Source organism: Schistocerca gregaria, chromosome 2, assembly GCF_023897955.1.
Source record: "Schistocerca gregaria isolate iqSchGreg1 chromosome 2, iqSchGreg1.2, whole genome shotgun sequence".
NCBI classification, from domain to species: Eukaryota; Metazoa; Arthropoda; class Insecta; order Orthoptera; family Acrididae; genus Schistocerca; species Schistocerca gregaria.
In genome coordinates this window covers 262,481,226-262,553,314 of record NC_064921.1, presented here as the reverse complement: position 1 = coordinate 262,553,314, position 72,089 = coordinate 262,481,226, and the positions used below count along the sequence as shown (strand labels likewise).

Here is a 72,089-nt window from a genome sequence, read left to right as displayed (position 1 = left end):
CTGATTATTAGCATTGTTTGTTGGTACAAAGTGTCGTGCATTCGGAAACATAATTGTAGTTGTGTGGTGTATAGTTCGGGTTTCCCCACTGCGGGGGTGGATAACTGACTCTAGAATTTTGACAATTTGAATTATTCTGCTGATATGGCGAATTTCTCTCAAAATAACCAGGGTTGTATCTTCCATCCTGACGTCTGTTTTGATTGTTGTTTCGGTTACGGTTCTTGTTGCCTCTGGAGTACTGATTGTTGTTGAAACTACCATTGCGTCTGTTGCCATTACTATTACTTTTTCGGTAAAATTGACCATTACCAAAACTGTTGTAATTGTTGGAATTGTTGGAATTGTTGGAATTGTTGGAATTGTTGGAATTGTTGGAATTGTTGGAATTGTTGGAATTGTTGGAATTGTTGGAATTGTTGGAATTGTTGGAATTGTTGGAATTGTTGGAATTGTTGGAATTGTTGGAATTGTTGGAATTGTTGGAATTGTTGGAATTGTTGGAATTGTTGGAATTGTTGGAATTGTTGGAATTGTTGGAATTGTTGGAATTGTTGGAATTGTTGGAATTGTTGGAATTGTTGGAATTGTTGGAATTGTTGGAATTTTGGAATCGGGGATCGCAAGATTGCTGCGAATATTGTGTGAAGTTGGGCTGTTGTGATTTTTGCCCCTGATTTTGAGGAAGCGGGTTTGCATTCCACATGTTACCGCTGTTGTTATTTTGATTGAAATTATGGCAATTGTTTTGGCGAGAGTTGGAATTAGCATTATAAATATGTGGAGTGTTCCCTTAATCTCCTCTAAACACAAGGTCTACTTCATTCAAATAATCTAGAAATGTCTTGATGTTAGTTTCCGGAACACCAAGTAATTGTGTCCGGTAATGCAGGGGTAAATGACTTTTTAAGGTGTTAATCACATCGGCAAGATCGGCCGGTTTTGACCAATAAAGTGTTTTGTCCAGGTATCTTTCAAAATATTGACGCAAAGTTTCCCTACGAGGGTTGTATGGTTCGGGATTGTGAACTTCACGTCGAAGTTGTTTTTACTCATGTTCTGACCAGAATTCCTGCAGAAAAGCCTCTTCAAATTGCTTGAAAGTTAAATTTTTCCTTTTTATTTCAGCTCCCCATCTGGATGCTCGCCCCCTCAACAGATTACTTACAAAAAATATCTTTTCCGCATCTGACCAGTTGTGCGGAAACATTCCGTCAAAAGACCTAATAAAAACAATCGGGTGCACCGCTTGGGTATCATCGGAACTGAACGTTGGAAAATAGGCATGTTTAATCATGTTACCGTCAACAATACCGGCAGGAACTATAGGGCCTGAACTATTGTTCCCTGGTGAAACTTCATGGCACAAGGGTGGTTGAGAATTACTGTTTTGTGCGATCACTGAGAGCGGCTCTGTTTGATGTTTTTCTCTCGCAAGTGATTCGCTGTTAGACTGTGGAACAAACTGCACAGTGCAATTAGGCGGTGAACTCGTTGTGAGTGGGGTTGTAGGCGGAACAGTAACTACGTTAGAATCGGGAGTTAATAACTGAGAAATTTGGTTTTTTAAAGTGTTGGTCTCGGTTTGCACCTGCGACATGGCCTGGTGTAAAATCTCTTTTGTAGCGGTTTCTATCCTTTGCTCAATGAGCTTGTTGCAAATACCACATTCGTGCACTAATTTTTCTGCAATGTTTGCGTTACACTCTAAAGAAAGCGATTCTGCTTTTTCCTCCAAATGGGAAATTTTTTCTTTCATTTCTAATTGTTGTAAGCATACTACGCTAACTTGTTGAGTAATACCTTCGATATCCATCGAAATTTTATTTTGTGAGGTGGTTTGATTTTGCACGAAATTCTGAACTAGATCATTGACCTGAGCCTGAGCGTTCGTGACCTGATCCAACTTGGTTTTACATGTCTGCATTTCGGAATTTGTCACTGTTTGATATTTAACAAAGGAATTTTCGTGAGTGTTTACGCGACATGACAATTCGTTGAAACTTTCGGTCAATTGTGTCGTTTTTGAATTAAGTTCTGAGATTTGGTTAGCCTGTTTTTCCAGAGTAGATGTTACCTCAGAAGACAATTGATCGATTTTGCTGTTTAATTCTTTTGTACTCTGCTCCTGTTTATCAAATCTAGTGTCTAGTTTATCAAACCTTTCATTAAGGATGCTATCCATACTTCGCGTAAGAAGTTGTATTAAAATTCCGTACTGATTCGGATCAATGTTTGGATCATTGTTCCTTTCACTAGAGTTGTGCAAATTAGGATCGGAGTGGGAAATCCCTAGTTGGACACGTGTACTATCGTTTTCCATAGGGTCAGGATTATTGGGTGTGTCACCTGATGAATTACTTTCGTTACTTAGTATTATTTGATGTGATACACCGGCAGTAAATTCCATAGATTCTGGGCTGGAAAAGCCTAGGAAAGGGGATGCTGATGATACAGTAGCATCACCGTTATCAGTTTGCTGTTGCTGTTTCATTTTTGCCAATAATTAACAAACGTGAAATATACAAATAGTACACCCAGAATGGCGATGGCTTGCAAAGTACAAAAGATAAATAAAATTTAAATAGTTAGACGGTAATAACTATTACTTGATAGAATTTCCAAAAATGTCTGAATTGTTATTGTGGTTGTAACCGTATTCGCGTAGCTAATCTGAAAGTGGTGACATGACGTAACAAACAGGATTGACTCATAACAATGACTTCTGCATATCTTACTGTTGAATTTCAATGTTACAATAATAGAAATTCCATTGACAAAGGGTATGATTCTTGTTTAGGGAAAGGCATGGGAAATGGGAATAAAAGTTAGCATAGGCGGGAGGCGCACGCTGGACAATGGCATAGCAGAACAAATGCTTTTGCACTACTCACCGCGCTGCGTTGAAGCTTGCAGAAATCTTGTTAATCTTGAAACAATGTTAGCTCTCGTTTTCATATTGGGCATGAAAGAGAAAATTACAGGTTTTTAGCCCATGTACAAGACAATAAATATTACTACACGTATGATTTTTACTTTAATTTGCCCTTGTTAAGTTCATTCCAGTAAAATCCGAAGATTGGCGTCCTGTAAACGGTCGCCAGTGTGATGTCCGGAATTAATAAAAAAAAAGGGTGGGTGGTAATTTTTTGTTTTTATTTGTTGAAAGGAAAGAAAGAAAAAAGGGTGAATAAAGGTGAAGGGAAGTGGTTCTATTTTTACTGGAATGAACTTATTGATGGACATCACAAAAATTTATTTTACCTATTTTTTTTTTTTACTCATCGAAGAAGACGACACAACACATATAAAAGAAATCATCACACTAATATTATCCACAGAATGATCGTTTCACAAGACACTTTCTAGCTCGACTGACTTAAGACTGAACAAGACTCGACTGACTACTCTCTCTGGACCACAGCCTCTTCACGTCCCTCTGGACCAGAGATTTCAACTGTGATTAGCACGCCGATTATTTAATTAATCGTACATCCGCTGGGCGCGCGCTTGGCGCGTCATTAAAATGGGGTTAAACGCACACCGCGAGAGGCGTGGGCTAGCGGTGTCTTACAGGTATCGCCACAAACACTATCATTTGTCAAAAGGCAAAACCTTTTAATCTTTCGAATATACTGCCTCTGAATCCTATTATCACAGAGAATACCTAGACAAATCCTAGGCATAGATTTGGCAGGACCCCTCCCACGAGGTCGTGGAGGACTAAGGTATCTTGTAGCTGTCACTGTTACCAAACATTCGAGATTGTACGCTATGAGATCTGAAAACTAATCATAAATCGTTTAGAACGTGACTACTTTCCTAGATTCCGAAAACCTGAACCAATTCTCTCAGACAATGGATCTAACTTTGTCTGCAAAAGATAGACTTTTCCTTGCTAGTCACCAAATTAGGCAAATCCTTATCTCCAAGTTTAGACCGCAGTCGAACCTGACTGAGCGGGTGTTCAAGGAGTTTAATCGTTTTATTCGTAACGTATATACCAAATCAGCACACTCGCTGGATTGACTGTCACCTTTCGAGGAAATTGTGAATGATCTACCACACCTGTCTACTGGTTTCACTTCGAGTGAGTTGATGTCTTCTGACCAAGAGAAAAATGAATGGGTGCCAGAATGAGACAAGCTCTAACATTGTTGACAACCCACGCCAATTTACGCAAGAAGGCGTATGACAAACATATAAGGTGTTAACTTATAAAGTAGGTGAAAAGGTCTTGCTAAAAACACGTTAAACCATCGTTGCTCTTACGCAAAAATCGAAAATGGAAAAGTCTCGTTGAAGAACCTTACGAGATCCTTCGTATACCGCACACAGGTTATCTGATTTCTGATCCCGCAAATGGAAAAATAAAAGGGTTGTATCATCAATCCGATCTTAAAAAGTATCATGCTACAGAATAAGTCAAAAGGAAACCTTTATAATGGCAAGAGAAGGTTAGCCGCTAGTGACTAAGTGACAACTGATCTGACTTCGTTAAAAAAATACTTAAAATAGATTACACGGCAGTGAGTCTATCTTGCTATACAGCAAAGAATATAAAATATTCTATCTTGAGCCATAATTTAAGTACAGACAATCTGATAAAAAAATCTTGGTTAACAAAGAAAGTGATCAACTCCAAGAACTCTAGTTTTAGGATTTAGTTTTAAGGAGATAATATTTAGGAGAGAAAAATGAAATATAAAGCGAAGGAAGTGCCTAATGAACCGGCTTCCATGTGAAACTAAAACATAGCATCTAAGAAAAAATTTTTAAGTTTAAGGAGCAATGATCGAGAAACGAAATTTATTTTCGTCAAGGACAAGGGTCGCTTGACAATTATTGGTTCCTGATCCACTAAAAAGGAAAACAAGTAGCTAGTTTCTAAGTCAGCTATGTCTAGATTAAGTTCTAATGTACATAGAAATTTGGAACAGGTTCATCTCTGCATTAAAATAACTTAATGTTTAAGAAGCATGTGAGTTACCTGTAAGTACCAACACGACCACGAAAGCACTATCCTTCAGCTAGATAAAAAAGGTAGCATTAATTGTAATTGCAATACGCAGGTCAGATACATTCAAAGCCAAAAGTGAAATAAATACCAAGTATAAGAGCGTAAGTGACAAGGACTAAGCAATGATGACTTAAGGTCATATTATAGAGGTCAATTTAGTGTAGCGGAAGCAGGCGTCAAAGCGAAAATAAAATGACAATGAAACCGCCGGTGAAACAAATCATCTAATTCTTAATCGCATCGCGTACGCAGACGTACGGCGCAAAGGAAAATTAATTTCTAAGTCATAAGGAACAAGGAGTTGTTTGTTAGATTTTCTTACCGGCCAGAGTAGCCGTGCGGTTCTAAGCGCTACAGTCTGGAACCACGATGTTGCTACGCTCGCAGGTTCGAATCCTGCCTCGGGCATGGGTGTGTGTGATGTCCTTGGGTTAGTTAGGTTTAAGCAGTTCTAAGCTCTAGGGGACTGATGACCACAGATGTTAAGTCCCATAGTGCTCAGAGCCATTTTTTAGATTCCTTCTATGTACTATTATATCTAGGTCTTTCTTCTGAATTTGTGTAAATATCCTAACCCGCCTAAACCCGTCCCGTAGGCTTGACATCACAGATTGAGAAATGTGGTTGACGTGGAAGGCTGGTTTGGCATACGATTTTCAAAAGGAAACGCGTGAACGAAATCGGGAAAAGCTAGTTTTGAAATGTATTTTTCCTTTTAAAGTCAATCCGAGACGCACACCGAGATCGCGATAAGGAATTTTAATATTTTCTTGAATGGTGTTCTGTCCTCATGAGAGGGCGATCAAATGTGACATTGATCCTCACATCTAGTAAAAAGGAAATTTTTGTTGAAATGACAGTGTTAACTTTAATTAATCTAATGAATAGAAAGAACGATTCAAATGAATTTAATAATAATAATAATAATAATAATAATAATAATAATAATAATAGCTAACAGATCGGAGAAACTAATGTATTGTGACTGAACTAAAAGCATAATTAGTCTTAGAGAAAAATGATGAATGTAAAGCGAAATGTTAAGGTAGTTAACAACATAACAGATATTGAAATGGACATGATAATCGAAGCTCTCAATCAGCAAGCTTCAAAGTGAGAAACTATTTGATCATAAACTGTTAAAAAATCATGTACATAGTAGTGTATAAGCGAAGGCTTAAAATGCTGTGGAAGTCTGCCACAGACACGAAGCAATGCGTCGTTGTAATAAGCAAGCGATAATTTCATTCACGATGAAGATAAAATGTGTTAAACGTGCAGATAGGCCGACGGACAATGATAATCCGGTTGTGTAACCGAAGGCGGTGATGTGATTAAGTGCAGTGCATTGGAAACCAAGTGTAAGTGTTAGCTGCTTTGCAAAGTGTGAGCGCTAGCCTACCTTAAAATCTTCCAAATTGGTTGGTAAATGTGGAGGCATGGATGGTTTCAATGGAGTCTGTCCCTGGTGTCGCACCAGCTCAGCAAACCACAAAATACCACAACACCATCGACGCAACGTGTTCACTGAACCATGCGCGGAAAAGCTGAAATACCGCGTGGAGGCTAGTGAGCGCCTCGAGTTGCGATTCAGCTCTAACAATCAGCCTGTGCCAACGTCCATCCACGCAACAAACGCATTAAATTTAAAGTGATGTACCAGCACAGCGCTCCCGCTGCAGTTCGACGAAACAGACTTTCCATGAAAGCCGCTCCCAAGATAAAAGACTCATATTAGTTCACAACATATCACATACTATGCTAATGTATATCCCGTGAATGAAAAGCGAACACCCAAACCACACAAGAGTAGTGAGAAAGTCAAATTCCTATGAATCCCAAGTCCTAAAATTAGATTTAAGCTTAGTTCTTAGACTAATGGGTATTAATATTTTTGTTACATGTAACGTGTGTACCTCACGTGCGAGCGAGACTCGCCGACCAGAGCTGATGAAAAGTTTTCTACTCGGAGAACGCAAAGCAGCGATCCAACTTCTCAAGGGATAAGCTTCACCTGGAGAAGAATAAAATTTTAACTTACCTGTCAAATTCACAAACAATAAAGCGTAAAAATCATGACAACTAGTGAGCAATGGAAAATGAAAACGTGAGAAATTCCATGTGTGAGAATTATGTGTGTATAAAAAGATGAATTTTTTTTTACTAAGATGCTATCTGTTCTTTCGGCTTTCGGACATGTCCGAAAGAACAGATACCATCGGTGACGAAGCAGCTCGTTAGAATGAAATTACAATGAAATGAACACCCTGCCTACAGGCGTAACATACGTCAAAGGGGACAGACGAAAATGTGTGCCCCGACGGGGACTCGAACCCGGGATCTACTGCTTGCATGGCAGACGCTCCATCCATCTTTTTTATATAAAAAAGAAATTTTTTTTATTTAAAAAAAGGTTTAGTAGGTCAGGGGGCAGAGTGGGCAGGGGCCGTACTTTACCTTAAGAATTGTCTTTGTCTATGAATGAGAGATCACCATATTTGTGTAATCCTAATAATCAAATGAAAGGAATGCTGTATTTGATAAATGTAAATCTGTGAAACGGCGACATGTGAATCTTGGTAATGTCCTTGATTGCCAAGATTCCCATGGAAGGCAATGTAACATTATGTGATTGCCTCATTTTAAATCTTTCGCTAATCGAACAGTCGCTCGGCAACATCTACAGTTAGCAAATAATGATGCGAGAATGTAAAAGGTGAACGTCCTGTGACGTAACGTGTTTATTGTCGAAGCGCCGTCAGAGATGCAGTGAGTTACTGGCTCTGAAAACCACTGCGCGAAAAACGGACAGAAGAACACTTTTACACATTCTTTTGATGTACGAGATATTTGATACGTGTTACAAACCGGAGACAATAGGAAGGACCAGGCTCCTTTGCTTTTTTTCTTTTATCACTCTTATTACATCAGAAATACACATTTTAAGACAAAATTTAACTACATGAAATATTGCTCCCAGTAAAGGTTAACATAAGCAGTGACAAAACTTAGTTATCCGTGGGTTTCTGCTGGCAACCAATTTTAAGGGGCAATGTAAGGTTTATATCAATTTAGCTCAAACACGTAGCTAGTGATTGAATCACGACACAGACACTTATACAATTTCGGTAACAAATAAATAGCGTGAATTGGTACTCACAGTAACCAGCTAATCAACAGCCTTGGCATTGAGTAAGTAGTAGGCCATCTGGAACGAATTAGCAAAACCCTGCAACTAGTGGAGTTAATACCAACAGTCTTTAAACGTCTTGCTCCCCATTAAATAAACAAACTTACAGTAATTAAATGAAAATCAAACACACTACGCTCCACTCAAACTCTTCAGTGGAAGCCAAGCCAAAATGAAGATTCCATTAACTGACTAGCACTGAAGTCTCACTAAAGCTCATCTCTGTGTTCCCAGACACACATGGGGCAAAATTATGCAAGACAAGACTTTGAAGGGAGCACATCAGTAAAAGCGGTAGTGGAGCTAACTCGTTCCACTGAAAATTGAAGTACTAGACCGTGGCACAAGGTGGTATACAATGAGGTTGCCTTAGTGCTACAAAGCGGTCCCAAATAATTCAAATGGCCAATGCAAATTTAAGTACACATAAACCAGCATTAATTAAAGAGGAGTGACACCAGGTCGCTCGAAGGGATGACACTTAAAAGAAATGCCGGAAGCGGCAGTAACATCAAACACCTTCTGAGTTTTAACCAGGAGTCGCTTCCCGCTATACAAGTAAACATTTAACCAAGTACAAGGAAGGAACCCCAAAGAGAAAATTCAGACAAAACCCCCAAAAGATTATAAAGGACAGGGAACCACAACTATTTTAATTTAAGAGAATTAGCACTCCCCAAAGGCAGTGTAAACGCGAAGATCACACTTGAGGGGCCACCAAAATTGGTTACAAAAGGTCTTATACATTTGCTACTTTTCTTTAAAGAAACAAGGCTGCTTAGCTTCTGCTAGCTTCTACTGGACGTCCGGTATGGCTCGCGTAGGATACACCAGGCAGCAACCCAAGCTAGGCGGTCGCAAGGCACGGCAAGCAAAATCAGGAGAGCAGACAGGCAGGCAGCCAACACATATCCTCCATGCTGAACCGGCAGACCGCGTACAACCAACTGCACATATACGTGGTTGCTTCCCACCTCGTACCTCGCGGCGTCTCAGCAGGTAGCCCGAGTAAACGTCAACTTCCACTCGCCCCGCGAATGCGGAAAACAAGGCAAGCAAAGATAAGAAACATCGAAGGATCGATAATGGACATCCAAGAGACTGGCGGGCCAGTAACGAGTGCCATGGCTCAATTCTCGATGAACAGTTACTCAGTTACTCATTTTCTCTTGTCTCTTGTAACTTGTGTCGGACGCGCATGTCTTGCCACCGTATTATTATTGTTAAAAATAATATTATTTAAGTGTAAAGTAAAAGTCCAATACTAAAAGTGCAGTACTGCATAACAGTAGATTTATTGTGCGACGTGTATGTGAAAACGTCAAAGAATTTATTTTCATTACGAGAAGAGAAGTGCCAGTCAAACGGCATCCATGTCAAATCCTTCATTCCAGTGTAAGTTCATCTATTAATTGCCATAAATTCAGAGTTAAATGGAACTGGCGTATGGACTATTTATTTAGTATAGAATCTATGTCTCACTCCATCGTGAAGTTATTTAATTTTCTTTATGTTTCTGCCAAATAGAGAGTTCACAGTCACGAATTCTTTCTTCGAAATCAGACGGAAGTTGCAAGCGGCGAAATATTTTCTACGCGCCATATTCTAATGGTAAATGCAGGATAAACTACGGTCCCTTAGGAAATTCATGTTGAGCCATCCAAAAACAATTATATTTTGAATAGGCATTTACTCTTCTCTGCAATGCAACTTCCGACTGTTCAGACGATCCAACAAGAAACAGCCGCACACGGTCGGCGTTCGCAAATATATTTCCACTGTTGATTACAGCTATATGTTTCAGCACAAAAGTAAACATATTGTTATAATTAGCGACTACGAACGGAGACATTATAACAGTATGTTTATGTATACACATTACGTAAACATATCGTTATAATGGCTACACTCCATACAAATATTTTCAGGAACGACTTCCTGACACTTAATCTACACTCGATGTTAACAAATTTCTCTTCTTCAGAAATGCTTTCCTTGCCGTTGCCCGTCTACAGTTTGTATCCCTTACTTCGACCATCATCAGTTATTTTTTCCTCAAATAGCATAACTCATTTACTACTTTAAGCGTTTTATTTCGTACTCAAATTGCCTCAGCATCACCCGATTTAATTCGACTACATTCCATTATCCTCATTTTGCTTTTGTTGATGTTCATCTTATATCCTCCTTTCAACATTCTGTCCATTCCGATCAATAGCTCTTCCAGATCCTTTGCTCTCTCTGACAGAATTACAATGTCATCGGCGAACCTCAGAGTTTTTATTTCTTCTCCACGGATTTTAATTACTACTCCGAATTTTTCTTCTGTTTCCTTTACTGCTTGCTCGGTATACAAATTGGTTAACATCAGGGATACGCTACAACTATATCTCACTCCCTTCCCAACCACTGCTTCCCTTTCATATCCCTCGACTGTTATAATTACCACCTGGTTTCTGTGCAAATTGTGAATAGTCTTAAGCTCCCAGTATTTTACCCCTGCCACCTTCAGAATTCTGTCGGTATATGTATCAAATGCAATGTCGCTTCCAGTCGTAGTGTAACGGAGCCAACAATTTGATTAAGGCATTACAGACGTGGGTTATGCTGACCGCGAAGGTAGGCCGTCGACGTCGACCATAGACCACACTGTCCAGGCAATCGAAAAACTGATTTGCAGCAATCAGAAGTAATCAAACATTGAAGGCGTACACACAGTTGTTCTAGAATGCCTCTGCGACCGAGAGAGGACTGTTCTTCCTAAGGACTGGACGTTAGGTAGAATGTTTCGATCATTGTTTACAGTGACTTGCTGATTATGTTGAAAAATAGTATCGCGCATATGTGTCACATTGAAGTGTAGTTCAGTATTCATTAGAAGTTACTTGGTCTGCCGCAATAACGTGTAACTAGCTCCATGACATTACCTCGAAGAATACGTTCATACATAAATACACTACTGGCCACTAAAATTGCTACACCAAGAAGAAACGCAAATGATAAACGGGTATTCATTGGACAAATATATTATACTAGAACTGACATGTGATTACATTTTCACGCAGTTTGGGTGCATGGATTCTGAGAAATCAGTACCCAGAACAACCACCTCTGGCCGTAATAACGGCCTTGATACGTCTGGGCATTGAGTCAAACAGTGCTTTGATGGCGTGTACAGGTACAGTTGCCCATGCAGCTTCAACACGATACGACAGTTCATCAAGAGTAGTGACTGGCGTATTGTGACGAGCCATCTACTCGTCCACTATTGACCAGAAGTTTTCAATTGGTGAGAGATCTGGAGAATGTGCTGGCCAGAGCTGCAGTACAAAGTTTTCTGTATCCAGAAAGGCCTGTACAGGACCTGCAACAAGCGGTCGTGCATTATCCTGCTGTAATGTAGTGTTTCGCAGGAATCGAATGAAGGGTAGAGCCACGGGGCGTAACACATCTGAAATGTAACGTCCACTGTTAAAAGTGTCGTTAATGTGAGCAAGAGGTGACCGCGACGTGTAACCAATGGCACCCCATTCCATCACGCCGGGTGATACGCCAGCATGGCGATGACGAATACACGCTTCCTATGTGCGTTCACCGCGATGTCGCCAAACACGGATGCGACCGCCATGATGCTGTAAACAGAACCTGGATTCATCCTAAAAAATGACGTTTTGCCACTCCTGCACCCAGGTTCGTCGTTTACTACACAATCGCAGGCGCTTCTGTCTGTGATGTAGCGTCAAGGGTAACCGCAGCCATGGTCTCCGAGCTGATAGTCCAAACTGCTGCATACGTCGTCGAACTGTTCGTGCAGATGGTTATTGTCTTGGAAACGTCCCCATCTGTTGACTTAGGGATCGAGACGTGGCTCCACGATCCGTTACAGCCATGCGGATAAGGTGCCTTTCATCTCGACTGCTAGTGACACGAGGCCGTTGGAATCCAGCACGGCGTTCCGTATTACCCTCCTGAACCCACCGATTCCATATTCTGCTAACAGTCATTGGATCGCGACCAACGCTAGCAGCATTGTCACGATACGATAAACCGCTATCGCGATAGGCTACAATCCGACCTTTATCAAAGACGGAAACGTGATGGTACGCATTTCTCATACTTACACGAGGCATCACAACAACGTTTCACCAAGCAACGCCGGTCAACTGCTGTTTGTGTATGAGAAATCGGTTGGAAACTTTCCTCATGTCAGCACGTTGTAGGTGTCGCCACCGGCGCCAACGTTGGGTGAATGCTCTGAAAAGCGAATCATTTGTATATCACAGCATCTTCTTCTTGTCGGTTATATTTCGCGTCTGTATCGCGTCATCTTCGTAGTGTAGCAATTTTAATAGCTAGCAGTGTAGCTCTCTGATGTCCCCTCGTAGAATACGTTCACACATTAATAGGTTATACATGAAACACATTCGCAATTGCGAATGTGAACAATCCTCAGCTATATGAGTGAAAATCTGTGTCACACCGGAACTCTAAACCGAATTGCCTGCCGGCCGCTGTGTCCGAGCGGTTCTGGGCGCTTCAGTCCGGAAACGCCTTGCTGCTACGGTCGCAGGTTCGAATCTTGCCTCGGGCATGGATGTGTGTGACGTCCTTAGCTTAGTTAGGTTTAAGTCGTTATAAGTCCTAGGGGACTGATGACCTCAGATGTTGAGTCCCATAGTGCTTAGGGCTATTTGAACCATCTGAACCGGACTGCCTGCTTTACACGAGCAGTCGCGTTAAGCGCTTTGGCTATCCGTGCATGACTGACAGCCAGAGCCAAATTTCCTTATGTCGTCGATTCTGCGTTATAGCCTGTACTCGTTGAAACGTCACGTAATTCCCGTACAGGCGAAGACATTTTAACTGAAAGTCGATGACCGGTATCAACGAATAAATCCGATATTGCAGTGAATGTGCTGTTTAGGAGAATGATTAAATGTTTGTTCGGACCTGCATGCATTACCGAAGGAAAATTTCATCGTTCTTCTTAACAACACAGGAACTGCAATACTTTATTAATAGGTTAGTTAGAGATACAAAGAGATGTCTAAATACAAACACCTTCTGACAGATTATGGGACTACAACTGTTTTGTAGTAGGGATGATATCTTCAGCTGTTTGTATAAAAAACTCTCCTCTCGAACAGGCCATGAAGGCCCAACGGTACAGACCGGCCGCCGTGTCATCCTCAGCCCACAGGCGTCATGGAGGAGCATGTGGTCAGCACACCGCTCTCCCGGCCTTACGTGAATTTCCTAGACTGGAGCCGCGATTCCTCTATCCAGTAAGTCCTCAGTTTGCCTCACAAGGGCTGAGTGCACCCCACTTGCCAACAGCGCTCGGCAGACCGGAAGGTCACCCATCCAAGTGCTAGCCCAACCCGACAGCGCTTAACTTCGGTTATCTGACGGGAACCGGTGTCATCACTGCAGCTGTTTGCATAGGTTTACTTAATTTGCAGCCGATTTCGGTGTTACTTTGCACTACCTTGGGGCTTCTCAGTGATACCATGTTGTCGTGTGGATACCGGTTAATCATCATTACGGATCCCATAATATAAAAGAATCGATACCTATCCTGTAGAACTCCTATCCTGGGTATGCTGTGAACGGCTGCAGGACAGCTGCTGGACGATGTGCTGCCACAGTTCAAACCATACACAGGAAAGAAGTTTGGAAAGACCGGATGTGAACCTTTTTGTACTATGGGATATATAACGATGATTACACGGTACCTCGAATCATTGACGCGCCTCAGTATAGTGTCATGCAACACCGAAATTGACAGCAAATGAAGTAAGACCTCTAATACACAACTGTATATATAATGGAAAACATATGATGAAATTCTACGTCTACATCTATATCTACATCTACATCTGCATGGATACTCTGCAAATCACATTTAAGTGCCTGGCACAGGGTTCATCGAACCACCTTCAGAATTCTCTATTATTACAATCTCTTATAGCGCGCGGAGAGAATGTACACCTATATGCTTCCGTACGAGCTCTGATTTCCCTTGTTTTATCGTGGTGATCATTCCTCCCTATGTAGGTCGGTGTCAACAAAATATTTTCACATTTGGGGGAGAAAGCAGGTTATTGGAATTTCGTGAGAAGATTCCGTCGCAACGAAAAACGTCTTTCTTTTAACGATTTCCAGCCCAAATCCTGTATCATTTCTGTGAGACACTCTCCCATATTTGGCGATAATACAAAACGTGCTGCCTTTCTTTGAACTTTTTCGATTTACCCTGTCAGTCCTATCTGGGAAAGGATTCCATACCGCGCAGCAGTATTCTAAAAGAGGACGGACGGCAGTCTCCTTGGTAGGTATGTTACATTTTCGAAGTGTCCTGCCAATGAAGCGCAGTCTTTAGCTAGCCTTCCCCGAAACACTTTCTATTTGTTCCTTCAAATTTAAGTTGTTCGTAGTTGTAATACGTAGGTATTTAGTTGAATTTACGGTTTTTAGATTAGACTGATTTATCGTGTAACCGAAGTTTAACGAGTTGCTTCCAGCACTCATGTAGATGACCTCACACTTTTCGCTGTTTAGGGTCAACTGCCACTTTTCGCACAATTCAGATATCTTTTCTAAATCGTTTTGCAGTTTGTTTTGATCTTCTAATGACTTTATTAGTCGATAAACGAGAGCATCATTTGCAAACAACCGAAGACGGCTGGTCAGATTGTCTCCCAAATCTTTTATATAGATAAGGAACAGCAAAGGGCCTATAACACTGCCTTAGGGAACGCCAGAAATCACTTCTGTTATTAAATTACACGACAGCGATCAGCAACATATGACGACAAGTCATTTTCTTATCAAGAGACTGGTTTCTCATTAAGAGTCGAAGCACGTTGTCATACATCCACCAAAAGCGATGAAGGTTTTTGTGAATAACGATGTATGTTAGATCGACAACTCGTACTGTTACAATATGGAAGTGAGACTGGAAGGTAAACGAGTTAAAACGCTTAAAATATCAATACATTTGGAGAATTCTGTAGCGACGAGTATGAGTAACGAGTCAAATTTGATTGGTGGTGAGAAGGATAGTTGAAGGATTCTTTGAAAACGAAGGTAATGTGTCGGAGGATGACGTGGGGGCATAATTAGAAGAGCTATTAGAAGGAGTGCAAAGTGTTTGGGGGCGCGGGCGCCGCTATTGAGCGAGGCAGGGCGCATCGGCAGGAGCCGCGGGGGCGGGGCAGGCGCGCGCACGCGCAGAGCCGGCCGGCCGCGGCGGCCGCGCGCTGCTGCCGCCTGGCGGCGCCCGGGGCGCGGCCGGGACCGCAGCCGCAGCGCCGGCAGCAGCAGCAGCAGCGCGCCAGCCCGCGCCGGCCGGACCTCCGCCGTAGCCGCGTCCCAGTCGCGCAGTGTGCCAAGATGGCGGACCGGGTGCGCAAGAAGGCAGGCCGCGCCGCGACGGCGATGGCGCAGTGGCAGTAGCGACCGCCGCGCCCTCCCCTCCTCGGACGAGAGGCCTCGCGCGTCCGCGTGTGCTGCTTCCGGTGTGCTCGTGTGCGTACTCGCGTTCGTCGTCCGGCGGTCCGGCCGCAGCGCCCAGGGAGGAAGAAGTGTAGCAGCAGCAGAGAGAGAGAGAGAGAGGGGACAAGTGCGAGAGTGTGCGTGTGAGCGATAGCCTTAGATGCCCTCGGCAGGGCCAGCATGGTAACGGGCTGCCTGTGCGACTCGCGGCGGCCGGTTCCAGAGCTCGGGTCAGTGGCGGCTCGTACTGCGGGAGCGAGGGGCAGGCTGAGGGCGGCGCTGGTCGTGCTGGCCGTGGCCGTGGCCGTGCTCGTGGCCGGCCGCCTCCCTCGCCCTCGCTGCAGGCGGCGCTCGGCCGCCCCGGCGCCCGCCGCCCCCCACAGCCAGCAGCGTCAGCAGCTCAGCGCCCAGCAGCAGCGGCCGCGGCAGCAGCGCGCGGCGGGCCGCCCGTGCTCCGTCGCCGCCGCCGGCTCCCGCCCGCAGCAGCAGCAGCAGCCGCCGGCGCCCCGCGAACGCGACCGCGGCCGGCTCAGCAACTCGGGCGGTGGCAGGATCGGCTCCCTGCAACCGAAATGCACCTCACAAGGCGGCGCCGACAACTCTTAGCTCTTCTTTCTGTCGAAGCTGTCAACACTCTCCACCATCAGCAGCACCGCTACTACTACAACAACCACAACTACGACAACGACGAGAGGCACGGAGGCGACAGCGACTGGAACGACGACAGCAGCGTCGCGGACGAGCGGCAGGGGAGCAGCGGACACCACCCCGGCGCGCTGTTGACAACCACGCCACGTCGTGAAGTCGTCGTCAGACAATGCCCCTGGCCTGTACGGCGCCACCTATTCTCCCAGCGACGAAGACGACAAACGGAACAAGAGCGACATCGAGAGCGATCGAGCAGCAGCAGCGGCGCCGGAGCCACGTCAGGAACTCGGCGGCAGCAGCAGCAGCAGCAGCAGCGGCGGAAGCAGCGACACCGGTCTCGGGAGAGCAAGCCGCGGCCCAGGGCGGTCCCAGTTCGAGCACCGTCGCCGCCATCCTCCTGTTCGTCCTGATACTGCCGGCGGCACCCGACCCGGCGGCGGCGGCGGCGGCGGCGCACCACAACGCGACGACGCCGCTCTCGCTCCTGAACCCCTGGTTGTCAGCCTGTGATATCGCGGACCCGGCCACCGCGCCGGACCTCAGGGGCAGCTGCAGTGCGCGGGACGCGATGCCCTCTCTCTCGGATAATAATCACTACAGTAATAATTACGATAGCGGAGTTAATAAGCAGCGTAACAATAATAGTAGTAGTAATTACGGTAGGGACACGGAGGCGGCGGCGGCGGCGGCGGAGGCCGAGATGACGACGGGTCGGCTCAACGGGCAGGTGTCGGAGGGCCCGGGGCCGCCGTGCGGGGGCGGGGGCGGAGCAGACCGAGAGTGCCTTTGCGGGGGCGTGCGGCTGGACGAGGCGGCGGCGGCGGCGGCGTGCGCGGCGGCCCCCGGCCGGCGGGAGGCGGCGCTGCGGCGGCTGCGGCTGCGCCAGTGCTGCGGCCGCGCGCCGCTCGACGCGCTCAAGCCCGAGGCGCGCGCCGCCGCGCTGCGCGGCCCGCCCGCCGCCTGCCGCGCGCACCTGCGCGCCCTCGCGCGCCTCGACGCGCTCGCCGCCACGCTCGCCTGCAAGTTCGACGAGCTGCTGCGCCGCTACGACTGCGCGCAGGACTACTCCGTCAGCTTCGGCTGCGCCCACTGCCAGGTAGGCCGCAGCGTCGCCCGCGTCCCACGCCGCGCCGCGCCGCGCCGCACACGCGCCATCGATCCGCCGCGCCGCGCCGCGCCGCGACGCTACTCCACGTGGCGCCCGGAGAGCGTCGTGGCACGCCGTGCGACGCCCCCTCCGGCGAACACCCACTACAATCTGCCAATCCACTGAGGCCTGTGTGTACGCGAGGCTTTCGGAATTTCCCCGTTTAACATTTTCGACGCTACTGCCGAGAAGCAATAGTGAGGACACTCCGCCATAGGGTTTATTTGAGTCGATGGGTATATAAACTGTTTACCGTGCGAGGTGGCGCAGTCGTTAACACACTGGACTCGCGTTCGGGAGGACGACGGTTCAATCCCCCGTCCGGCCATCCTGATTTAGGTTTTCCGTGATTTCCCTAAAATGCCGGGATGGTTCCTTTCACAGGGCAGCGCCGACTTCCTTCCCCATCCTTCCCAAATCCGACGAGACCGATGATCTCACTGTTTGCTCCCCTCCCCCAAATTAGCCCAAATCCAAAGTCCATTACCTGCTTAGTGACTATACCTGTACCCCACAAATATTTCTCGGTCGTTGGATGCGTCAGAGCAAGCCGGGAGTACCAATCGACTCTTTTACCCCAAATGCCTCGATTATTTCATTTACATAGCCCGCAGTTTCCTAAATTGATCGCAGATGAAGGAATTGCAATGCAGAGAAAACAAGTATGCCTTCATTTATTAATCCATTATTTGTTAAAAACAGTCTTGGTTGCATTTTTTTTTTTTTTTTACTTTTCAAAGACGCGTTTCACCTTATTTAGGCATCTTCACGTTATCTCTTCTAGATGGACGCGAGAGGCACTAAGATCTGCATAACGCGTTCCCATTCAAAGGAACGAGTAACTGTTACCGTTGAAGAATAAAAAAAATAAAAAAAACCAAACTAAAATTGCGACCAAGACTGTTTTTAACCAATACTGTTAAGCACTGGTTTGCTCTTATGCCACATATGGACTGGAATAATTTCTATTAATCCATTTTTTTACGAGTTTCGATGTCAGTCGTCATCGGAACCCTCGTTCAGAAAGGAAACCAAAGCATCACAACGTTATATGGTTGACTTGTAAAAACTTGAGCAGAAGATCAGCCTGATCATGTTCGTTCCAAGTCAACCAAGTATCTTTGTGATCCTCTGGTTTTTATCCGAACCAGGGTTCTGAAGATGGCTGTCGCCGAAACGCTTAAAAAATGGATTAATAAACGAAGAAGCACGGATTTCTGATTTTCTCTGCATTACATTTCCTTCATCTGCAACTATTCGGCCAACTGCAGACCATAAAATTATTCGTCACGGTTGCGTCCATTCTGGACGCCTTAACGGTACACCTTTGTTGCCTTGATTCTGTTTAACAGGTATGTTACAGTCAATCGGTTTCGACTCTAATGACTCATCGCCGAAAGTAAAAATCCTATATTTTGTTACAAAAGCAACACGTTAAGTCGCCAACAGACCATAAATTTGGTCACTCACAATCGATTTTAAGTGACCACAACGACTCTCTCCTGATGGCTTCAGCTATTGATTTTCTATCAAAATATTTGATTTTTACTTTTGATGATGAGACGAACGCTATGAATGCATTTGTGGTTAAAATAATGTAATTCAAGTAGAACGCGTTCCCCAGTCTCACAATGTCAAATCTCGTTGGATAGTCAGACTTTGGTGGTATAGTGATGTGGAGTGTGAACCTGGACACAGTAAATTTAGCGAGATCTACTTGGGAGGACACAGGAATTTTCCAGACCTTCCTCTACCCTAGCCTTCTGCTCTCAGTGAAGTTAGTATATGCCAGGAACGACGCGTTTAACTGTAGGTCCCCTCTCCCCTGTAGGATTTACTGTGGTAGGTTATGGCCGTACAAATTCACGAAGTGATGTCCATTTGAAAGAACTTACAAACAGGCGGCTGAAGCACTCCCGGTCAATCAACCCTCAAGCATTTACTTTCATTTTGCAGGAATAGCAGCCTCTTCTAGTACAAGGCTCAATGCAGTGTTGACTCCTGGGCTGCTCTGACACACCTATCGGCCAAGAATTGTTTATGGCCTACTGATAATGCCTTCTTTTCAGTCGAAATAATTTGTGTGATCATTTACTGAAATGAAGTGTACAGTTTCTCTTTTAACTAATAGGCTGCGATGGCATCTCTAGGCAGTTAACACCATGCAACGAAGCTTACATACAATGACGTAGCATTTCCATGGTGAGAAGACGTTTTTGTTGCGATATTCACTCAGTCTGAAGACTAGTTTTATGCAGCTAGCTATGATAGTCTATTCAGAGCAAAATCCATCATCTGTACATAACTGCTGCAACCTACATCTACATGTAACTACGTGCTGCTGTCAGGCTTTATTGTCTCTACAATGCTACCATCGTCCCGCACTCTTCCCCTCATACACGCATCCCTCCATGCTTAATTTGACTATTCCTTGTTGCCTTGGGATTCGTCCGATCAACCGACAGCCATTTCTTTTAGTCAAGTTCTGTCATATATAGCGATATGCTAAATGCTTGCGATACATCATAGTGATATGCAGAAAAGTCTACAGAGAAGCTGAGATTTCTGCAAGGAATGGCAGTTTCAACGTTAATAAACGTAACGTAGTGCACGTGAAGATCTGTCACCGTTCCAGTACACTATTGCAACCGATCATAGTAACTACCCTGAAACACATAGGAGTAACCATTCGGAGAAACCTAACCTAATTGTAAGAAAAGCAAACGCCAGGCTGAGATTCTGTGGGTGAATTTTAAGGAAATATGATACATCCACGAAAGAAGTTACTTACAAAACACTTGCTCGACCAATTCTTGAGTATTGCCCTCCAGTTAAAAAACTTCAGGTTTGATTAATAGAAGACACACAGGAGATCTAATGAACGATGTATTTTGTCACGGGATCGCTTAGTCGACGAGTGATCGTTACGGAGATGCTCAAAAAACTCCAGTGGCAGACGCTACAAAAGAGGCATTGTGCTTCACAGAGAGGATCACTGTTGTAGTTTCAAGATGATGTGTTCCAAGAAGAGCCGGAAAACATATCACTTCCTTCAACACACGTCTCGCCAATGACAGATACGAGAAAATCAGAGAAATTAAAGCTGAGAGAAAAAATAGGAGGGGGGTGGAAGGTCAGTGGTGGCAAAGTACCCTCCGCTACACCCTGTAAGGTGGCTCATGGAGTGTAGGCATTGATGTAAATGTAAACATACTGTAGATGTGTTTACAAGACGCACGGCAGATTTTCCCTTTTTAACTACCAGGATACATTAGAATGTATAGGTAGACAATCCTGTGAATAGGAACTTCTTGTCCAGGACATTGTATTTTTGTGATGCAGGCAGAAATATGTAAAACTATGTATGCAGCCATTAAATTTTGGGTATGCAGCTGCGTAAATTCCACCTGTTCAACTGACATTTCGGCCGCGTGTCTTCCGACCATCATTGCGATGAGTCAAGAGGCTGCCACTTGCTACGTCTTCTGCTGCATCCACATTTACGTCTCTTGATTGCTCCCGAGGGTGACACACACCCGAAATATCAGTTGTATAAGTGAAATCTGGAGGACTACATTATCTAAGCTGTGAAAAGCTATGAATGGACAAAATGCGCTCTACTCCCCTGCAGTTACTGTGTCATTCTGAAGCACTTAGGTATACGACCAGTATTTCTAGTACAATTTAACTTGATGCCAGGTCCGTTATTGTCTAGGATATTGACCACGATGTCTGATGATGATATTAAGTCTCAAACCGATTTCGTATACACGAGGTACAGCGATTATGAGTGTGTTGTAATGACGTAGAGCAGACTGGAAGAATACTATGACTGTCGTATGTATTTCACTTACAACTAATGAGATAGCAACGGACAACGTTGTAGTCCCATTTCAGAAGTCACTTCTAATGACTTGTAATCGATTCCAATAATAAAACAACGGTTAGCTGTGGAAGTAAATAACACATAAGTTAGCCGATCACAAATGTAAAAATTGTCTAAATCACAGTAATTTAATAATAAAAAATCATCCTTTTTTTCACTAATCAGATATGAGGTAGTTAACTTCTTCGCATGCTTTTTCATACATACTTGCCATTGTACTTTTTTTATGTAACCCGTTACCTGTTTAGTGTCCTCTGCCTATTCTTGGATTTTAGGACACTTAGTATATACAAAAAGACAAAAACCCACGTTGACCTGCGTTACACAAATCGAAGGCTACTTCATAATGCTAGGAATCGAACCTTGTGATGCCTTCTATAAATTTGTATTACTAACAATGATTTTTCTCAATGGGATAAGCGTACAAAAACAACTAAAAACAATCCAAGTTATCTCAAAGATGAAAGAGGGCCACTAATACAGACTGGGAGAATTATGGGTGCCAAATACAGAAATGTTAGTTGCAAAATTTAAGAAGACCCTGCGTGATGATATCTGGTCCTAGCAAAGTAAAACAACTAGCGAACTCAGATGTTTTATGACGATCTGACGTTTCCAGTCACTATACTTCCATTTCAGTTGACTTTACAGTCAATTTTTGATTAAACATTGAAATTATTACAAACGAAAAACACATTTGGCTGTGTTCCACAATCCTTAATTTCTCTCGAACTACGTTTCGGGTATTAGCGCAATTTCGGTGTAATGCTAGAAAATGGCATGAAAGAATCGTTCTTCTGGTATCTGGCATTATTTATTAACTGATATTGCAATTTTAACTAGTTTTTTTTCTCATTTCAAAGTATAATCACTTTATGCCATTACATGGTATATAAACAGTACCACAGATACCGTCCATTTTGAAAATTCAAAGAAAGAAATGACTGAAACTGCAAAAATTATGAATAAAATTATGTCAGTCATGGTTACTCAAATGCGGACTGAAACACAAATGCCAATGCCATCTCGAAAATCGGCTTGGAACCTTGAGCCCAGAACACGTGCATTTGAAGTTAGGGAACAAAGCCAAATTTCTGTTTCCTTGTGTGATAGTTATTTTTTTTTAGTTAAGTTTTGTAATAGTTAAATTTTTAGTTAAGTTTTAGCGGAAGATGCGTTTCCACTGAAGTCAGTTAGTGCTTAGACCTGTAGTTAGGCGTAACTGCGAAAGTCCGTCTTGCGACGGCTGCTCCCCACTGCTGCCGAAGCATTGCTGGGCGACGTTATTGCAGGGACGTGGGTTCAGCGTGCAGCTCTCTCGATCATTTACGCCGGCTCTCGATACCGGAGACACTGCTTTTCTGTCTGGTAGTTCCGTACATATCATCACAAGTGGTCTCAATACCAATGCACCAGCAAACGTAAAGTCCTTGTCAGTACAGGGTAAAGAACTAAGGTCCTGCACCCGGCAGCCAGAGTCGTGACGTCTCATTCACTTAATCCTGTCCAAGCACGCCTATCTTTCTTTTTGTCTTCTTCTATGTAACTTTGTAGAACTGAAGATAAAAGCACTTGAGAACATTTGTCGGAAAGTTCGAACACGAGCCAGTAGCGCGTGCACCGCTGGGCAGTGAAAGTCTGAGCAACATCCTCAAAGTAGTGGCAATACGAATTCTCCGCTATAGGGCGATTTTCTTCTCTTGGTGGCCCGGCCAGAGACCAGCGTCGCGGAAGGCGTAGCGAGGAACATCTTTTACTTTAGCAGGCCGTTGACACGTGCACTGACTCAGGAACGGATCGTGTCTTCAGTTCTGGGTTGCGAGAGCGGCTGGCAGAGGGGTCGAAGTTTGTTACTAGATTTCACCTCTCCCCATAAATTATAATTTGACGTCAGTCTCACTCCTAACATGTCACAGGCTCACGTGGTTTTTATAATAACAGCAATAAAATATATAAAATGTTTGACGAAAAACTGGTATTGATGTTCCACAATAATTTGCATGTAGTAAACCATTGATAACCGTCTTTCGTCTTTCAGGGCCCTCCTTGACAACTGAAGACTAAACGGATATTCCACACAACGACAACGAGAGTTTACAGCTGTGCAAAGATTGTTTTGTCCAGGATATCTTACCTTTTATGCCTATTCATCTAAACGGAAAACAGAAGCGTAATGGAATACACTCGGAAGCTATGGACAAACAAACCTCTCATTACATTATGCTCAAAAGGTTAAATGAATAAGAATGTGCTGGCCAAAATAGTACACGAATGGGTACTGGCACAGAGTACTATGCTACAGGGGCAAAATGACTGGCGAACGTAGGGAACAGGCGGAAAAAAGAGGGAAGGGGAGCATAGGAGAAGAAGCAGTCGGAGTAATGTGGTTGAGGAACAGTTATACTATTTACAACAAGCATATTATGGTGAAAATATTAACTGGCTGCTGCTGCTTCGGCAAGGGTTAATAATGGAACCTTATTTTTGATTATTGAGGGTTAAATCAGCATTTAATTGTGTACTGTTTTAGCCTGTACTTTCTTATAATTTCACTCAGTGTTTATAATGTAATACAAGGTTTATTGTGCATAGCTTCTTGCTGTATTTCGTTGTAGTTGTGTTTTTCGTATGGATATACAACCCTAAATGTTCATATATCGTTGGCAAAACAAGCTTTGTACTATATCTGATATTGTGTGGGCTGTCTGCTTAGTCTCAAGTTGTCTGAGGACGCTCTAGAAAGCCGAAAGCCAGTGAACAACCAACTATCAAATACATATTGTTGGGGAACATCAAAATTTCTATATCAGCTTTTAATAAGTCTGTGTTCCTCTGAGTGATAAAATGATTAATATAATAATAATAATAATTTTTTAAATCAATGCTTCGTACATCGCTTCAACGTAACTTCCAAGAAACTGCAATTCAGAAATGTACATATTTGGAAATCGCCGTTCGAAAAATTGATTTGAGATCTGCAGCAGCAACACACTATCACAACTTTAAAAACAGCATATCTTACACGGATGTAAAATCGGTGTGTGCACCCATCTTTATCACTGTTACACATATCACTATGATTGTGAATGGAAATATGCAGACTACCGGTAAGCTAGCATGTAAATGGTTTGGAACGCTAATTGGTTCAGTCGTTTCTGTCTACATTCGGGAAAGCCACGGTTAACTGTTTTTTGTTTAGTGAAAGGTCTTTCCGTTTCTGTTTTGTCTTTCTCAGCATCCGATGGTTTGCTAGTTTTGTTGGTAGAATCATGAAGAATTCGTCGTTGGCAGCAGACATTGCAAGCTTATACGTGCCTATATCTGGCTGGCATGTTTCCTGAAGTTGGTCAAGTCAGAAAGCCATTCACGCAGGCTTGCCCGAAGGCAAGCAGTGGGAAAGTATCCTGTGTTAATCGTAACTGGTAACTTTCTAGGATTCGGATCGTTTTCTAGACTCTTAGTTCTCACGCTACTTCTTTTCCGGGACTTGGAGGAGAAATTTGGAACTTAATGTGCTTAACAATGTAAACGCTGTTAGCTAAATGGTCTTTGGGGCTCTGATGGATGACAGGCACCGGAAATTTGTACTCAGCAAATAATTTCAACTCGTCATAAGTGTTCCATTCCACATACCGTGTACTCCGCTCAAGTCGAGACGGTTCACCTGAAAAAGGTACTTGTATTGGTGACATACACCCATGGGCTCTTTCTTAACTTGGCAGGTTTGACTACTGGGGAAACGTGTCATGCCGTGTGTCGAGAGCTGCAGTGATCTTTTTATCAACTCTTCACAAGCTAAAAAGCAGTATCGAAACTAGATGTGGGTTAACAACCTATTTCTCTACTACTGCAGCATTGAAATAGATTAGTCCCACTACGTTAACATTTTAGAAGTGAATGGTAGTACAGTACTGTTATTGTACAGAACATAATTACGATACATTTTAATGGTCAAATTACTTTTCTTATAGCGCCAAACTTCGTACCTAATACGGCTGTTTGATATTTGTAAAGCTAATCAAAAAGTTTGACGATGAGCGAAGGAATCAGTATGTGGATAGAAATAGGTGAAATTATTAAATGCGCTTAAGATTGGACATATAATCATCTTTACACTTTTTCGATGAAGTTTCGTAATATGGCATGACCACAACACTTTCTCTACTCTACACACTACTTCGCTCCTAATCTTATTTTTTTTCCACTTCAAGACCGAGCGACGAAGCGCAGTGGCTAGCACATTGGACTCGTATTCGGGAGGACGACGCTCCAAACCCGCGTCGGGCCATCCTGGTTTTCCATGATTACATATGTTTGAAATAACTTACAGAGTCAGTAAATAGAAACGGTGGAGAAGGGAGCATGTCTGTAAACGTTGGAAGAATCAGAGGCGAGTAGTTACGTTACTAATGTGTCGGTTTAGGCCACGTAAAATTCTAACAGAAATGCTTAGTAAAGTTAAATTATAGGTGATTTGTTTTTACGAAAGCTCGCTGGGTAAATTTAGTGAAGTGATATTCACAGAAGAATGTTAGACAGTTCTGCTGCCTCCACCGCATGCAGTGCGTCACGCAAGTAGTGGAACCCATGTACAGTGCAGCCAGCCACAAAAACTGTGATTTGTGTTCACGGGTTTAACTGTATTGTGATACCTGCCATGTGGTTCCTGCTGCAATTTTTGATTAAAACATGCAAATGACTATAATAATATTGTGTCTTTTTCGGAATCACTTTTCCAACTGGCAAATTTTCTTTGTGGTGCAGAGGAACCAACAAGAGAACCATGTTGACCGGAAGGTTACCATCAAATAAATATGTTTAGGAATAGAAAGCACGTATGTTGCATTAAAATGTTATAGAATCATCACCTCTGTCTATAGCAAACTCTTAACCGTAGCCGTTTATCATTCATCTACCGTGCTGGTACTAAATTTCGGTTCCATGTACCACTGTGTGAATAACCCTTTTGCCTGTAAGGTAGTTCCGCCAGCAAGTCGGAAACATTTCCTCATTTTTGCTTTTGCACGTTTATTTGAAAGCTGTTGTAGCAGCCAATGTATGTCTCTAAGCTCTGCCTCAGGATTACGTTTTGTAAATGCCACGATATTTTGTCGGGGCAGTTACTAGACTTATTCACTTAGTTGTTGCTGGTTACTGCCGGCAAGTAGCAACAGCATTAATGTTAGCAGTTCCTACTTGCCAACAGTAACCAATAACAACCATCTGACCGTGTCGTGCTGTTGCCTTGAACAAATACTGTGCGATTAAGACAATTTGATACGGGCGGTAGATTCAAATGGTTCAAATGGCTCTGAACACTATGGGACTTAACACCTGAGGTCATCAGTCCCCTACAACTTAGAACTACTTAAACCTAACTAACCTAAGGACATCACACACATCCACGCCCGAGGCAGAATTCCAGACTGAAGCGCCTAGAACCGCTCGGCCACACCGGCCGGCGCGGTAGATTCCAAAGTCATGTATTCAATAGATCCAACGGAAGAGTCTGCAGAGTCACATTTAATAACGGTTTCTAAATTATTCGAGATTTACAACAATAATTGCTTGCTATTACTTCCGAAAGATGGGAGATGGTGTAAACTGTTGCTGAAAATTTGTGTGCTTTACTTTGGGAGGTTTGATAGTAAACAAATGCCGTAAGTTTCAGTTCGTTAGGCACTGGTTTAATGTCTCCTCACTTCCCGGCCAAATGACGGCAAGGAAAGGAAGCGGCTCTTGGGCAGAACGGCAGTTCGTTATAATTTTTAGATCATGGTCAGTGAATATCGCATAAGACGGTGTGTAGCGCTGTAGATCGAATCTGGCCGCTACAGGTAACTCTCTGTTTATATCTACGAAAGCACTTTATTTTGTAGATGGGCTCTTTACTGCGAAGTGAGCGAAACCTCTTCATTTGTACTACAATATAATCGAACCATGTATCGAATGTGTCAGCTCTGAACAGAAATATGCCCTTCAGTCCCTAATACACTAATAGAAGAATATGTCCGAATGGTGCTTAGTCGTCTCTTATAAGATTACGATACTGGTGTACTGGAAGTAAGAATGGCCACTGCCCAGGGGTATCCTTTCTTCTCGACACCGTTTACTTGATGTTCCCTTTATTACCGCTTCTCATGATGAAACTAGACGACACATCTACACAACTAAATCTTCTGTCTCAGTTTATGAAAGCACGAAATACAGAAATTTTATCTATGACTAGCGGTGAGTGGAAATATTGTAGTCTCACCGTTGCTATAACAATCAGTTTTACGTCTTTACTCGCAAATGTGGGGTTTATTTGGCGAACGCGGTTGGTAACGTATTTCAAATTATCACGAACACTCATAAAATTTTTAAGCGCATTCACTTTGTGATAGGAAGACCCATCACCTACTTCCAAAAATTCTCTTTTCGTTTTTCTGAAAATCACTAATTAACCAGTCTATAAAATTATTGCTGTTCGTTCATGAACCATTACTATTTTTTCAACAAAGACCGGATATATTACAATATTTTAACATAAAAAATTTTCATTCTGATCAATTAATATAAGATCTAAAGAGCATCGAAAACGACACTCCGCCACATGAAAACAAGAGCTAGCTACTTCTGCAAATTCTTTCGAAGTATTCCGCTTGTGCCAAGCTCATAACATCACAGCCTGTATCTCTACAGGTAGTTTTGTCTTACTATTCTAGTTCATACTTGGTATTGCAGCCCTCAAATGTGTGTGTTGCCTTATGAAAAGCCTGTTTCATTTTGTGTCTACATGTCTGGCTACATTATTAACATTATGGATACAACATGATAGTTAACGCCATATGACGTATAGTGAGAAATATTTTCTTCCAAGTATAGTACTAAGTTCACTAAGCAACTACAATAAAATTGGGAATAAACAAGTCTTAGTTACTAGAATTTACATCACTGTCTGAACACTATGTACCTAACGACCAACAGAGAATAAAGGTATTGCCAAGGCCTTCTATATACAAGGTTTGCAATGACATATACCAGAAATACATATCTTTTGTGTGTTTACTATTGTATTTCGTGCCCTGTAACACGTCAATTATATACTTTCCTATTTTATAACATACACAGCTTTGTAGGATTTAAATCATGCATGCTGACGTTACTATTTTACCACTGATTTTTCGATAAATCATACGCACCTACATTTCAATGTTTCTTGTGATTCAATGAGACCGCAAGACTTTTCTTGTCGGCAAGGTTCCTGTGAAATGTTACGGTCATGTGTTGGACTGGCCTCCTTTTCTTTTAAATAGTTATTCTTCATGAAGAAGCGTGCAGGAAAATGTATTTCAGAGGATAAAATAGATGTGATGATGATGATCGTGGTCATGGTATTGCTTTCAGGGTGCTTAACGATAAGCTCATCAGCGCCCTCGCAAAATATGAAGTAAATGCTTAGTGAGACAAACAACGCATTTCCTCGTAAACAATATACTTGGAACAATGATGCATGACCACATGTTAGAGAATTAGCTACAAAAATTACTGATACACGTGGCAGGTTAATCACTAATAAAAACAGGGAAAGAGTCAGGAACTGTGAGAACAAGTAAAGGTAAATAAACAATTTTATATATGGGTACTAATTTGCTTGGGGCTATTTAACAGTGAAAAATGAAATACTATCTTGCTTCGGACCCATAGTTAAACCATTGCCACAGATACATGTTTTTTCGGTGGAAGCCATTGTTGAAGCTTCGACAATGAATGATGTCGTCTCGTCCTTGAATTTTAGATCTTTGTTATCAATGCTGGATTTCGCATGGTGCCAATCCGTTACTATCGAACCACTTTGATTAGCGGTACATTGGACACTTTCCGGCCTCTCGTAGGTCCACTCAGGTTGACCCGTACTCTTTCACTTACTAATACAGTGAGTGTAACACTTCCAAAGATAATTATTTGTTAATCACACTAATAAAAAACTATGTACAGCAATGCGCAGCAGAAAATGCTCCTATTGGACTGACTGAAAAGTGATCTACCAGCTGCCTTTTTCTACCTTTCTCAACATCTTTAAAAACATTCCAAAAATTTTGGCATGCGAATGTATTCATCCTCTTTCCAAAATGCAATTCGCCTCTCACTTTCAAGTGCTCCCCTAACAGTAACACGTTCACGCCCTCCAGCGCATTGCTGCAAGTCGCTCATGCCTATCCACTCTTACTTTACTTATGTAAAACTGAAATAGCGCAAAACTGATTTTACACATCAGACCGCATTTTACGAGCACAAACATTCTGCATGTGCTTCAGTACCACATCATGGGGTTCCCAGAACCCTTCTGATGATAACGGAGACACTTTACTTCATATTTCTTTGTGGTATGCCATTTTATAAAATACGTTGTAAGAGGTCCATGACTAAGGAATTTATTGCTAGCGCACTCGAGCAGATGTAATTTCGATTGATTGCTCACGCGCTGCCTGCGATATTTAAGCTACAATAGAATCGCAGACCAGATAGCAATGCCGGTGCCTGAGCTATGTAATATAAGGTAAAAGCAAAAATTATTATTGTTTATTGTCACGCGCATACGTAATTTGCAACAACTCATTTTGTACTGTTGTTATATCAAAGTCACATGTACATATTTTTCAATAATTTTTCAATAATAATCTTTCGTATAAAGATAACTTTTAACAGTCATTCATCTGAGTTTAAAGTTTTTACTAATTTCTCCTACCCATAGTCATGCCAATTATCGTTAATAAAATCAGTTGTTTTTCATACATAACACAATCTAGAGGCCAGCATTGCACTGGGCTGTGCCAGAAAAATTTCTTATAGGAGCAGATATATACGCGTTATCCGTCGACTTCATTGAGGTAAGAATCTTCAGTTTATTCAGAATGACTTTTCAGGGCCATGACCCAGCATTGCTGACGTCTAGATTTACAAGTTTAGATTCACAGTCAGTTAATTATTGAAAGGCTGTATATGAGTCACATTTCATTGGGAAGATAGTCCCATGTTTATTGCGAGGTTACAATTTTTTTGTCTTTATAAGAAAGATTATTATTGAAAAATTATTGAAAAATATTTACATGTGACTTTGATATAACAACAGTACAAAATGAGTTGTTGCAAATTACGTATGCGCGTGACAATAAACAATAATAATTTTTGCTTTTACCTTATACTACATCGCTCAGGCACCGCCATCGTTCTCCACGGCCGGCCTTGGTAATTCCATACAGGACACAAGTGCTCTCTGTGAGCTATACAATTAGACAACTGCTCTCTAAGAGCGACCTGACCCAACCGCCCGACTGCGAGCTACTGCTGCTACTGCTTGACGACACTGCTCTCTGGTCTGCGATTCTATTGTAGCTTACATATCGCAGGCAGCGCCTGAGCAATCCATCTAAATTACATCTGCTCGAGTGCGCTACCAATAAATTCCTTAGTCATGTACCTCTTACAACGTTTTCACCTCCAACCTTATTTTACGTGCCAATTTTTCGTGCACAAGTAGGGTAACTTTCAGCCTCTGCATATTGGAAACGGATAAAGGTATCAAGGAAGTTTTCAAAGTTGTTCGAGATCGGAATCTTAGGAATATATCGTACAAATTACACCCACTTGCTGTGCATAGCCATCTTGGAATCTGTGACATGGTTTTCGCATCCAAAACCATGTTTTAGGGGAAGATAGGACTTATAGACAAATGCTAATAGATCCGGAATATAACGTTTCAATTGAGTAATTTGTTGCCATTATTTATTATTTGCTTTTCGTACCATTCGGAACTGAAGTGCATATTTTGAGTGTACATGTAAGGTAACTTTTAGCCTCTGCCTCTTGGAAACAGGTTAAGATATCAAGAAAATTTTCAAGACTGTTTGAGATCGGGATCTTAGGCACATATCGTAAAAATTTCAGCCATCCACTGTGCATAGACGTCTTGTAACCCACGGCTCAATTTGTTCCGGAAAAATGGTTAAAAAACCTTTTCTTGTGTTTTTTTGGGGGGTTGCCTCCGTAAAGTCCTTAAGGTGAACCGTAGACTTCATCGAATACAAAGAGAACCAACCGATTTGTTCCATTTACTGAGCAATAGGAAGCATACAAATGATCTCTAGCCCAAGGCCTGTGAAAAATACTTGATGCCCCCGATCCCCTATCCCGCACTTTCTATCGTCAATAGGAGCCAAGGCATAAGTTGCAGAAACAACCCATTTTGATGCACGGCGTTTTGGAACATACACTAATGGAAAATATCCCAATACCAAAAGGGAAATGAAAATTAGGAGGCCTGTATCTGCATTTGAAAGATGATGTCGTTCCACATTTCACGCCAGTCCCATAAAACTGGTGCTGGTGGCACCACTGGGAGGACGCTAATGAGGTTTGCCTTAAATACATGCTGTAATGGTAGTGTTACCTTCCAGGCTGGACGTAGCGAGTTGATGTTAGTCAAGAATGCTTTTAAGATGACGAAGACGCCATTATTAACCAAAAAAATGTTCAAATGTGTGTGAAATCTTGTGGGACTTAACTGCTAAGGTTATCAGTCCGTAAGCTTACACTCCACTTAAATTATCCTAAGGACAAACTCACACACACCCATACCCGAGAGAGGACTCGAACCTCCACCTGGACCAGCCGCACAGTCCATGACTGCAGCGCCGAGACCGCTCGGCTAATCCCGTGCGGCCCATTATTAACAGCTCAGTGAGTTTTAACGAGGTCGTGTGATAGAACTACGAGAAGCTGGGTGTTCCTTTCACTATAATGGATAAAGAATTGACAAGAATATAGTACACGGCTACTGTCAGCGGTTACGGGGAGGTTCTGCCTCAAGAAGACAGGGATCCGGATGCCCTTGTGGCCTGCCGACAGGGAAAACCATTGTGTTCGGCGTATGGCTGTGGCGCATCGAAGAGCGACTGCAGAAGTGTTTCGAGCAGCAGTTGGCACCATAGTGATTCGACTTCAAGGACAGCTCTGAGCCAGACACCTTGTAACTTACATTCCACTGATCCCAAACCGCCGCCGTGTGCAATTCCTGTGGCGTCTAGCAAAAGCTGTTTGGAGGGCGGGGTGGAGGTCTATCGTGTTTTCTTATGAAAGCCGTCTATGCCAGTGATGGCAGTGTGTTGATTAGGTGGAGGCCAGGTGAACGCCTAGAACCAACCTGTCTGCAGCCTAGATGCACTGAACTTAAACCTGGAGTTAGGGTCTGGGGTGCGATTTAGTATGACAGCAGAAGCACCCCGTCTGTAGATTTTTACACAAATGTAGTGATTTGACCTACTGTGCTGTGATTCATGAAGAGCATGCCAGGGGGTATTTACCAACAGGATAACGCTCGCCCACATGCAGCTTTTGTAACCCAACGTGCTCTACGGAGTGTCGACATGTTGCCATCACCAGATCTTCCTCCCGTCGAGCTTGTATGAGAATCACCGAACGACAGTTCCAGTGTCATTCACAACCAGCTTCAACCGACCCTGTATTGACCGACCAAGTGCAACAGCCATGGACCTCCATCTCACAAACTGACATCCGGAAATGTACGACACAATGCATGCACGATTACATCCCTGCATTCAACATTAAACCGTTTAAACCGGCTATCAATGTACCACCTTTCAGATTTAAATAGCTTTTCTCGCACTTACACTACTGGCCATAAAAATTTCTACACCAAGAAGAAATGCAGATGATAAACGGGTATTCATTGGACAAATATATTATACCAAAACTGACATGTGACTACATTTTTAAGCAGTTTGGCTGCATAGATCCTGAGAAATCAGTACCCAAAAGTAGCGCCTCTGGCCGTAATAACGGCGTTGATACGCCTGAGCATTGAGTGAAACAGAGCATAGATGGCGTGGCGCGTACAGGTACAGCTGCCCATGCAGCTTCAACACGATACTACAGTTCATCAAGCGTAGTGACTGGCGTATTGTGACGAGCCAGTTGCTCAGCCACCATTGACCAGACGTTTTCAGTTGGTGGGACATCTGGAGAATGTGCTGGCCAGGCCAGCAGTCGCACATTTTCTGTATATAGAAAGGCCCTTACAGGACTTGCGGTCGTGCATTATCCTGCTGAAATGTAGGGTTTCACAGGGATCGAATGAAGGGTAGAGCCACGGGTGATAACACATTTCAAATGTAACGTCCACTGTTCAAAGTGTCGTCAGTGCGAACAAGAGGTGACCGAGACGTGCACCCTGTACCATCACGCCGGGTGATACGCCAGTATGGCGATGACGAATACACGCTTCCAATGTGCGTTCACCGCGATGTCGCCAAACACAACCTGGATTCATCCGAAAAAATGACGTTTTGCCATTCGTGCACCCAGGTTCGTCATTGAGTACACCATCACAGGTTTGGTTCAAATGGCTCTGAGCACTATCGGACTCAACTGCTCAGGTCATAAGTCCCCCAGAATTTAGAACTACTTAAACCTAACTAACCTAAGGACAACACACACATCCATGCCCTTGGCAGGATTCGAACCTGCGACCGTAGCGGTCGCGCGGTTCCAGACTGTAGCGTCAGAACCGCTCGGCCACCAGCGGCCGGCGCCATCACAGGCACTCCTGTCTGCGATGCAGCGTCAAGGGTAACCGCAGCCATGGTCTCGGAGCTGATAGTCCGTGCTGCTGTACACGTCGTCGAACCGTTCGTGCAGATGGTTGTTGTCTTGCAAATGTTCCCATCTGTTGACTCAATGATCGAGACGTGGCTGCACGATCCGTAACAGCCATGCGGATAAGATGCCTGTCATGTCGACTGCTGGTGATACGAGGCCGTTGGGATCCAGCACGGCGTTCCGTATTACCGTCATGAACCCACCGATTCCATATTTTGCTATCAGTAATTGGATCTCGAGCAACGCGAGTAGCAATGTCGAGATACGATAAACCGCAATCGCGCTGGGCTACAATCCGACGTTTATCAAAGCCGGAAATGTGATGGTACGCATGTCTCCTCCTTAAAAGAGGGATCACAACAACGTTTCACCAGGCAACGCCGGTCAACTACTTTTTGTGTATGAGAAATAGGTTGGAAACTTTCCTCACGTCAGGACGTTGTAGCTGTCGCTACCAGCGCCAACGTTGTGTGAATGCCCTGAAAAGCTAATCATTTGCACATCACACGATCTTCTTTCTGTCAGTTAAATTTCACGTCTGTAGTATGTCAGCTTCGTGATGTAGCAGTTTTAATAACTAATAGTGTACATTGATCTGTGAACCTAACGTTAATCGCTTAAATATGTTACCCTAGCAATTGTATTTCTGAAATTTCATTACTTTGGAATGATTATTTCTCAGTGTTACGTTTTTTTCCGTCATGTGTCAAGCAGCGCATGTTGTCGCTTGCCTACCGATTCACCAATATGCCCACTTCGGAGTCATAGATAACGTATCCGTTCGTGTCTAACGCCTGAGCGATTGCTATTTAAATACTGCACCTCCACACACTGTTGTCCTGAAAACCCGCGCCTCGATAGCAGACGCCGTCGAAGGCGCGCCTGTGGCAGGAGTGGTTGTGGCGGGCACGTGGCGTCTCCTAGCAACATTGATCCCGGTCCTCCACGTCTGTTCGACGACGCCATCTCGGGCACACCTCAAGGTCTGAACACTGCCTGAAAGACGTTTCTTTCTAAAGAGTTTTACCGAAGCGAAGGCAGTCTTTAGTGCTCAGAACTCATAAGAACTTTGTATGCATTGTTGCTGTCGTAATATGGGGTCAGTAATAACGTTTTACTGCGATCTTGCGGCTTAAGCTCTGCAATCGAACTACATATCTGATCGAAAGTATCTCGACGCATGTATTAGTAAGCGGTGTGTCCATCTTCCCCTTTTACGATAGCATGAACTCTGATGAGGCAGTAAGGCACCTGGATATCTGTAGGGGAATGGCAGCTCGTTCTTCTTCAGCAGCCTGCTACACTATGTGATCAAAAGTATCCGGGCACCTGGCTGAAAATGACGTACATGTACGTGGCGCCCTCCATCGGTTATACTGGAATTCAGTGTGGTGATGGCGCACCAGTAGCCCTGATGACAGCTTCCACTCTCGCAGGCATACGTTCAGTCCGGTGCTGGATGGATTCTTGGCGAATGGCAGCCCATTCTTCACGGAGTGCTGCACTGAGGAGAGGTATCGATGTCGATCGGTGAGGCCTGGCACGAAGTCGGCGTTCCGAAACACCCCAAAGGTGTTCTGTAAGATTCAGGTCATGACTCTGTGCAGGCCAGTCCATTGCAGGGATGTTATTGTCGCGTAACCACTCCGCCACAAGCCATGCATTATGAACAGGTGCTCGATCGTGTTGAAAGATACAAGCGTACAAGCGCCATCCCCGAATTGCTCTTCAACAATGGGAAGCAAGAAGGTGCTTAAAACATCAATGTAGGCCCGTGCTGTGATAGTGCCACACAAAACAACAAGGTGTTCAAGCCCCCTCCATGAAAAAGACGAACACACCATAACACCACTGCCTCCAAATTTTTAACTGTTGGCACTACACAAGCTGGCAGGTCACGAGCACCGGGAATTCGTCATATCCACACCCTGTCATCGTATCGGCACATTGTGTACCGTGATTCGTCACTCCACACAACGTTTTTCCACTGTTTAATCGTCCAGTGTTTACGCTCCATACACCAAGCGAGGCTCGTCTGGCATTTACCGGTGTGATGTGTGGCCTATGAGCAGCTGTTCGACCATGAAATCCAAGCTTGCTCACTCCCGCCTAACTGTCATAGGACTTGCGGTGGATCTTGATGCAGTCTGCATTTCCTGTGTGATGGTCTGGATAGATGTCTGCCTATTACTATTACGACCCCTCTTCAACTGTCGGCGGTCTCTGTCCGTCAACAAACGAGGTCGGCCTGTTCGCTTTTGAGCTATACGCGTTCCTCCAGTTTCGATTCCACTATCACATCGGAAACAGTGAACCTACGGATATTTAGGAGTGTGGAAATCTCGCATACAGCAGTATGACACAAGTGACACGAAATCACGTGACCACGTTCGAAGTCCGTGAGTTCTGCGGAGCGCTCCATTCTGCTCTCTCATGATGTCTAATGACTACTGAGGTAGCTGATATAGAGTCCTGGCAGTAGGTGGCAGCACAATGCACCTAATACGGGAACGTATGTTTTTGGGGGTTTCCGGACACTTTTGATCACATACTGTACGTACAGATAGGCAGCAGTGTGTTCGATTCGGGAGGACTCAGCGATTTCTAGGTGCAACATTTCTTGCCGTTACTAGGCTGATCTCGAATTACTGATGTTCCACACTTCCACACATAAGTTATGAAATAACGTGGCCTCTGTGCAGGATATACTGCTCAGTCAGTGCAGCTTTTTTTTTTTCTTTAAAAAAAAATGCTCTTACTCTTTCCCTTCTTCGTGTCAGTGTTTTCCATATATTCCTGTCCTCGCCGATTCTGTTCAGGACCGCCGGGCGCGGTGGTCTCGCGGTTCTAGGCGCGCAGTCCGGAACCGTGCGACTGCTACGGTCGCAGGTTCGAATCCTGCCTCGGGCATGGATGTGTGTGATGTCCTTAGGTTAGTTAGGTTTAAGTAGTTCTAAGTTCTAGGGCACTGATGACCACAGCAGTTGAGTCCCATAGTGCTCAGAGCCATTTGAACCATTTTGTTCAGGACCTCCTCTCATACTTCACCTTATCAGTCCACAACATTCGTCTGTAGCACCACATTTCAAATGCTCTGGTTCTCTTCTGTTCCGGTTTTCCCCCAGTCCTTGTTTGACTATCATACAATATTGTGCTCCAAACATGCATTCTTAAAAATTTCTTTTCTCAAATTAATGCCTATGTCTGATGCCAGTAGGCTTCTCTTGGCCAAGCATGCCCTTTATGCCAGTGCTAAACTGCTCCAACTTGCTCCGTCCGCCGTGGGCTACTTTACTGCCTAGGTAGCATAATTCCGTAATTCCATAAGTCACAATGTTAACTTTCTCACTGTTCTCAGTTCTCATTACTTTCATCTTTCTTCGATTTACTCGCAGTCCATTTATCTATCCATTAGACTGTTCATTCCATTCAACAGGTCCTATAATTCTTATTCACTTTCACTGAGAAATTTGGAATTTTGTGGTAAGTTCTAGGGGACCAAGCTACTAGGATCATCGGTCCCTAAGCTTGCACACTATTTAATCTAACTTAAACAAACTTACGCTAAGACAACATACACACCCATGCCAGAGGGAGGTCTCTAACCCCCGGCGGACACAGCCGCGCGAACCGTGGCAAGGCGCCCCAGACAGCACGGCTACTCCACGCGGCGCTCACTTTCACTGACGATAGTAATACCATCAGCACAATTATCACTGATATCCTTTCACTTTAAATTTTAATTCTATTCTTGCACCTTTCTTTTATTTCCATTATTACTTCTTCAGTGTACAGATTGAACTGTAGGGGCGAAAGACTACAACCTTGTCTTACACCCTTTTTAATCAGAGCACTTCGTTCTTGATCTTCCATTCTTATTATTCCTTCTTGGCACTCGTACATATCGTATATTAGTCGTCTCTCCCGATACCTTACTCATATTTTTCTTAGAATTTCGAACATCTTGCACCATTTGGCACTATCGAATGCTCGTTCCAGGCCGACAAATCCTAAGAATGTGTCTTGATTTTTCTTTAGTCTTGTTTCCATTATAAACCGTAATGTCAGAACTACCTCTCTGGTTCCTTTATCTTTCCTAAAGCCATACTGATTGTCTCCTAACAGATCCTCAATATCCTTTTCCATCCTTCTGTATATTATTCTTGTCAGTAACTTGAATGCATGAGTTGTTAAGCTGATTGTGCGATAATTTTCGCACTTCTCAGCTCTTGGAATCATTAGAATTTTGTGGCTGATATTTATCCGAAAATCAGATGGTATATCGCCAGACTCATACATTCTACATATCATCGTCGTTTTGTTGCCATTTTAGCTGATGAAATGTTATCTATCCTTTCTGTCTTATTTGACTTTAAATCTTGTAACGCTCTTTTAATTCAGATTCTAATACTCGATGCCCTATCTCTTGCCTCTTCTTTTTCAATCACTCAGACAAGTCTTTTCTCACATGAAGCCTTCTATGTAGTCTTTCCTCCTATCCGCTGTCTCCTCTGCATTTAACAGTGCAATTTCCATTTCACACTTAATGGCACCACCCGTGCTTTTAATGTCACTGAAGGATGTTTTGGCTTTCCTAGATGCTGAGTCAGTCCTTCCAACAATGACATTTTTTTAAAAAGATTTCTTTACATTTTATGCAACCTTTTCCCCTTAGATTCCCTGAACTTCCTATTTATTTCCTTCTTAAACGACTTGTAGTTCTGTATTCCTGATTTTCACTGAATATTTGTACCACCTCCTTTCATCGATCAAGTGAAGTATTGCTTTTGTTACCCACGGTTTCTTCGCTGTTACCGTCTTTGTACTTATGTTTTTCTTTCCAACTTCTGTGATTCTATATTTTAGTGTTGTTCATTCCTCTTCAACTGAATTGCCTACTGATCTGCTTCTGATCGCAGTATCTATAGCCTTAGAGTTCTTCGGGCGTATCTCGTTATTCCTTCGTACTTCCGTATACAACTTGTTTGCATACTGATTCTTCCTGACTAGTCTGTTAAACTCCAGCTTACTCTTAATCACTACTCAGCTGTGATCTGAGTCTATATATGCTCCTAGGTACGCCTTAGGATCCAGTATCTGATTTCGTAATCACTGTCTGACTATGATTTAGTCTAATTGAGATCTCCCCGAATCTCCCGACCTTTTCCAAGTATACCTCTGCCTCTCATGATTCTCGAATAGAGTATTCGCGATTACTAGCTGAAATTTATTGCAGAACTGAGTTAGTCTATCTCGTCTCTCATTCCCAGTATTAAGCCCATATTCTTCTCTAACCCTTTCTTCAATTCCTTCCCCTACAACTGCATTCCAGTCCCCCATGAGTATTACATTTTCATCTTTGTGAACATACTGAATTACCCATTCAGTGTCGTCATGTACTTTCCCTATCTCTTCATCTTCGGCTTGCGTCGTCAGCATTTATACCTGAACTATCGTTATCGGTGTAGGTATGCTGTTGACCCTGCTGAGAACAAACCTATCACTGAACTGTTCACAGTAACTCACTATCTGCCCTAAATTTCTATGTATACCGAATCTTACTCCGTTATACTCTGCTGTTGATATTACTCTATAATCAGCCGACCAGAAATCCTCGTCTTCTTCACATTTCATTTCCATGACCCATACTATATCTAGGTTCAGCCTTAGCATTTCTCCTTTCAGATTTTATCGCTTTCCTACGTCCTTCAGACTCCTGACAATCCACGCCCCGACTGATAGAACGTTAACCTTTCGTTGGTTTTTCAGTCTTTTTCTCATGGGTACCTCCACGTTGGCAGTCCTTTTCCATAGATCCGAATGGAGGACTATGCTGGAATCTTTTGCCAATGGAGAGATCCTTATGACAATTCTTTAATTATATGTCACATGTGGATACGCATTATTTGTCTTTATTGCAGTGTTTCCCATTGCCTTCTGCATCCTCATGCCGTTAATCATTGTTGAGTCTCCCCTCTCTAGTTTCCCACCCCAAGAGTAGGGGAGTGCCTTGAAGCACTTCCCGCTCCTCCGCCCTCTTTGACAAGGCCGTTGGCAGAATGGGGCTGACTTATTTTGCAGAAGTCCTCGGCCTCCAAACCTGATGACTTTTATTCAGCATTTAAACGGTGGCAGGGTTCAGACCCGGGACAGAGGACGAGATATAGAGAACACATAAAGGCTTTAGGCCTGCACCTCAGAGGGAATCTATGCTCCACTGAAAATTTCGAGAGAAATCTCTCTATTTCACATAATGACTGTAAAGGCCAATTAATGGACGTTAAAAAAAATACAAATATACATTCACACAATGAAACACCCGGAACTAATACTAAATGAACAAATAGAATTTTGCAGGCAAAAAATGCATAGAAAATTTCCATAGAACATTAAACAGTTTATGAAAGGCAATCCACCCTGCAGTAATCACCAGATACGCGAATACAAACGATTCATAGAAACCTGCAATAGCGCCTTAATCAGCATATGAATTGCATTCTATCCTATCACAATCACTCTCCAAATACAAGACTACAAACTAAGCACTGAAAATTAGATCAACGTATCAGTACAATCGTGCGTGGATTTCATTCATATACGAATGAAACAATGTGTTTCCTCTTACATAGCGCTGGAAGGGAAATGAGAATTTATTGTAGAACTGTGATGTGATGGAACACTGTGTCTCGCACTGATATGAACACAACCGCGAAGTAAGCTGATAATATTGGAGATTATGTAATAAAATCCTTTGGATAAACATCTGTCAAAATTTACGATGACACCTTCGATAAATTTGGCAGCGCGACACACAGCCTAATCCAATAATGGCAAACTTTCAATAGTACACAAATTATGTTTTTCACGCGGATCACTCCATCCTGAGTAATAAAGGCATCGCTATTAAAAAATAAATATATTACGCACATACATTAACATAATACAATGAAGCGAAACTAAAATTCTGGCTTCTTTTGACGCATATTTGAGATAGATTGAAGTGTAACGACGTAAATGGAACTGCCTACGCCAACTATATCGTAAATGTAAGAAAGTAATTAGTTACCATATCAATCATTTTATCACTCGTACATTTATTATCCACATTCGATACAAGCACTCACAACAAATTTTGTTCTTTCAAATACGCAGCTCGCGAAAATGGACGAAGCCCGAAACTAATCAACCGGTAAATAAATAGCAGCTTCCATGTCAAAAATTTGAGTGTCTTTCGTTTGAAATCAGAGAAGGCAGTGATGTTGAACGTTGGGGGTCTGGAGGGAAGTCGGCTCATCCCACAGGTGTCCCTCTAGGTTCAGGTAGAGATTCTGCGTAGACCGGTCCACTTCAGGACTGCTGTTGTCCACAAACGATTGCCTCACAGATGCTGCTTTGTGACAAGGTGCATTATCATGCGGATACAACCATTGTTTCCAAACTTATGCTCTACCTTAAGCAGTACATAAGGCTGTAAAATACACTCCTGGAAATTGAAATAAGAACACCGTGAATTCATTGTCCCAGGAAGGGGAAACTTTATTGACACATTCCTGGGGTCAGATACATCACCTGATCACACTGACAGAACCACAGGCACATAGACACAGGCAACAGAGCATGCACAATGTCGGCACTAGTACAGTGTATATCCACCTTTCGCAGCAATGCAGGCTGCTATTCTCCCATGGAGACGATCGTAGAGATGCTGGATGTAGTCCTGTGGAACGGCTTGCCATGCCATTTCCACCTGGCGCCTCAGTTGGACCAGCTTTCGTGCTGGACGTGCAGACCGCGTGAGACGACGCTTCATCCAGTCCCAAACATGCTCAATGGGGGACAGATCCGGAGATCTTGCTGGCCAGGGTAGTTGACTTACACCTTCTAGAGCACGTTGGGTGGCACGGGATACATGCGGACGTGCATTGTCCTGTTGGAACAGCAAGTTCCCTTGCCGGTGTAGGAATGGTAGAACGATGGGTTCGATGACGGTTTGGATGTACCGTGCACTATTCAGTGTCCCCTCGACGATCACCAGAGGTGTACGGCCAGTGTAGGAGATCGCTCCCCACACCATGATGCCGGGTGTTGGCCCTGTGTGCCTCGGTCGTATGCAGTCCTGATTGTGGCGCTCACCTGCACGGCGCCAAACACGCATACGACCATCATTGGCACCAAGGCAGAAGCGACTCTCATCGCTGAAGACGACACGTCTCCATTCGTCCCTCCATTCACGCCTGTCGCGACACCACTGGAGGCGGGCTGCACGATGTTGGGGCGTGAGCGGAAGACGGCCTAACTGTGTGCGGGACCGTAGCCCAGCTTCATGGAGACGGTTGCGAATGGTCCTCGCCGATACCCCAGGAGCAACAGTGTCCCTAATTTGCTGGGAAGTGGCGGTGCGGTCCCCTACGGCACTGCGTAGGATCCTACGGTCTTGGCGTGCATCCGTGCGTCGCTGCGGTCCGGTCCCAGGTCGACGGGCACGTGCACCTTCCGCCGACCACTGGCGACAACATCGATGTACTGTGGAGACCTCACGCCCCACGTGTTGAGCAATTCGGCGGTACGTCCACCCGGCCTCCCGCATGCCCACTATAGGCCCTCGCTCTAAGTCCGTCAGCTGCACATACGGTTCACGTCCACGCTGTCGCGGCATGCTACCAGTGTTAAAGACTGCGATGGAGCTCCGTATGCCACGGCAAACTGGCTGACACTGACGGCGGCGGTGCACAAATGCTGCGCAGCTAGCGCCATTCGACGGCCAACACCGCGGTTCCTGGTGTGTCCGCTGTGCCGTCCGTGTGATCATTGCTTGTACAGCCCTCTCGCAGTGTCCGGAGCAAGTATGGTGGGTCTGACACACCGGTGTCAATGTGTTCTTTTTTCCATTTCCAGGAGTGTATGTTCATATTTTTCCACATTTAGCGGTTTCTTATCGCGTTAAGGGGAGCACATCCTAACACGAAAACAGAAACAATATTGTAACACCATCTCCTCTGTACTTCGTACAAAACATTGCACAAAACGAAAAACGTAAAATATCAATGACTCACAATTGGGATCAGTCCACTCATATAAATTCCTGGGTAAAATAATTATTCTGCTTAAATAAAGCATTTAGCCGTCTACAGTTCATTGATAGGATACAGAGGAAATGCGTCAATTTACAAAGAGTATTGCTTCCGAGACTTTCGTGCGATTGATGATAGAATACTGCTCAAGTATATGAGACGCGTACCAAATAGGACTAACACGTTGAACATACACAATGTGGAGCAACACGAATAATCACAGGTTTCTTTGTCCAGCGGGAGGCTATTACAGAATCACGGAGAAACCCGAACTGGCAGTCGCTTGAAGATAACTTTGTATCATATCCCGTGGAAATCCACTTACAAAGTTTCAAGACCCAGTATTAAGTAAGGCATTCAGTAAACTACGTATCGCTCCAATGTCGACAGCAATGACAAGATGACTGCGGTACAGAGCAAAGTATCCTCTGCTATGCAATTCACAGTGGTTTGCAGAGCATAGATGTAGACGTAGATGCACTGTTTGAAATAGAACAGATGTCACCAATTATTATTAACAATAATTTGTTACGATTTACTTGTTTAAGCTCTTGTACTCAGACTAATTATAACGCCAAGTAATTCACAAGCAAGGTTTCATTAGAAAACCATATTTAGGAATTGATCACAAAATTATCTTAGAATTCATTCATGCTCTCATAGTATTATAATTTTAAATTTACGTTAAAAATTCTGGCTGGGGTGAGGATTTCGCATTGAACTTCACGTCCGTTCATTAATAGTCCGGTAATACGGTTTCCAGGTCAAAGAACACCAACGGCATACCATCGCCATTTAGTGTACCTGGCAAAGATTTGTACTTGCCATACCTACCTTTGTTCAGTAATTGCGTTAGTTTAACTAACTTTTCGAAAGAAACTGTTGATCCGTTTATTTATGGAATAATTTACAGACATTATTTTTTGATACACAATTTAAATAAAAATCTGTGAGCGGATGTTATTAGGCGAGCCCCTTAGCACAACTTAAACATTGGAAATTTATAAAGGATGAGGAGAATTTTATGTTTTTAATTCCTAAAAAGACATATTTTTCTCATGACGAATACTGTGTCAAAATTAATTTACTATCTTACACGTACAGATCTGGTTAATTTCTTGTCTATTCTAAAACTCGGACTTTTTTAAAGGCGCTTAGTAATAATAAATTTTCTACATTTACAGGCGTTATCACATACAATTCAGGAATTTGATTTCGAGGGATCGAGGGAACCAACGCACGCAATACGTGTTGCGTCTTAATATGATCCACAGTCAAGTTTCATACTTGATAACAGAATATAAAAGCCGTGAACGAAATGAATATATAAACAATTGGTGTGTACAGCGCAAAATTGATTGATGTTTCTGTATAATGTTTGACAGGGAACTGAAATCTTATACGAGTCATGAACCTTTGTGTTGCTCATCACTTTCCATTGTTGTCATTCCCTTCTTCCATCTATACTGCTAATTTTTTGTAAGTTGTACATCATTACTTGTGAAGGGTTTATCTTGGTTATTTTTTATTCTTGAATATTGTTTCTTTCCAAATCATTATTTTAATTCATTTGGTACCAGCTGCTGTTCATTTCTTTTCGAGAATTACGGGTACATTTGCTTCGTTAACCTGTAGTCATTCAATCTTTACCGATGTCCAAAACAGATCGATCTTTTCTTTAGGGTTACCATCAATTCCTTCTTAATTCTTTGGTTAATTTTCTGACTGAATGTCGTTTTGCTTCAATCTTTTGGCTGTATTGCAGCTGTTGATTTTATTGGTAAGATAAACCACAACATACTTCCATTTTATTACTTCAATTTTATCGATGTTTTATTTTGTTGTTTATCTTTATGTTCAATTGCCTTTTTTGGTTCCTCTATGATAGTTATTTTTTCGTTTTTGTATTGTGGCTATTGTTTTGTTGTCTTTGTTTATATTCATAATTAATATTTTTATTTTATTTGAATTTCCGAAACCAACTCTTTTAGCTCTTATCCCGAACAAATTTATTTCTGGAATTACTTCTGTTAAATTTTCTGAAACTACCACAAAGTTAGTAGGAATAGATAAGCAGCTGTGGAAAGAAATTCTATTTGATTGTGACCTTGATATAATCGATTAAATATTAAACACTTAGCTTGTTAAGTTCAGACTCTTAATAACAAGTACTTAAACAATAAGATTACATGGCTTAATATGAGTGAGAGCAGTTGCTTTCGAATGGTCGCTATACTCCTCCTCTAAATTTCATTTTAGATCATGTATTTTCTCTTAGGAATTCGTAAATAGTGACTGATACTTTTGTTTTAATATTGGTTTCTCTGAAGCTTCTAACTGCTGTTTCTGCTTTAGATGACTTTTTGTAATCAGCAGCTTCCTGGCATATTAAAACTATATGCCAGACGACGCCAGAACCTTTGCAGTCCGCTGGAATGTGAAAGCTTCATTGTGAATGCTGTCAGGATTACGCAGTATAAAATGATTCAAATGGCTCTGAGCACTATGGGACTCAACTGCTGTGGTCATTAGTCCCCTAGAACTTAGAACTACTTAAACCTAACTAACCTAAGGACATCAGACACATCCATGCCCGAGGCAGGACTCGAACCCGCTGTAGCGCCTAGAACCGCTCGGCCATCCCGGCCGGCTACGCAGTATAGCAACCTGTTGTGCACTGTTGACTTTATGTTGTAGTTTGCTCGATGCAGGTTCTTTCTGGAACCAATCTGATATTTTCTAGAGGAGTTTCTGAGGTTTCATCTCGGGTACAGTCGTGCAGCCCACTGTCAAATGCTTGACAGCCAGTTATCGCGACGTTCTGTCTTTACCCCACAATAGGTAATGCGTTCTTGTCGAGTTGCTTCTGACTTCCATACTCACAGGAGTCAAATGTAGATGCTTCATAAATTTTAGTTCTATATCCTTTTATTAGTATTACTCAAGTTTTGTTTCATGAGATGTAACAGAAACGAAAAATTCATTGTGAATATGGTGTGTCTCGAAAATGATGTGGTGTAGTCGAGTTTCTGATCCAGGATTTAAGGAATGAGAGAGTCATATTAGTCCTGTCTCGTGTACTGCTTGTCAAACAGTCATTTCTCACTTATAGATCCGTCATAGCAAGATTATAAAATTAAAATAAATGATAAATAATTTTGAATGTTGAAATGGTGGAATCACTCCAGAGTATTTTACGTGCATTAGAATCAGACTTTCAAAAATATATTTATTATGATAAAAAAGCAAGCAGTATCTGCGGGCACCAGTTCCTCTCATTATGTACAGTTGTTAACGTATGAACTAGGAATTACGTACCCTTGTTATTTGGTGCATGGAGACACACGGATAGAGACATACGCAAAACTCGCTCCTGCATACTTTTGGCGTAGGTAAACTGTCACTGCGTCGGCCATGTTGCAGGAATTTTTTGTGACACAGAGCGACCTAACTTGGTTCTCTGAAGATACCACGCGCATGACATCAAACATTTGGACATTTCCCAAGCTTAGTGCGCTTCCGTGAATACTGCCTCTTGTAACGCCTGCAACGCTGTTGACAGTACGAAGAAAGAGGTATTGCGAGCTAGTCTCGAGATTTTCAACGGTAATCTCAAAAATATCGTGAAGTTACGATTTCCCAACTGTTCTTAACCCACACGGTCAAATCTTTCGCCTGAATAACAGGACAATACTTATACTCCTCAAAATGAAATTGTCACCCCGAAGCGTAGTGTGCACTGTTATGAAACTTCCTGGCAGATTAAAATTGTGTGCCGGGTAGAGACACGAACTGGGGACTTTTGCCTTTGCCGGGAAAGTACTCTACCTAGCTAGCTTTACTTCACTCTGGAAGGTAGGGGATAAGATACTGCCTGAAGTAAAGCTGTGAGGGAGAGTTATGAGTTGTGCTTGAGTAGCTCAGGCAATAGAGCGCTTGCCCGCAAAAGACAAAGTCCCCGCGTTCGAGTATCGGTCCGGTACACAGTTTTAATCCGCCATTAAGTTACATTACATTCCATATTCCCCAAATTCTTTTGTTAACACACGACACCACTACTTTACGTACATTTAAGTGACTCACATATGACGGTTTAATGTCTCACGCACCTCTTCGCTCAAAGCAGCAAGCGATTAGTTGTTATTATTACCATTATTTTAACAGGATTTATTAGTTATAATTGACAGTTGGATTTGATTATAAACCAATGGGTTAGATTATAAACCAATAGATCCGATCAGTTAGTCTCTGTACAATTTTTGTTCAAGTAGTTGTTGTCGCTGGCTGCCTCTGATGAAACAAATGATGAAAATCTGAATGTAGAACTTCTTTCTCTCTCATTGAGCGAAGCAGACGTATTTGCGCTTGCGGAGAATATTTTACAAGCAGAAAGAAATGTTTACAATATTCGCAAAGAAAACAACAATAAAAACTAGTGAGATTAAAAAAGAAGTCTCAACTAAATTATTCATTAGTAATCCATACCATTTTCATGTTTTCAAATGAGTAGCTCCGCCCGACTAATATCGACAATGTAACATACTTAGGCATAAATCAAGCAATGTTCCAGAAAAAATGTATTATATCGGTTAGAAGTAAAGGAGTTTTGCTATTTGTGGAGCAAAATAACTGATGATGGTCGAAGTAGAGAGGACATAAAATGTAGACTGGCAATGGCAAGGAATGCGTTTCTCAGGAAGAGAAATTTATTAACATCGAGTATAGATTTAAGTGTCAGGAAGTCGTTTCTGAAAGCATTTGTATGGAGTGTAGCCATGTATGGAAGTGAAACGTGGACGATGAACAGTCCGGACAAGAAGAGAATAGAAGCTTTCGAAATGTGGTGCTACAGAAGAATGCTGAAGATTAGATGGGTAGATCACATAACTGATGAGGAAGTATTGAACAGGATTGGGGAGAAGAGAAGTTTGTGGCACAACTTGACCAGAAGAAGGGATCGGTTGGTAGGACATGTGCTGAGGCATCAAGGGATCACCAATTTGGTATTGGAAGGCAGCGTGGAGGGTAAAAATCGTAGAGGGAGACCAAGAGATGAATGCACTAAGCAGATTCAGAAGGACGTGGGCTGCAGTAGGTATTGGGAAATGAATAGACTTGCAAAAGGATAGAGTAGCATGGAGAGCTGCATCAAAATAGTCTTAGGACTGAAGACTACTACAACATCGGCTCGCACACTGATCAGCCATAACATTATGACCACCTATCTGCCGGCCGCTGTGGCCGAGCGGTTCTGGGCGCTTCAGTCCGGAACCGCGCTGCTGCTACGGTCACAGTTTCGAATCCTGCCCCTAGCATGGATGTGTGTGATGTCCTTAGGTTGGTTAGTTTTAAGTAGTTCTAAGTCTAGGGGACTGATGACCCCAGATGTAAGTCCCATAGTGCTCAGAGCCATTTGAACCACCTGTCTAATATCCAGTATGTCCACGTGTGGCACGGATAACAGTGGCGACGCGTCGTGGCATGGAAGCAATGAGGCCGTGGTAGGTCGCTGGAGGGAGCTGGCACCACATCTGCAAACACACGGCACCTAATACCCGTAAATTCCGGGGAGCGGGACGACGAGTTCTGACGCCACGTTCAATCAGATCCCAGGTTTGTTCGATCGGGTTCAGATCTGGCGAGTTGGAGGCCACCTCATCAACTGGAAGGCGTCAATGTGTTCTTCCAACCATTCCATCACACTCCTGGCCTTGTGACATGGCCATTACCTTGTTGATAATGCCACTGCCGTCAACAAACACAATCGTCGTGAAGGGGTGTACGTGGTCTGCAACCACTGTACGAATCTCCTTGGCCGTCATGGTGCCTTGCATGAGCTCCGCTGGGCTCGTGGATCCCCATTTAAATGTTCGCCAGAGCATAATGGAGCCGCCACCAGCTTGCTTCTGCCTCGCAGTACGGATGTCAAGGAGCCCTTAGAAGGCGACAGATATGAGCCCTCTCATCGGCATGATGAAGAAGGTATCGGAATTCATCAGATCATGCAACGCTCTGCCACTGCGCCAACATCCACTGCCGACGGTCACGTGCTCATCCCGAAGTCGAGCTGTTAACATTGGTACATTCATGGGTCGTCAGCTGAGCAAGTCCATCGTTAGGAGTGTTTGGTGCACTGTGTGTTGAGACACATATGTACTCTGCCCAGCATTAAGGTGTCAAATTAGCTCCGCCACAGCTTGCCGCCTGTCCTGTTTTACAGTACTGCTAAGACTATGAAGTCAGACATCTGTAATGAGGGTGGCCTCCCAGCCGCACGACGTCTGGCCGTGGTTTCACGTTGGTTTCATCACTTGTTGAAGACATTCAAAACAGCACCCCTCGAACACTCGTCAAGTCGTGCACTTTCCGAAATGCTCGTGCCGAGCCTCCGGGCCAACACAGTCTGCACCTCGGTCTAACTCAGGTTGGTCGCGCGTCTTCCCCATTCTACACTCGGACAGTAGGATCACTGATACTACATGCACCGTGCGTGTATTTCACTGACAGTCATTTGTTCTCCAGGTAATGCTACTATCGCCAATACGGGATTATATCGATAGTAGGCCGGTGGTCATAATGTTCTGTATGATCAGTGTAAGTGTCACATACAGATAGCTTCAACTTCTTTGTAATATTCGAAATGACTTGTTATTCTTTCGGCAATATGAATGTAAAAACAGCAAAGTGGTGCAAAGATTGGCAACTCGTTGAATTTTGCACACCACAAAGCGCATAAAAGTAGTATTCAATAGCTACATTATCTGTCAGTAAGTTCATACAAATACCTCTCTGTAACAACTTCTGGGAATATGAAATGGAATGGCCGTATAGGGTTAATTGTAAGGAAACCAGGTGACGAGTTTACCGAGCGAGGTGGCGCAGTGGTTAGCACACTGGACTTGCATTCGGGAGGACGACGGTTCAATCCCGTCTCCAACCATCCTGATTTAGGTTTTCCGTGATTTCCCTAAATCATTTCAGGCAAATGCCGGGATGGTTCCTTTGAAAGGGCACGGCCGATTTCCTTCCCAATCCTTCCCTCACCCGAGCTAGCGCTCCGTCTCTAATGACCTCGTTGTCGACGGGACGTTAAACACTAACCACCTACCACCACCAGGTGACGAGTTCTGTTCTTTGGTAGCATATTGGGATAAAGCAAGTGAGTCTACAAAGAAAAATGCTTGCAAAATTCTCATACGTCCTATTTTAGAACATCCCTCGTGTCTGTGGGGGGCAACGGCCTTGCCACAGCGGATACACCGGTTCCCGTGAGATCACCGAAGTTAAGCGCTGTCAGGCGTGGCTGGCACTTGGATGGATGACCATCCAGCCGCCATGTGCTGTTGCCATTTTTCTGGGTGCACTCAGCCTCGTGATGCCAATTGAGGAGCTACTCGACCGAATAGTAGCGGCTCCGGTCAAAGAAAACCATCATAACGACCGGGAGAACGGTGTGCTGACCACGCGCGCCTCCTATCCGCATCCTCAACTTGAGGATGAAACGGCGGTCGGATGGTCCCGATGGGCCACTTGTGGCCTGAAGACGGGGTACTGCTGCTGTTGCTCGTGTCTGTGGGACTCATACGAATTAGGACTAATGAGGTATACGGAACATATACAGAGAAGGGGAGCACCAATAGCCACAGATTACTTGACTCAAAGAAGAGCACCATGGGTCTGCTGACAAACCTGAGCTGGCAATCTTTTGAAGATAGACGTCAGCTATCCCGATAAAGTCTACTTGTAATTTTTCACGAATTAGTATAAATTGAAGAATCTATGAAGATCCTCTATATCCTTACGTATCACACTCGCAGTGACTGTGAGGACCACATTAGGTGACGAAAATTAAAAAAAAAAACACTATAGCTGCTATTTTAAATCCTCTTATTAAACCACAACGATTTTGTCTCCGTATGAGCATCTTTAGGTGACCTGAAGTTTAACAAATCTCAGATAAGATAAAAAGCAAATAAAACATGGGAATAATACGCTGTATGTGACTGTCATACCGAATTCGCACCAACAGTCTTGGTAAATAATACATACAACGTGGCAGGAGCCTGCTGGTGTCCTGAATTAAATGCCTAATTACCCGATAAAACGTGTAAAGGTACATGTCGGAACAGGACAAGTAGAATGCTTTACCTCGTTGAATGTGCTTTGTATTAGCGTAACTAGCAGTACATAATAGGTACTGCAATACTGTACTGTACTGGCCAGATAAGGCCATTTAACGAAAGGGGTATACATGTAAACATGCGGCTTGGCATGTAGTGGGGACGATACAGTGACTGTAAGACATTAATCGTTTCGAATAAAGGTAACGACTTTAAATGCGAGAATATGTCCTAAGTCATTAGACGCCACTGTATGTGGATACGGAGGGGCATGTGGTCAGCACACTGTTCTCCCAGTCAGTTTCCGCCACCTCTCGATCAAGTAGCTCCTCTGCCGGCCGCGGTGGTCTCGCGGTTCTAGGCGCGCATTCCGGAACCGTCTGACTGCTACGGTCGCAGGTCCGAATCCTGCCTCGGGCATGGATGTGTGTGATGTCCTTAGGTTAGTTAGGTTTAAGTAGTTCTAAGTTCTAGGGGACTAATGACCACAGCAGTTGAGTCCCATAGTGCTCAGAGCCATTTGAACCATTTTGAAGTAGCCCACAAGGGCTGAGTACACCCCGCTTCCTAACAGCACTCGGCAGAACCGGACGGTGACCCATCTAAGAACTAGTCAAGCCCGACAAAGCTTAATTTCTGTGCTCTGACGGGAACCGGTGTTACCACTACGGCAAGGCCGGAGTTCGAAAATACGCAAAATTACTTACAAGGGAACCTCCCCATCGCAGCCCCCTCAGATTTAGTTATAAGTTGGCACAGTCGACAGACCTTGAAAAACTGAACACAGATCAATCGAGAAAACAGGAAGAAGTTGTATGGAACTATGAAAAAAATAAGCAAAATATACAAACTGAGTAGTTGATTCGCATGATAGGCAACATCAAGTAGAGTATGAACTCAGCAGCGGCGTGGTCCCGTGGTTAGCGTCAGCAACTGCGGAAAGAGAGGTGCTTGGTTCAAGTCATCCCTCGAGTGAAAAGCATTTTTTTTTTCATTTTATATGACAAACTCTTATGTTTTCATCACTTTTTTGGGAGTGATTATCACATCCACAACAAAACCTAAATCGGGCAAGGTAGAAGAATCTTTTTACCCATTCGCCAAGTGTACAAGTTAGGTGGATCGACAACAAATTCCTGTCATGTGACGCACATGCCGTCACCAGTGTCGTATAGAATATATCAGACGTGTTATCTTGTGGAGGAACCGGTCGGTTGACCTATGACCTTGCGATGAAATGTTTTCGGTTCCCATTGGAGAGGCACGTCCTTTCGTCTAGTAATCGCACGGTTTTGCGATGCGGTCGCAAAACACAGACACTAAACTTATTACAGTGAACAGAAGCGTCAATGAACGAACGGACAGATCATAACTTTGCGAAAATAAAGAAAGTAAGCTTCTCATTTGAGGGAAAACTTGAAGGAAGGACCTCTCGGCCGGCCGCGGTGGTCTCGCGGTTCTAGGCGCGCAGTCCGGAACCGTGCGACTGCTACGGTCGCAGGTTCGAATCCTGCCTCGGGCATGGATGTGTGTGGTGTCCTCAGGTTAGTTAGGTTTAAGTAGTTCTGAGTTCTAGGGGACTGATGACCACAGCAGTTGAGTCCCATAGTACTCAGAGCCATTTGAACCATTTTTGAAGGACCTCTCGTTCCGCAGCTGCTCACCCTAACCACGGAACCACGGCGCTCTTGAGCTCAGACTATCCTTGATGTTGCATATCTTGCGCATGGACTACCCAGTTTGTATATTTTGCTTATTATTTCATACTTCCACACAGCTTTTTCCTGTTTTCTCGATCGATCTGTGTTCAGTTTGTAAGTAGGCTGTTTAGGTTTTCTTATTGGTAACGCCGCTTAGCGCTCGGTATGAAAAATCACTGGCTGTGCTGTGCGCAGTCTGTGTTTAGTTTGCATTGTTGTCTGCCAATGTAGTGTTGAGCAGCGGCAGCTGAATGCTAACAGCGCGTAGCGTTGGGCAGTTGGAGGTGAGCCGCCAGCAGTGGTGGATGTGGGGAGAGAGATGGCGGAGTTTTGAAATTTGTAAGAATTGGTGTCACGAACTGATATATATATTATGACTATTCAGGTAAATACATTGTTTGTTCTGTATTAAAATCTTTCATTTGCTAACTATGCCTATCAGTAGTTAGTGCCTTCAGTAGTTTGAATCTTTTATTTAGCTGGCAGTAGTGGCGCTCGCTGTATTGCAGTAGCTTGAGTAACGAAGATTTTTGTGAGGTAAGTGATTTGTGAAACGTATAGGTTAATGTTAGTCAGGGCCATTCTTTCGTAGGGATTTTTGGAAGTCAGATTGCGTTGCGCTAAAAATATTGTGTGTCAGCTTAAGCACAGTCGTGTATAAATTTTTTCTAAGGGGACGTTTCAAGTTTTTCAAGGCCTATCCACTGTGCCAGCTTATAACTAAATCTGAGGGGGGTGCGATGGGGAGGTTCCCTTGTTAGTACACTAATTACATCATGATGTGTGATAGAAATTTTGCAGTCAAATGTAAAATATGCAAAAACATTTATTCAAACTATTGACAAAAATTGCATACAATCAAAATTATATCAGAACAATTATGTACAGCATAAGAGAAATAGAAAACGCAGTACTTAGAAAAAGTCGTATCAACATTACACATGTAAAACTGTGGGTAATTGTGATTACACAAAATGTTAATGACTGATGGATATCAGACTAAGAATTTTTCACGATCAGATTTCTTGTCTCATTCGAGTACTCGTGACAAATGTCCCTACTGCACCGCCCCAGGCATTTCGTTCGTGTACTGATTGTGAGTCTCGCCTGTCAAGTGTGATGGTTTTCGGTTAGACGTCAGGCTCAAAATTACTTGTGTAGTTTGAACTTTCTCACTTTGAGAAGACAGTTGACCGTTAAGGTCACCGATGCATTCGTGATGCGGTTGGCCGCAGATTTAGACGTAGGCATGTGACGCGCACTTACGATGAGCACATCGATTATCACCAGAAGAGCGTTTGTATTAAACGGCTTTTACGTGTATAATTATGATACGACTTCTTGTAAGCGCTGTTTTTTATTTATCTTACTAGCTGTTCCCAGCCACGAGGTATTGTGGCTCAGTCTGGTGAAATGGGAGCGAAAGAAACTCGAAAGCAAGCATTTATAACATGTTTGGGAATTAGATATACGTCTTAACTCCTTCTCCCCCTCCCCCCGTATCTATTTTCTCCCCTGCCCCTTTCTAATTTCCCCATAATTATTACATATACATCTGTACAGGGCGACAATTATTAAACTATATGGAAAAAATGTAAATTGGTTAAAAACTACGGCGTGCACACACTTTATTAAACATGCAAACGTCACTACAGATATTCGTATTTAGGTTATTACATCTCCGATATGGCTGCCATCATTGGTGATGATGTGGCGCAGACGAATAGCGAAATTCTACATGACCCACTGACGTGTCGGAATATCGATTCTGTCGATGACCTCCTGAATGGCTGTTTTCAGCTCATAAATGGATTTGGGGTTATTTCTATACACCATGTCTTTAATATAGCCCAGAGTCGAATGTCTCCGGAGAATATGGCGGCCTATCGATGACCGTGGCATCAGGCTGTGGGTACCTCAGAGCCAGAATGCGGTCCCCGAAATACTCCTCCAGGACACCACTCTCCCGCTTCTGTGGGGCCGAGCTCCGTCTTGCATGAACCACATCTTGTCGAAATCAGGGTCACTTTGGATAATGAGGATGAAATCATACTACTAAACTTTCACTTACAGTTCGGTAGTCACACCGCGCCATCGAGGAATGTTGCACCGATTATTCCGTGACTGGACATTGGACACCCCACAGTAACGCGCTGACGGTGAAGAGACTTCTCGAACGCGATATGCGGATTCTCGGTCCCCGAAACGAGTCAGTTTTACTTATTGACGAACCTACCCAAATGAAAGTGGGCTTCGTCGCGCATACGCATGTTAATTCCCATCATGCCCCGCGGCCAACCGTGCAGTTTGAACGTCCTAACGGAAACCGTTCAGAAGCTATGACGATTTTATTTCATACAGTTCAATAATTGTCACCCTGTATATTGTATGTGGCGCTGTAATAAATATATAAAAACACGCGTGTATTCGACTGCAACGTTGTAAAAGTTTTAAAGCAATTGTTGATGAACTCTCGTAGATTTATGATTATGAAAAAACGATCATTTCAATTTTTATTTATACAAATAATGTACATAATTTTGCTAATCTACTCATGCCAGAAAGTAGTTTCTTTTGGGCAAATATGGCTTAATAAATGCACGTAAAATAATAGCTGAGGTGTCCATTATAATTATCCGGGCTGTTATGCCGTAGTCCGTTGATGAATTCTGTGTCAATTCCCAACATTTCGTCCCCGTCTGCGGAGGACATCCACAAGGGGGTCTGTAGCTCTATGGAAGGTCCAGCACAGCCACTGCCTCCCTACTGACTTCCGCGGCAGTCAGTAACGAGCCAATGGGTGTTTTGGATCTTCCATAGCGCTACAGACCCCCTTGTGGATGCCCTCCGCGGCAGTCAGTAGCGAGCCAGTGGGTGTTTTGGATCTTCCATATCGCTACAGACCCCCTTGTGGATGTCCTCCGCAGACGGGGACGAAACGTTGGGAATTGACATAGAATTCATCAACAGACCACGGCATAACAGCCAGGATAATTAAAATGGACATGACATTTCTGGCCGTGAAAGTCTACATTTTAGTATAAGAGCTGAGGTGTTCTTAACATTCATTTAGTCAACTGTGGAAGCGCTACATAAAATTAGACTGGTAATGGGGCGCACGGAGTCATCCTTCCGGAGCTCCATACGCAAATTGAACAGGAATAAACTCCAATGAGCGACACAATGGGAAGTAGCTTCTACTACGCACTTCACAGCCGTTTGAAGGGTATGAACGTAGATGTAGAAGAACGCTATGAAGTCTTGTGTAGCGCGAACGGGGTCTATGCGCATGCGCGAGGCGGCCGCTGCTGCAGACGGCGCCGTTTGCTCGCCAATATGCCGTCGCCTTCCGGACGCGGTCCTAGCGAGTGCAGCGTCGGCTGAGGGCGGCGTGCCAGCGGCGCACGGGAGTCGCCCGCGCACCGCCCTGCAGGGCCGGGGAGCTCAGCCTCGCCGAGCCACGGCCCCCTGGAGTCGCAGCCAGCGCCGTCATTGATCCGGCCGGGCGCCCTCTTCCGCAAGATCAGCTGACGCTACGCGACACGCCGCTGACCCACTGCTGGCTTTCCATACTGGACCCTGCCCGCGGCGCTACTGGAGGGCGGTCGGCTCTCTGTAACCCGTCTTACCGTTACGTCTCAACCAGCACTCGGCAGAGTGATGTGTCCCGGGGAGGAGAGATTTCCAACAACGAATGTAACTTCAGTAGAGACAGGTATAGGCTGCCAGCTTTGTGGCATCCTACAATCAAGACACCAGATGCGCAGTCACGGCGCACGGGGAATACGACCAGGACGCGACCCCTGCGGCATAACAATAATACACTGAAATGGCAAAGAAACTGCTATAGGCATGCGTGTTCAGATACAGGCAGAGTACGGTGTTGCGGTCGGCAACGCCTTTGCTAGACAACAAGTGTCTGGGCAACTGTTAGCTCGGTCACTGCTGCTACAATGCCAGATTATCAAGATTTAAGAGGGTTTGAACGTGGTGCTATAGTCGCCGCAAGAGCGATGGGACACAGCATTTCCGAGGTAGCGATGAAATGGGGATTTTCCCGTACGACCATTTCACGAGTGTACCGTGTATATCAGGAATCCGGTAAAACATCAAACCTCCGACATCCCTGCGGCCGGCAAAATATCTTGCAAGAACGGGACCAACGACGACTGAAGAGAATCGTTCAACGTGATAGAAGTGCAACCCTTCCGCAAAAAGCTCCAGATTTCTGTGTTAGGCCATAAGCAAGTGTCAGTGTGCGAACCATTCAACGAAGCACCGTCGACTCTTTGATGACTGTACGACAGAAAGCTTTACGGCTCGCTTGGGCCCGTCATCACCGACATTGGTCTGTTGATGACTGTGACTGGAAACATGCTGCCTGGTTAGACGTGTCTAGTTTAAATTGTGTCGATCGGATGGACGTGTACGGGTTTGAAAACAACCTCATGAATCCCTGGGCCCTGCCATGTCAGCAGGTGACTGTTCAAGTTGGTGCAGTCTCTGTAATGGTGCGCAGTTCGAGTGTATGGGTCTCCTGACACGTCTAGATACGACTCCGACAGGTGACACGTTAGTAAGCATCCTGTCTGATCACCTGCATCCATTCATGTCCATGGTGGATTCCGACGGACTTGGGCAATTCCAACAGGACAATGCGACACCCCACACGTCCAGAATTGCTACAGAGCGGTTCCAGGAACAACAATCTTCTGAGTTTAAACACTTCTGCTGGCCACCAATTCCTCAGAAATGAACATTATTGGGCATATGTGGGATGCCTTGCAAAGTGCTGTTCAGAAGAGATCTGCAACACCTCTTAGTTTTACGGTTTTATTGATAGCCCTTCATGATTCATAATGTCATTTCCCTCCAGCACTACTTCAGACATTAGTCGAGTCTATGCCAAGTCGTGTTGCGGTACTTTTGCGTGCTCGCGGGGCCCTGAATGATATTAGTCAGATGTATCAGTTTCTTTGGTTCCTCAGTGCATTTTGAAAAACATTCGCCCTCTCCTGATCTGCCTGTTTCGCTTCCACCAAGTGTCGATGTTCCACCAATCGTAGCTGGTTGAATGTAACCAAAAACCATTCTTTATCATAACTCTGGGAAATGTCCATTTCTATTAGAGCTGCGCTCTACCAAAACTACTGTTAGGTAGTTGGATACACTACATAAGTTACATAGTAAATGGTAGGATTACCGTTAGTATTGGTAGGGAAAGAAACATAAATTAATATATGAGATACTGTGAACGGACGGCTTGTTTTGCACATACGATGGTCATTAAATAATTAACGAGACAAATTAATCTGGAGAAAAAAGCATATATTTTTACAAAACAATACTTTTTCTACTTTTCAACATGATGCCCTAGAACATTTATGCCCTTGTTCCAACGGGCTACAAGGTTTTTTATTCCGGCTGCAAAGAACTCTGTATCTTGATGTTTGAACCAATTTCCCACAAATTTTTTCACTTTCTCATTGTCCTGGAACCTCTTCCCACGTAATGCCTCCTTCAGTGCACCAAACATACGCAAATCACTAGGTGCTAAAGCAGGAATGTAAGGGGGATGAGGCAGTACTTCACAGTCCATTTTGTTGATGGTTTCACGTATTTGTTGAGCAATATGAGGACGTGCGTTGTCTTGCTGGAGAATTTCACCTCTCCTCTGAGATCCACGACGTTCCTCACTCACGGCAGGCTTCACCTTATTTAAAAGCAAATCCGAGTATTATTTGCTGTTCGTTGTACGCTGCTCTTCGAGATAATCACAAAACACTGGACCTTCAGTATCCCAACACACCGTCAACATGACTTTTCCTGCTGATGCTTGGGTTTTGAATTTTTTGTTGTCAGGTGAGTTGGTGTACTTCCACTCCATGTTTTGTATTTTTAATTCTGGCTAATAATAGTGAACCCAAGTTACACCATAAGTTAAAAAGTTTGTTGAGCAACTGCTCACTTTCTCTTTCATAACGTTACTTTAGCTCAGTGAACACCCTCAACCTTGTTTCCTTGTTTAGCAGCGTCAACTCCCTTGGGACCCAATTACACATGTTTTGCGGTACTTCAGCTTGTTACATATAATTTTATGAACTGAACCAGTACTAACTTGAACCTTATCAACTATCATTTCCATAGTCACAGAGCGGTCGGCACGAATAGTGTCATCAGTTCGACTTTCAAGTGCTCTACCCGCTTGTAATAATTTTCACGGTTCATACAAACTTCACCATAAACTTTAAGACATCCTACAGTATATATTCACTTGTTTCTCAGCTCCAGCAAGTAAAAAACGAATAACAGAACGTTTTTCAACTAATTTGGACGTTTCAAGTGGACTCGCCATCTTGAAATGTAATTTTGAGATTATAAACAAAACAATGTTGATACATCATCTGATCAGGGCTCATCCCAGTGATGCCAATTTTAAAGCTATAAAAGTACCAAACTTCCCCTACTAGCAGTTTTTCCCCAGACCAATTTGTCTCTTTAATTATTGAATGATCCCTGTATTTAGAACCGGACATCGATCAGTGTCCGTTCATTGCGTGTTTTATATCTTCACAAAATACAAATTGCACTTTATAAATAATAAAAATTGGTTGATTGCGTAACTTCTACGTTTTTGCGTAACCAAAGCAATTACTTTTGATGCAAGTAAAGTTTATATTCAGATAAAAAAGTCTATGTAATTGTTAATTGTTGTTGTTATTTTGTCAGCAGAACGTTCTTTAACGTAATAGAAAGCAAGGGTTCCCTGCTGTTGCTGATAAGTGCGGAAGTTGGACATGAATAACAGTAACATGTTTTATATAAATTCGATGTTTGACATCCTTTTTTTTTTTTTTTTGGAGAAAATTGTCATTTCTATTGTTACATCATAAAACTTTTTTTAATTCTATTTTTCCTACAACGTCCCTCTGTTTCACGTAACAATTCAACAATTTTCGAATAAAGCCTGAATTAATTTCGATTTTGCGATAAATATTTCTTTACCTCTAAGTAACAGATAGGAACATAACTATGTGGGACAAAAATGTTCGTTAAGTTACATGGCCTTAATATATATTCTCGCTCAGTTTCTAGTTGGTTCACCTCTCCTAGTGCCTAGAGGAATCTAGGAAGACACTGAGCGCATACTTAAACAAAGCGATGGAAATGAGGTAACGCCTGTCAGGTCTGCAACACACCTAATGTACAGGTAACAGATTTACGATCTTAACTGACCAAAGCTACTAGGGAAACTACCTTATTCTGCACATACTTATGATCACCCACGGTAGCCCAGTGTAGTTTCACAAATCTACGCTGTATCCAATGACGACGATCCGCTGGTGGCATCCAGAAGAATTTTACCCAATAACCCCACATTTTCAGCATAAGCCCATGAAAACTGCCTTTTATAAGGACTGGACTTCGACATTGCTCGGCTAACTGTGGACTGAAGAAGGTGCCAGCAAAGGGGTTGAAACATGTACCGTCTAGAAGTTGAGGGGAACTTGACGTTGCCTAGCACCCTATAGGATTTCTTTACCTTTTAATGACAATAGTCAGCAACGCCTTCAGACTTACATGAAAGAGGATACTTCCATTGAGTCACTTATTAGAACTCATTCTGTTCCAATCGCTTACAGAGGCCGAAAAAATGATTACTTAAAATACTTTTGTGCACGCTGTAATTAGTCTTATCTTGTCTTGGCGGTAAGAGGCCTTGACATATTCCCATAGTACTCACTTAATGTTATTTTTTAAACCAAGGTAACTAGGCTCTCAGGGAATAGCTGGCGCTTAGCATACAGCGTCTGATAGTTCACGTTTTTCAGCATCTGAGTGACTCTCTACGTGGGGCAAACAAACTAGTGACCATTCGTGTTGTTCATTACTGAGGGGAATTGCACGGGACAGACAAACTTGGAGAGCTCCATCAAATCATTCTTCGAACTGAAGAAAAACTGTAGAGCAGGAACGAAACCTGACGATAGGGTCTACTCAAGGCAGGGGACATCGAGTCGAGCTAGATTTGTTAGCCGGTCGCAGTGGCAGAGCGGTGGTAGGCGCTTTAGTCCGGAACCGCGCTGCTTCTACGGTCGCAGGTTCCAATCCTGCCTCGCGCACGGATGTGTGTGATGTCCTTAGGTTAGTTAGGTTTAAGTAGTTCTAAGTCTAGGGGACTGATGATCTTAGATGTTAAGTCCCATAATGCTCAGAGCCCATTGAACCATTTAGATTTGGTAAACAACCATCTTCCTTTCCTTGGGTTAAAGAAGCCCATTGAAAATCGGCCACTACCTTTAACTTCAACCTTTGAATTCATAAGATTTTTAATCCCGTAAAACAGTAGACTTGTTAAATGAAATCTGATCCTTCAGTAAACAGTAACGCAATCTAACTTTTTACCTGATATACTACAGCCACCAGGGACTTTCTCATAGCGCCTTGAAGTAATGAAAGGAGGATTTTAATACAAGCTAAAGCAAGGCAACGTGTAACCATGCGCATTCTAGAAAATTTCATGTAGAAACTCCCTTTCTTTTTTGTTTAATCCCTCCTTCAAGAAGAAATGCGTACCATGGAGATGTAGTTGAATACGATAATCTATAACACGTAGTAAACTGAAACGAGCTCGCAAAGTAGTTAAACATCGAGATCTTCGTCACTGCAAACACATGCCCTGAAGTTCCATTTCGAGATACACTTATCTTGTTAACTGAAAATTGCGTTGAAGAATGAAATTATTTCTTCGCTGAAAGCAGATCATTTACTTCCATCGTTATATATAATAAGACTGAACCCAATTCTCTAGTGAACGGAGTTCTTAAGGCAACGTTTGTGAGAATTTAAACAAGAATCAGAAGGGTGTGAAATGACTTCGTATGAGTCACAAATTATGTGAAAGGTAAATAAACACACACACACACACACACACACACACACACACACACACACACACACATATTTGCGGTCTTCAGTCCTGAGACTGGTTTGCTGCAGCTCTCCATGCTACTCTATCCTGTGCAAGTTCTTCATCTCCCAGTACCCACTGCAACCTACATCCTTCTGAATCTGCTTAGTGTATTCATCTCTTGGTGTCCCTCTACGATTTCTACCCTCCACGCTGCCCTCCAATACCAAATTGGTGATCCCTTGATGCCTCAGAACATGTCCTACTAACCGATCCCTTCTTCTGGTCAAGTTGTGCCACAAACTTCCCTTCTCCCCAATCCTATTCAATACTTGCTCATTAGTTATGTGAGCTACCCATAGAATCTTCAGCATTCTTCTGTAGCACCACATTTCAAAAGCTTCTATTCTCTTCTTGTCCAAACTATTTATCGTCTATGTTTCACTTCCATACATGGCTACACTCCATACAAATGCTTTCAGAAATGACTTCCTGACACTGAAATCTATACTCGATGTTAACAAATTTCTCTTCTTCAGAAACTCTTTCCTTGCCATTGCCAGTCTACATTTTATATCCTCTCTACTTCGACCATCATCAGTTATTTTGCTCCCCAAATAGCAAAATTCATTTACTACTTTATGTGTCTCATTTCCTAATCTAATTCCCTCAGCATCACCCGACTTAATTCGACTACATTCCATTATCCTCGTTTTGCTTTTGTTTATGTTCATCTTATATCCTCCTTTCAAGACACTGTCCATTCCATTCAACTGCTCTTCAAAGTCCTTTGCTGTCTCTCACAGAATTACAATGTCATCGGCAAACCTCAGAGTTTTTATTTCTTCTCCGTGGATTTTAATACCTACTCCGAATATTTCTTTTGTTTCCTTTACTGCTTGCTCAATATACAGATTGAATAACATCGGGGAGGGGCTACAACCCTGTCTTACTCCCTTCCCGACCACTGCTTCCCTTTCCCAATATATAGTGTAGAAAATCGAATATTAAGTCTTATATGTACAGGATGATTTTTCCACCGTGTACGAACTCTAAGGGCTGATCGATGAGAGGATACGGATCAAAAAAGGTCTAACGAAGGTCTAACGAACTTATGTCCGAAAATGCATGGTTTCCATGCTACAGAGAATATTAATTCAGTCATAGCATGTTACAGAGACTGCAGTCTGATACGCGCTGTACTACGCAGGCACAGTTACGGTATGCATGGTTACCTCCTAGAGGGTGGTAATCTCCCTCATATGTCGCTTCCTTCAGTCCTCCTACTATATAGAACCATTTAGTTGTTTCAGTTTTAGCTTTACTGCGACTTAGTAGAATTTCTCAATTTGTCTCTTTGATTTGGCTGGTCTCATTTCATAATTTGGTCATAGAACTTCAGCCTGCGTTTATCCATTTCGTTGGTGCAAATTAGTTGTTATACTGCTTAAATGTAAAATAATGCCTATTATTGCAGACATGGATAATTTGTAACGAAATGAATTTTTCCGTTGGAATTATTTTTCTCCTCTTTAGAAAGAGGTCGCGTAGTTTGAAAAAGAATGAATATCGTCGTTGACGTGGCACATACTTGCTTTTGAGGGGCAGAGTGCTCAAATTCCCGTTTAGCCATCTGCATTTGTTGTTTATGTAGTTACAGTTTCCGTAAATCACCGAAGGCGTGCCGGGTTGGTGCCTTCGAAAGGACACAGGCAATTCCGATTGCATCGTCCAAACTGTGCGTGTGCTATGTCCCTCATGACGTTGACATCGACTGGAAGTTAAAACCTGATCTTTCTTCCGTAGTCTTTAATTTGGTAAACCAATACAGCAAATAATTTGCTCTTATAAATTTTATTATCTATTTTGCTCATCAGTTTTCATAGATAAAATGTACATTTACTTTCCTCTCATTTCTTAGTTACTGCAGTATCTTTATAATTCAACAACAACGAGACGTTTGACGATATAAAAGAATAAACTGCACTGGTGTATGCCTGTGGTACAACGAATCAGTCATGTTTTGTTATTTCATGTCAAGTCTAGTAGCACATGAAATTGGAAGGGATGAGTTTCAGTCAGCATGCTTTTAGTCAGCTACTGCTACTTTTACATCTTATTAACTAGTAACTACGAAAACACTCTCAAAAATAATTTAGCCGTTTTGATTTTTTTTCGTTTAGGAGTGAGGACCTAAGCAGAAATCAAATTTCACGTCCGTAGTGCTAATGATGATGCCGCAGTTTTCTGCTTACGCATCGACACATTCGAATGCCTTCAGAAGGCGTTCGTACATTTTTTCAACAATGAAATAGTTTAGCTCTCGTTGGCCACATTTTGGTACTTTTAAGATTGCTTCCTGTCTGTTGTAGCGTGGCAGAGGTTCTCTAATTTCTCTATAGGAATCTCCATGTACATCGTACTTGACGTGCCTAATTAACAAAAAAAGGAAAAACAAAACGGAAACAAAAGTTACTTATCTTAGAGAAACCGAAAAAATTTTAAATGAAAATATAGAAACTCGCTATTACGTTTCTGAAACCCGCATTCCTCCAATAATTTACATTTTTGTTCCACAAGAGATATAGAAACTGACAATGTTACCGTATCGTATTATTATGTTTACAAATTAACCTCGGTCGAGGAAACTGCGGAACTATGGATACCTTCTGTTGTATTGTAGAACAAATACGTTACGTTGTTTGTTTAAGGTGCTGTTTTGCTTTTAATTTTCCAGCGTTTGAAAAGACATAGCTGCAAAATTAATGGAATCAATCTTAATTGTAGGTCTCATATGATTTTGAACATACTTTCAAGATGTTTTCTACTATATACACCCGTCCATTAGCACTCGATTAATTATAATTACTGGTGTTTCATTTCTACGTGTTGTGTGTCGAGTGCATTGGCTATATAAATACTGCAGTAAAAGGCCCAGAAGTTACATTTTTTAATCTCTTTTTCCTTTTCAAATATCACGTACGTAATATATTTTCTCTAAATGACACTGGTGTAATGTAATTAAATACTGACAAATTTGATGTTTCGTTTATTTTTAACTCTACTTGGTGCAAATTCAAACATTTCTTTTCTCGATAATGCGTATATACTTCTACTGTCAACATGCTTTGAATAATGTCATGTGTTTCCATGCTGAAACCGCTATTTAATATTTTATGGCCAATCTGTCAGATTCAAGCGGCACTACTGTTCTTTTTCATAAAACATCACCAAAACTCACTAATTTATTAGTAGTTATTAAGTGAGAACACTGTACCTTTGTAAAAAAATGACGTGTCTTAGTATGCTTGATTTACCTATGGGTACATCAGATATATAGTAGATGGGCAAAAAATTATAAATCTGTGAGAATCTAAGTTACTAATAAATCTAGAGGATTAATGTGATATTTACGGAATATAGTAGTCGCTGGTCGCTGGTATAATAAGCAATGAACTAAAATAACATTGCATTAGAATGAGCTCTTACTGGTGATTCTCATTTCATTTGCGCTTCAAAAGCCACTATACAATCTGTGCATAGCGTACCAGACTAATTTCGTGATTCGTACGCGGCTACTTTTTCTATAGTTTGGTCATTATGCGAGAGTTATGTTCGCGAGTCTTAAGAAATAAACTCTTTACATATATCTGTTGTTAATGTTTTACATGTTTTAAATTAACCTATACTGGTCAAGACTTACAGTGGAATTCATTGTGATGCATGACTTGCTATTCAGCGAAGCTGATATTTATGTATCACAACAAATTTCAACGAATATGTCGACAGTCCCATTCACCGCTTCCGTAACATTTTTCGAGGTTTTGATTTACCTTAGTAGGTTATATTTCGAATCAGATGTACCTATCATATTCAGCGCATCTTAAGTTTGTGGGTCATTGAAGAAATTAATTTTTTTCTCTGAGATGACGTGAGACGTTATAAACACTTTGACTATGGAAAGGAAGTTTCTGGTTCAGTTGATAATGTTACGTGATGTGAAGTGTACATGAATAACTTCAGCTTAATTAATTGACCATCTATAGCTCCTTCAACGGAATACAAAATAAATGTGGTAACATATATCAGCTGTCACAGTTTCACAAGGAATTAAAAATTTAGACCAAATTTAGGGACGTCGCATGCTTAATATTTTCTGTATTTTCGTTATCTTCACAGTTTTTCACTATTTAAAAGTTCACTACAGGATACAATTTACTAGTACAATTTACTTTATTTACTTACTTCCCTGTGTCGACGGCCGCTGTGCCCGAGAGGTTCTAGGCGCTTCAGTCCGGAACTATGCGGCTGCTACGGTCGCAAGTTCGAATCCTGCTTCGAGCATGGATGTGAATGATGTCCTTAGGTTAGTTAGGTTTACGTAGTTCTAAGTCTAGGGGACTGATGACCTCAGATGTTAAGTCTCTTAGGCTTAGAGCCATTTCCTGTGTCCTCCCAGAATAACAACAAGGTCTGCATTTTCCTGTCTTAATTCCTCTTTCACAGAATTTTTCAAATGACTACTAAACTGATCCAGCACAAGAACAGGACTTTTCCTGCAATAAACCGCCTTTCCTTCTCTCCCACACCCTATTAATCCATAATTTCATACCACCCTCGTCCATCCAACACTTTTCATGTACGTGAACAACACCTGGCAGTACTGAGAAGATATTGGCATTAATTTGCTGTCGAAAATGATCATAGGATTAGTACCATCAGCATAACACGAAAGGGCAACAACATAGTGTATTTTTTATGTCCACCTGTTTTTATAGTTATAGTTTCAGCACCCTTCGTGGCAACGTTTCTGTTATTCGGTACAATAGATGTCACAGATTTTCGTCCATTTTCCCTGTTTGGATTAGTTCCAAAGCGGTTTTCTTTCGATGGTGAAGAATACAGCGACGGAAAGAAAATATTTTTTGTTCATGTTGTTGTGCTGTTTTCTGAGAAATTTTGGTTTTGGTTCGCTTGCTAAGTCCATGAAGCTTCATAAACATGTAGCACCAATGAACCAGACCATTAGTCTGTTAAGTTCCACTGGATCAGTTTTGTGCGAATTCCAATGCTATTTTGACGGTATCCTTCAATCAATTTCAATGTCACCTTCGAGTTTTGGCCATTTTGCATTTAGCTCTCTACTTGTACATTTAGTTTTTCTCATTTTTCAGCACTTTACTAGCCCGGCAATAGCGATTGGTTTTTTTCTGTTGGTGGAGGGGCAAAACGCTGCTCGGTTGCTCTGTTTCCATAGTCTTCTCTGTACGGTATTACTTTCAATTTAAGGCTCGCGTAATATGAATACGTTCTATTTTTTCCATTACGAAAATAGCTACTAACAAAAATATTGTACTGTTACCGACAGCACAAATCACTTTCAATTCAAGTTCACTGGGTCTGTGATGGAGGGGCGGGTGGGAGTCAGTGTTAGCAAGATAGTGAATCCCTGCAACTCATATTTGTCCCATCAGGGCACTGCTGCTGCCCAGTGAATTCAGTGTTGCCAGATACATATAGATCTCCTGCAGTATCGAATACAGGGCTATTTCTAGTTTTTACACCGAACAGTGGACTTTTTTTTATTAATTTCGAGTATAATACGCACTTGAATTTTGGAGGCAATATTTCTAAGAAAAAGGCACGTCTTGTAACCCTTAAAATACGGCAGTGCGTCCAGCTTAAATCTACCACGCTTTCTCGGGTGCTACTTGTCTTAAAATTCAGTGTGCTCTCAAGTCCGTCCTTTTCACACCACTGGCCATTGAAATTGCTGCACCACGAAACATAACGTGCTACAGACACGAAATTTAACCTACAGGAAGAAGATGCTGTGATATGCAAATGATTAGCTTTTCAGAGCATTCACACAAGGTTGGCGCGGGTGGCGACACCTACAACATGCTGACATGAGGAAAGTTTCCACCGATTTCTCATACACAAACAGCAGTTGACCGGCGTTGCCTGGTGAAACGTCGTTGTGATGCCTCGTGTAAGGAAAAGAAATGCGTACCATCACGTTTCCGACTTTGATAGAGGTCGGATTGTACCCTATCGCGATTGCGGTTTATCGTATCGCGACATTGCTGCTCGCCTTGGTCGAGATCCAATGACTGTTAGCAGAACATGGAATCGGTGGGTTCAGGAGGGTAAAACGGAACGCCGTGCTGGATCCCAACGGCCTCGTATCACTAGCGATCGAGATGACAGGCTGTAACGGATCGTGCAGCCACGTCTCGATCCTTGAGTCAACAGATGGGGACTTTTGCAAGACAACAACCAATTGCACCAACAGTTCGACGACGTTTGCAGCAGCATGGACTATCAGCTCAGAGACCGTGCCTGCGCTTACCCTTGACGCTGCATCACAGACTGGAGCGCCTGCGATGGTGTACTCAACGACAAATTTGCGTGCACGAATAGCGAAACGTCATTTTTTCAGATGAATCCATGTTCTGTTTACAGCATCATGATAGTCACATCCGTGTTTGGCATCATCGCGGTGAACGCACATTGGAAGCGTGTATTCGTCATTGCCACACTGACGTATCGCCCGGCGTGATGCTATGGGATGCCATTGGTTACACGTCTCGTTCACCTATTGTTTGCCGTTGTTGCGGCCAGAGGTGGTTGTTCTGGGTACTGATTTCTCAGGATCTATGTACACAAATTGCGTGAAAATGTAATCACATTTCAGTTGTACTATAATATATTTGACCACTGAATACCCGTTTGTCATCTGCATTATTTCCTGGTGTAGCAATTTTAATGGCCAGTAGGGTATGTGTCGCAAAATAGAAGAGAACCTTTGTTTTATTTGATGCGATTTCCTGAGTATCTTTTGTACCCAGAGACTTACAGGGGCCGGCCAGTTTGGCCGAGCGGTTCTAAGCACTTCGGTCTGGAACCGCGCGACCGCTGCGGTCGTATGTTCGAGTCCTGCCTCGGGCATGGATGTGTGTGATGTCCTTAAGGTTTTTAGGTTTAGGTAGTTCTAAGTTCTAGGGGACTCATGACCCAGATGTTGAGCCGCATAGTGATCAGAACCATTTGAACCATTTTGACTTAGAGGGTGACAATTCTTGAACTAAATGAAATGAAATCTTCGTAATTTCTGAACGGTTTGAGTTACGACGTTCAAACTCCATTTCTGATCGCGGGGAATGATGGGGATGGTGGGAATTAGTATGTGCATGCGTTATTTGCTTTAGCTACGAATTCAACTTTCATTTGGATTGGTTCATCAGTAAGCAAAACTGTCGTACTTGTTGGACTGAGAATCCGTATTTCGTGACTGAGAAGTCTATTCACTCTCGACGGGTGACTAAGTGGTGTGCAATGTCCAGTCAAGGAATGATTGATGCGATATTCCTTGATGGCACGGTGACTACTGAACGGACGCTAAGGTTTTGGAAGATGATTTCATCCCCGTGATCCGCAGTGACACTGATTTCGACAAGATGTGGTTCATGCAAGTTGGAGCTCGACGCCATCGAAGCAAGAGAGTGTTTGAAGTCCTGGAGGAACACTGTGGGGAGCGCATTATGGCTCTGGCGTACCCAGAGGCCACTGGGATTTGGAAATTTGTGGTAAGTTACTATGGGACCAAACTGCTAAGGTCATCGGTCGCTAGGCCTACACACTACTTAGTCTAACTTAAACTTACACTAAGGAGAACACACACACCCATTCCCGAAGGAGGAGTCGAACCCCGACGGGGGAAGCCGCGCGAGCCGTGGCAAGGCGCCCGAGACCGTGCGGCTACCCCACGCGGCTGAGACCACTGCCATGGGCCTCGATTGACTGCCATATTCTACGGATCTAAACAAATGCGAACCCCTTTTGTGGGGCTATATTAAAGACATGGTGTACAGCAATTACCCCAAAACCATTCCTGAGCTGAAAACAGCCGTTTAGGAAGTCATCGGCAGCATCGATGTTCCGACACTTTAGCAGGCCGAGCAGAATTTCGCCATTCGTCTGCGCTACATCATCGCCGATGATGGCAGGCGTATCGAATATGTTATAATCTATATCCGAATATCGACAGTGACGCTTACATGTTGAATAAAGTGTGTGCACGCCGTAGTTTGTAACTAATTTAGTTTCTTTTTCGTATAGTCCAATAATTGTCACCCTGTATAAACCGCAGTGATGCAATTTTCGATGTATCTTACATTCCTGAAATTATCAGTTATACATAATTCATTACTGTGGTACGTAGAACATCTTTACGATTTCTTCAGTGTAAGCTTATTTTCCACATTTGTTTGCTTTTTAAGCAGGCATTATTATTATTACAATGAAATCAGAACCCTTAGCTGCTTACAGGCGTTGACATACGTCTACGGGGACAGTTGAAAATGTGTGCCCCGACCGGGACTGGAGCCCGGGGTCTCCTGCTTACATGGGAGACGCTGCATCCATCTGAGCCACCGAGGACTCAGGGATTTATCTCTGGCACGCCTCCCGCGAAACCCACATTCTCAACGTATTGTCCCGCACTACATTCGTAGTGCCCCCGCCCATTATACTCATTACTCGCGGCGCGTTGCCGATTCCCGTAAGAGTTCGGGCACTGTTTGTGCATCCTCACAGAAGAAGAAGATGGTCAAATGGCCGGTGAGCCGTAACTATATATATATATATATATATATATATATATATATATATATATATATATATATAAAGATGGTATCTGTTCTTTCGGACATGTCGGATAGAACAGATACCATCTTCGTATATACATATTATTATTATTGTCTTTATGATTTTAATTGGCATGCCGTCGAATTTTATGAACCACATTTTGTAGTGTATTGTAAACAACGTTCTATTGTGACTTTCAACAGATATACTACTCTTATGAATACGTATTCATTATTAAATGGACACCAAAATTTTGTTTCATTGGGTTTTCCAAAGGGAACCATGTAGCTGTTCCACAACTTTCCTACTTTCCTTTCACTTCAAGTAAATATTATATAGATTAAAAATTTTCTTATCTGGAACGCTACAGAGGCTGAACACCAGTTTGATTCTCTATAGGGAAGTGGAAAACCGGATGCATTTGATATTACACATTCCATTTGTTAGTAAATTGAATGGAAAAAGTTCTTGTTTTCATTTGCATCGCAAAATATTTTTAAAATCCAGACTGTAAAGTTCGCAAAGTAGTCTGCTAACGTTCACGTATTGCTTTCTTAGCAGTCATTTATTCCTGATTTGCCCCTACGATTCTTATGCCTTTGATCACATATTCCTCTTTCGCGTATACAATGCGGTCACGGTTATGAGGTAGCGATATGCATGTACAAAGATAGTGGTAGTATCGCGTACACATAGTGTAAAAAAGCAGTGCATGGGGGAGCTGTCACCTGTACTCTGGTGGATCACGTGGAAAGGTTTCCGTCGTGCTTATGGCCGCTTGACAGATTTACTAGACTTTGAACGCGGAATATAGCAGCTGGAGTTAGAAGCATAGAACATTCCATTTCGGAAATCGTTAGAGATTTCAATATTTCGAGGGCTACAGTGTCAAGAGTGCGCCGAGAATACCAAATTTTGGGAATTATCTCTCACCACGGGTTGTCAGTGCCAACAGACAAGCAAATCTGCGTGAAGTAATCGCAGAAGTCAATGTGGGACTACAAGGAACGTATCTGTTAGGACAGTGCGGTGAAATTTGTCGTTAATGGGCTATGCAGTAGATGAGCAACGGAGTGCCTTTACTAATAGTTCGATACTGACTGCATAGCCTCTCCTCGGTTAGATCTCTGTTAAACCCTAGACGACTGGAAAACGGTGGCCTAGTCAGATGAGGCCCGATTTAAGCTGGTAAGAGCTGAGGGCAAGGTCAGATTGTGGCGCAGATCACATGAAGCCACGGATGCAAGTTGTCAACAATACAGAGTGCAAGCTGATGGTGACTCTATAATAGCGTGGGCTGTATGTACATGGAATGGACAGGGTGCTCTGGTCAAAGTGAACGGTTCATTGACTGGAAATGGTTCCGTTGGGCTACTTAGAATCCATTTGCAGTCAATAATGGACTTTATGTCCCCAAACAACAATGGAAAGTTTACTGAACACAATGCGCCGTGACAGAACATTATGGACAATTCCAGCGAATGATTTGGTCACCCAGATCGCTCAACATGAATCCCATCGAACATGTATGGGACATAACAGAGAGGTCATTTCGTGTACAAAATCCTGCACCGGAAACACTTTCGCTAT

General features: G+C 43.1%; 1 protein-coding gene and 1 pseudogene across 1 annotated transcript; both read left to right on the top strand.

Moving 5' to 3' along the window:
* Positions 1-16,519: 16,519 nt before the first annotated feature.
* LOC126335738 (uncharacterized) lies at positions 16,520-17,628 on the top strand. The gene is made up of 2 exons (XM_049999194.1): positions 16,520-17,154; positions 17,242-17,628. The coding sequence occupies exons 1-2, from the start codon at positions 16,525-16,527 to the stop codon at positions 17,626-17,628; spliced, it is 1,017 nt and encodes a 338-aa protein (XP_049855151.1). The 5' UTR covers positions 16,520-16,524.
* Positions 17,629-50,351: 32,723 nt separating this feature from the next.
* LOC126337379 (5S ribosomal RNA) lies at positions 50,352-50,468 on the top strand (annotated as a pseudogene).
* Positions 50,469-72,089: the final 21,621 nt, after the last annotated feature.

What these genes read in the sequence shown, in the direction of transcription:
- LOC126335738 (XM_049999194.1), top strand. Translation starts at nt 16,525, where the DNA reads ATGCCCCTGGCCTGTACGGCGCCACCTATTCTCCCAGCGACGAAGACG. An exon ending in AGTGCCTTTGCGGGGGCGTG is followed by an intron (nt 17,155 to 17,241) that starts CGGCTGGACGAG and finishes CGGCTGCGCCAG; the next exon opens with TGCTGCGGCCGCGCGCCGCT.